General features: G+C 45.3%; 2 protein-coding genes across 3 annotated transcripts in view; one reads left to right on the top strand and one right to left on the bottom strand.

The window, feature by feature from the left end:
* The window catches only part of LOC142729648 (uncharacterized), a 15,963-nt gene extending 3,748 nt beyond the window's left edge, over positions 1-12,215 (bottom strand). The window contains exons 1-9 of one of the 2 annotated variants that reach the window (XM_075849285.1): positions 12,126-12,215; positions 7,155-7,307; positions 6,712-6,903; positions 6,324-6,627; positions 1,675-1,817; positions 1,422-1,583; positions 1,214-1,337; positions 1,013-1,110; positions 695-797 (exon numbers count right to left, since the gene is read on the bottom strand). In XM_075849285.1, coding sequence (XP_075705400.1) covers positions 695-797; positions 1,013-1,110; positions 1,214-1,337; positions 1,422-1,583; positions 1,675-1,817; positions 6,324-6,627; positions 6,712-6,903; positions 7,155-7,256 — 1,228 coding nt within the window. In that variant the 5' untranslated portion in view covers positions 7,257-7,307; positions 12,126-12,215. Of the gene's footprint in view, positions 1-694; positions 798-1,012; positions 1,111-1,213; positions 1,338-1,421; positions 1,584-1,674; positions 1,818-6,323; positions 6,628-6,711; positions 6,904-7,154; positions 7,308-12,112 lie in introns of both variants that reach the window. The other variant, XM_075849286.1, reaches the window with a different exon arrangement.
* A 5,765-nt stretch (positions 12,216-17,980) lies between these two features.
* On the top strand, positions 17,981-39,257 carry LOC142729647 (uncharacterized). Its single transcript, XM_075849284.1, has 7 exons — positions 17,981-18,000; positions 30,754-30,905; positions 31,020-31,211; positions 31,296-31,539; positions 31,658-31,755; positions 31,950-32,058; positions 36,142-39,257. The coding sequence occupies exons 2-7, from the start codon at positions 30,828-30,830 to the stop codon at positions 38,073-38,075; spliced, it is 2,655 nt and encodes an 884-aa protein (XP_075705399.1). The 5' UTR covers positions 17,981-18,000; positions 30,754-30,827; the 3' UTR covers positions 38,076-39,257.
* Positions 39,258-72,089: the final 32,832 nt, after the last annotated feature.

Genomic DNA, 72,089 nt, shown 5'->3' with positions numbered 1-72,089 from the left:
GTGCGTACATCGGGGCGTGTTTACTACTTTTACTAGCTGGGCGTTGTGTATAGAAGTATCATCCACTTCTCTTCACAACGCCCAGCTTCTGGCAGTGCAGACACAGCCGTGTTCTCCAGAGATCACGCTGTGTCGTCACTCACAGGTCCTGCATCGTGTCAGACGAGCGAGGACACATCGGCACCAGAGGCTACAGATGATTCTGCAGCAGCATCGGCGTTTGCAGGTAAGTCGATGTAGCTACTTACCTGCAAATGCTGATGCTGCTGCAGAATCAACTGTAGCCTCTGGTGCCGACACGATGCAGGACCTGTGAGTGACGTCACAGATCTGCACTGCCAGAAGCTGGGCGTTCTGAAGAGAAGTGGATGATACTTCTCATCAGAACGCCCAGCTAGTAAAAGTAGTAAACACGCCCCGATGTACGCACATAATACACGCCCAGTTGTACTTTTACTTTTCAACACGCCCAGTTGTACTTTTGCAAGCCTCATTTGCATAAATACGAAAATGGTCATAACTTGGCCAAAAATGCTCGTTTTTTAAAAATAAAAACGTTACTGTAATCTACATTGCAGCGCCTATCTGCTGCAATAGCAGATAGGGGTTGCAAAATCTGGTGACAGAGCCTCTTTAAGTGTATGTGAAAACTAAAATACGTGACCTTTTTACATGTTCGGTGCTTATTACTCACCAGTGCTGATATCTGTAGGGATTTCCTCCTCCTGTTCAGATCTCACAAATGTCTCTTCTTCACTTTCTATAATTTCAACTTTAATATCAATGAGATCTTCTCCCTGATTCCAAATGCAGGACAAGTTAATGGTAATAAACAATTCGAGTATAGTGCAGTTCGAGAAGTCCAGCAGAACGTATTAACTACATGGAAAGAAGATTTGTAACCAACAAAAAACATAAAGCAACTAACTAGCTAAAGGTCTCATAATCTAGGAGACCAGATAAAGTGTCAAGCATCTCTTCTACAGGCCAAAGAAACCTGAGCCCCATCTACCTGATGATCCTCTGGGACATTGTGATCTTCCTCTGGACGATCCTGGGAATACAGAGGACGGGGACATCTCTCTGGTGGGTTTCTCTTACTGGATCCATCTGTAGACACACACAGTGACTGAATACATGGTCTATATGTGATGATCAGATAATGGGTGCATCTAGATGACCCTCAAAACTTGTTGTGGAAGTCTCGTCATACCTGGTGATGTGCGGTTCCGGTGGTCCTCCATTATAATGTCCTTGTAGAGATCCTTGTGACCTTCTATATACTCCCACTCCTCCATGGAGAAATAGACGGCGACATCCTGACATCTTATAGGAACCTGACACACAATGATACAGTCATCATCCAGACACATTATACCTTGTGTTATTATATAATGTCCCAGCATTCCCGGCAGTGTCACCTCCCCCGTCAGCAGCTCGATGATCTTGTGGGTGAGGTCCAGGATCTTCTCATTGTTTCTCTCCATGATGAGGGTCTGGGTCCTGCTCCATCCTCCCGGCACATCATGACGACTGCTGAGGGCTACACACTCACCAGATGTTTTCTTCACTACTGTGTAATGCTATGTAATGAAAGAGGAATCCTATTAAATATATTCCAAGTATCCCTCATTTTTCCAGTGTCATTGAGATATGAATGATATAGTCCCTCACCTCTCCACTCAACAGGTAGATGATCTCCAAGATAATGCTTAATATCCTCTCAGTCATCTCCTTGCTTATCCATGGTGGGTCAATCAGGGTAAGGATCATGTTTTCATGGAGGAGACTGTAAGGAGACTCAGAGTATTCAGGACCTAATTAGAAGAAAATGGGAGTAAAATCATAAAGAAAAGAACATACGTTGTGAAATATGAAGAGAAAATACAGCTCAAAATGATAAAAAGACCAAGTCTCTTAGTATATTTCAATGTATTTTGAGTTAAATGGTTATTTCGGCCTAGGACCTTTATGAGGTATCCACGGTATCCAGCTCTGGAACCTGCACCTCTCTCCAGAACAGTCCCACCTTGTGAGGAGGCCGCCAACCTGATACAAAAGTTCTCAGCATTGATGCAGGGAAACCTGCCACGACCCAGGAAATGTAGAGGCTTGTGTATATACATATATACACTTGTATGTGTATGAAGGCTTGAAGGTGCATATATTTGAGTACTTGCCGTAAAATCCTTTTTTCATCCATACCATGGGGGACACAGACCGTGGATATTTGCTGTTGCCACTCGGAGGCGTGACACTAAGCATAAATGTGTGTTCGCGCCTCCTACAGGCACTGAGTAAGTCAATCTGTACAGAAGCAGTAGGAGAATCAGAACACAAAGTAGTAATAATAATAATAATAATATCAGAACCAGGGAAGAAAACCATGTCCAATGGACAACCTTATTAATTTCAAAGCAAAATAGGGTGTCCGATGTCTAGACGAGACAAGGATTTTATGGTGAGTACTCGATAAAAAATCCTATTTTCTTGATCGTCTCATTGGGTAACAAAGACCGTGGGACTTCCAAAGGCACCCACATGGGCATGAAGCAAAGAAGAAAGGATGTAAGTGTTTACTCCACAGATGCCGGCAATACTTTGCAAACAAGGGAAGCATCTACGGATGTAAAAGTGTGCACCCTGTAGAACTTGATGAATTTGTGCAAAGATGACCAGATAGCCTTGCAAAAGCCTGATGGCCCACAGCACAGGTACAACCAATCGCATTAGTGGAATGGACTGTCTTTCGGAAAAGGGGTTCTTTCACTTTGATCCGGTAGACCTCGCAAAAAGCGAACCGGAGCCATCGGGCGATTACAGCCTTAGAGGCCGCAAACCCTCAGTCGATCCTGAAGAACAGACAAGGTGTCGGATTTGCGAGAGAACAACAAGGCATGGACAACATCCAAATTATGAAGAGATCGTTTCTTAGGATACATTGGAGACGGGAAGTAGGACAGCAAAATGATATCCTTGGCAAAAAGGAAGGCACAGTGCAGAGCACCACCGGATCCTGTTGGGGAGTTAAATACTGTGGACGACAAGACAAGGTCGTCAGCTCAGAAACCCTCCGAATGGAGGTCACAACCACAAGAATCACCACCTTCCAGGTGAGCAGACGCAACAAGACAAATGAAGCCGACTGCATGGCATGAAGAACAAAAGTGAGATCACAAGTTGGGGTCGGGGGTCGTTAGGAGGGGAATTACGTGGGCAACCACCCCCTTAGTGAAAGTCTCAACATCAACATTTAGACAATACAGGACAATAATGGACAACATGGATACTTGCCCCTTAAGAGAGCGGAGACCAAGACCACAATCCAACCCTTCTTGGGGAAATGCCAGTAGCCTTTGTAAGGAGAAAACCAAGGGAGGAAGATGACAATCCTTCCCCCGCGTGCAGTGATAAATAAGGGTCGAAGAAGGCTTCCGAGACTTCAACAGTGGGCCACCCACTGTGATAATCTTCTTGCCGTCCGCACTGCGGCTTCAACAGCTACGCCGTTAGACGAAGAAACTGCAAATTTAGGTGGAGGAAAGGCCATTGAGAAAGCAGATCCTGACGAAAAAGTAAGTGCCAGGGAATGTCGGCCAGTAGCGCCACCACAACGACGTACCGACAATGGTGGGGCCAGTCAGGAGCAACGAGGATGGCTGAAATCCCTTCGGCATTGATCCTCCTAAGGAGCTTGGGAAGAAGAGGCAGAGGGAGATACATGTAAATCAGGTTAAAGTGATCCCATGGGGTCACCAGAGTGTCGACCACATACGCCTCTGGATCGATCCGGCATGCCCCACCTGAAACAAATTTGTTCGAACACCTCTTGAGGAAAAGCCCATTCCCCTGGGCTGACCTGTTCACAACCAAGATAACTGAGATCCCCCAGGAATGAAGAAGTGCAATTAGCACAGAAAGCATTTTTGTGAAAACCCTCTGAGCCATCGACAGGCTGAACGGGAGTGCCACAAACTGGTAGTGGTGAGGGAGACCTGCAGAACGCCAGAAGTGCTGGTGGGACGGGTAGGTACTTGATGACCACTGAGGAAAGATTTGAATAAAAACCTCAGAATTCTTGGTCGGGAACTAGGACAATGACTCCTTGAATCAAGAGTGAGTCTATTAATTTAAAGAAATGGCGGCTGCCCTGGCAGGCGACGGAGGGAGAGTGGACTGGCAGAATCTGTTGGGTGGAAGGTGTAAAAATTAGATCTTATTCCCTGAGAGACTACTCGCCGCACACAGGCGTCTGAGATGTGCGAGAGCCAGACGACCTTGAAAATAGAAATCTGCCCCCGACCCGAGTGGGGTCACACCTTCAGGCGGAACCTGTCATACCCGCTGCAGAATGTGCAGAATTAGTGGCCAAGAAGAACGGAGCGTGAAGGAGGGTCAGTTCTTGGCAGTCCTGGTGGGACGACTGTCTAGATGCCCAAGGACTGAGGAATCTGCAGTAGAAAAAGCAGGAGCACGAAGAGCCAATTTTGAGGCAGGTGAGTGCCTTTCCTACCTGTCGCTTACGTAGTTGATTTCGTCCAGGCATGCCCCTAAGAGACAGGAGCCAGCGATAGGAAGTGTATTTAGAAGCAGTGTCGGTGGACCAGCATTTTAGCCTTGCCATCCGGCACACAGCGATTATGGAAGAGGAGGCGCAAGGCTTCACATAGATACTTGGTAGCGTTAGACAGCTGTTGAAAAAGCCAAATCTTCAGTGGGTGGCACAGAAAGAAGGTCGTCTCAGAGTCAATGAGCCCCTTTAGTAGAGGCTCTGGTGAACCATGTGGAAACAAAGATCGGTCGCAAGGCCAAGCCAGCAGCTTTAAAAGAGGACCTGGAGAAGGATTCTAGACGTGGTCCAAGAAATCGCAGAATGAGGTGGAGATTCTCTTAGAGACTACCTCTTCAAAATCAAAGTGTGAGAAGGAAAACGTTTCTGAGATCGTCTGGGATGAAGAAAAGTGACCATCTCCATTTACGTAGACGAGTGAGCATAAATGAGATGTAAGGTGTTTCTCACCGAAGTGATGAGACTGTCCACCATAGAGGACAGCTTCCAGGATTGCTCTTCATCCAGTTCTGAAATTGGAATCTGAACTTTCTCCCTCGGATAGAGGCTCCCTATTAGGGGAAGAAGTGGCAGATTGTACAAAGGGTGGGTGAGACCGATATAGAAGGCCTGCCATATAAAGAAGATGTGGACGGGGAGTGGCCAGAGGGCTGGTCGGAAAGGTGGACCAAGATGCCCAACATGGACTGGGTGGCAGAGAGGTCCCCGAGCACCTTGTAAGGAAATGATCCCATTGCGGTTCAGCACTAGGCGTGGACAATGCTGGAGGTGGCCGAGATAGCTGGGCCACATGGTGGGTGTCCACAGATGGAGTAGTTTGACCACATGAGATTTTTTGGCCAGATGTAGAACTGGAAATAAAAGATGATCCACCACCCTACCACGCCGCGATTGGTTGTCAGCGGTCAGCTGACTACTGTTCACCAATTGATAGCTAGAAGTAGAAGCGCAAGTCCTGCCCCCATACAGAGAGCTGGAAAATGGCGGACCGATAAAAAAAATGGGGGCAGGGGGTTGTGAGACATAGGGGCCATGTCCCCACCTAGGGTGCCCTGGAAAGGAGCCCACAGGCCGCTTGTAAAGGAGCCCACAGGCCGCTTGTAGCGAAGTTAGCAGCAAAAATGTTGCCCGACGCATGTGCCATACTAGATTGAAGGTGCACAAGAAATGCGCCAGGCACGCAAAGAAACACAGTTAGAGGGGAAAGAGGGGAGTGTGAAAAGGCGAGACTTAGAAATGTCGGACTAGCAGGGAAGCTTTCTCTGTATGCCAGTGCGGTGGGATACTGGTGGGGAGCAAAAAGGGGATGACACTTTGGCTGGGGAGCGCTCATGTCCTTCTCGTCTTTAGCCTGGCAGGGGGACAAAAGTGAGTGTGGAAAAATAGAGCGCCCACCAGATGTGGGTGGACAAAGAAGGGAAAACAAATAAACTAACATAAAAAAAGGAAAGACAGGTTACTGTACCAGAAGGGGTGTCTGCCTCCTACGTACACTAAGCTAAGATTGACTAACTCAGTGCCTGTAGGAAGGGCAAACACCTTTTTATTCTTAGTGACACAGCTCCTAGTGGGACCAGCATATACCCATGATGTGTGTCCCCCGACGAGACAAACAAGAAATGAAGATTTCATGGACTCTGGAGTGTTTAACTTTAAAGTGACAAAAGTCTTTTAATCAATAAATCTACTTTTTCAGTCAGGTTGCACACATTGTGCATAACAAATCATTTTTAGGGAGTGTCACACGACTTACCCGGTGATGTGCGGTTCCGGTGGTCCTCCGTCATGACGTCCTTGTAGAGATCCTTCTTACCCGGTGATGTGCGGTTCCGGAGGTCCTCCATCATGACGTCCTTGTACAGATCCCTCTTATCCGGTGATGTGAGGGGCCGATGGTCCTCCATCATGACGTCCTTGTACAGATCCCTCTTAACCGGTGATGTGAGGGGCCGGTGGTCCTCCATCATGACGTCCTTGTAGAGATCCTTGTGGTCTTCTATATATTCCCACTCCTCCATGGAGAAATAGACGGCGACATCCTGACATCTTATAGGAACCTGACACACAATGATACAGTCATCACCAGACACATTATACCTTGTGTTATTATATAATGTCCCAGCATTCCCGGCAGCGCTCACCTCCCCCGTCAGCAGCTCAAAGATCTTGTTGGCGAGTTTTATAATCTTCATTTCATTTTTTCTTTTATATATCAACGAGTGAAGTGGAGGCTCCAGGATGGGGTCCTGGTTCCTGCTCCATCCGGCTGACACTCGACGGTGGCTGCTGGAGATCAGACATTCACTCAATGCCTTCCTGACTACTGTGTAATCCTGTGTATGAAAAGCGGTACTGATATCACTATATGCATTCTCCAGAGTGATAAAACCCAATTATATTAAACCCATAATAACCGCCCACCGTCTCTGGACGGCAGGCAGTGCAGGTCCCTAGTCTACAGTTATGGCTGCTGAAAGGCAAAAATGAAAAAATTTAGCTGTCCATTAAGGCCTTAACAGGCCTGGTCATTAAGAGGTTAATAGATAAATAGTGATGCCCTTTGACGATAATCAGAATTCCTTACCTCTCCTGTCAGTAGGAAGATAATATCTAGACTGATGTGAAGTAAGCTCTCGGTCAGCTCGTTCCGGTCCGTACTTGGTGGACCAGGCAGGGAGAGGACCATGGTCTTGCAAATGAGACTATGACGATATTCGGCATATAATATCCTGGACGGCTGAACCATGAAAAAGAGGAACTATTATATATGTGCAGTTTTACATTCATTTTATATTTTAGTGAATGCAAAAGAGAGCTGATCGGTTATAATAGCCCGCCGGCTCCTCATGCTGTCAACCTTTGTTTTGGACCAGTCAGAAGCACCAAATTTATCACAGTGGTGGAAGTTGTATGATACATTTGCTAGACACTTTTCTCCGCCTTATACAACCTTTGATTTGGCTAATTTTGTGCCAGATCTTTGCCGCATTTGAAGCCTCGCACCTTTTCTGACTTTTTTAAAGCGTGTATGTAGCGAGGTGTTCTCTCGAATGAAATGCTTTACGTGACTACATACCAAAGTTATTTGTTCCTCATCCTTTAACTGTTTTTGAGTTTGTATCTTATTTTATTTACATTGCCCATTTCAAAAACATCCATGTGGCTATTGTGTGGAGGGGGGGGGGGGCCAAACCTGCCCTTCAAAAAAAAAAAAAAACCTTTGGAAAAGTTTTTCCTGCCTTCAGACAACCTTTCTCGCACATCTGTCTGGGGCTTCATTCGACTCTAATGTGCCACGGCCTGACTGATTCCACGAACTTCTCCATTTAGGTAGTGGCTCCTTATGGGTTAAATGCTCATAATATTGCAAGGCCGTAAACTTTCATCAAGTCAAGACATAGGTCAGACTCATCAATATATTTACAGAAGTTTTTTGGAATACCTCAGACCGAACATCATATTTAAGAAGCCCTGTCCCACTTTCGACTGACACGTCTGAAAAAGTTGGCAGGCGATTCATCGTTGCCCTCTGGGCGACTCATTTATCATGTTTTACTGATTAGAAAATGATAGTAGTTACAACTTGCGCAGTTTTAGACCGCACCATATTCATTAACAGGGCACATGCTGAATATACAGCGTACACGCCACCAAGGAGGAGACTGGCGCATCACTCGATGAATGTGCCAGTATTAAAAAATATTGCCTAGTGCGTTAAATCACCAGTACAGTGATAGCCACACATATACAACATAGACAGGACCAGCTAAAATCCCATTATTTCAAGGTGGTTGGTTGAAATTAAAATAACATGACGGGACCTATCGTCCCTTTGGTGTCCCTGGATCCTATAAAGAGACATCTCCATCGTTTTGGAAGGCTTCCGACACCCCAGCGACCTAACACGTGGCTGAAGCCATGGTCTAAATTTGTGTCCCGGATTCACGGTGACCCTCTATTGCCTGTTCATCTTAGCAGCAGCAGGAAAGAGAACTTCCAGCAAGCCCCCCGATTACCCCCTTGCCACCGAGTTCCTGCTGAAGGGGCCATACACCAACATAGCTTAATACCAGGACAAAAAGAAGCAGTGCCACACACAAGAGGCTCAGGCCAGACCAGTTGGCACGGTTACCATCATCTCTAAAAAGCCATGGGTACGGAAAGCCCCACAGGTCAGAGAAGTTACCTGGGGAAGATGACCCAGGTCACAGCCACTAGTGACACCTATCCACACGATCTGTGTGCCCGGTCCACCCTCTACAATCTTGTACACTACCGCTCCTTGCACCCTGGTGAGGATACAGAGACTGCCGGACCCTTTATAAAAACAAGACTGTGTCCTGCGATCTCTTCGGCCTCACTGAATGAAATAGGAGGGAACAGCACCTCCAATTTCCAGCCCTTCATTAGCCTGCGCCACTTCTACCCAAGGAGCCAAGTTCCAATTTCTCACCCAAACCGTGATCCAACTAAGCCAGATCTGAAGCCTAGCTTAAATGTTTCAGGTCTCGCTATGAGACTGTTGTAATAACTGTACTCTCTACTAACATGCAAGCTAGATGGGGGTCAAAAAACCAGCGGTCATGCTGTAAATATGTATAAAACCTGGCCAGTCCATGCGGAATATTTAATACCAAAGACAATGGTTAAAATTGGCCGACATAAAAAACAGAAAGACCGCCACATCTCTCAGAAACGGCACCTCAATAGAGTGGTAACCTTGGAAGACCCAATAACCTCCGCCTCAAAGGAATTCCGTTAACCGAAACTAGAATGACCTGAAATCCTAATGAGCCAAAAGCACAAGACTTCAACAACCTGCCTTCCACATTGCCTACCACGCCATGGGAAGTCGTGGGCCAAGGGAAACGAAGCAAAGTCCGAAGAGGCTCTGATACACTCAAAACAAGAGGATAAACACGGACACCTCTTAAAGGCAGACTGCATGTATTCTCGCTTGATACATTAAAGGGGTAGGTGAGAATTTTCTGATCGCTGGGGGACTCACCGATAGGACCGCCACCGATCCTGAAAACGGGAGTCCCGAGCCCATTCATTCCTTCTCACTGTTCTCCCTCATTCCCATAGACATTGATTGGAGCGGCAAGCGCTTGCTGGAACGCCGCTTCATTCAAGCTTCTCCTCAAAGATTTTGGCACTAACGAAAAAACTAGGGGCGCTTCCACTGACACCAATGTAAGGTAAATAACATTTATTATAGATGTATATTGCACATGTCTGTATTTTTACAGGTTCTGTCCGTTTCATTTTTGGGATAACCCTTTTACACAGCACTTTGGAATGCTCGTTCCCACTCATCGGCCCGTGTAACATGACCAGCAATCAGCCGACAAACGAGAAACTGTATGTGCCTGAAAGATCTCACTAACAATCATTCCGGAGAATACAGCACCGATCGACTGGCTGTATCATCGGAAATCTGCCAATGTAAAGGGCATAGCCAGAGCTCCGGGAAAGGGCCTCTCGAGTTTTAGGCAAACCTTCTCTTCTCTTGAGGCTAAAGACCCTTTCACACGGGCCAATGATCGGGCAAACGAGGATTCATATGACCTGCACTTCTTTTTCGCGGCGGTTTTTTTACGCGGCTGTTTTTCAAAACAGCCGCATAAAAAAACAGCCCAACGGAACACCGTTTTTCCCATTGAAATCAATGGGCAGATGTTTTGAGGCGTCCTGCTTCCGATTTTTCGGCCGAACATCAGCCAGGTGAACATACGCTTAGAGCAGCGTGTCAGCGGTAAAACACAGTTGACACCTGCAGTGTATGGAGCGGGCTCTGCGTGTGAACCCGCTCCAAACATCACCCCCCCCCCCCACGTTCCGTGACGTGCCGGCACTTCATGGGTCGGGATGGGGTTATGTAAGGAAGCGGTCAAGGGGTTTGACTGCCGACTGTAACACGCAGGGAGTTTTTAGCAAGATTTATTCTTGCTAAAAACTGCGTCTTAGGCGGGATTCACACGACAGGGTCCCGCCCGAGCCCGAGTGTCGGCTGGTAAAATCGGCCATTTTGCCCGGCCGGTTTGCATAAAGTTTTGCATCCGTTCCGGGCAGATCTGGACAGTGACATCAGCGGCAACTCCTGAAGGGGAATCCCCATGTGTTCGGGAATTCCGCTTCAGGAGTTTCCCCTGATGTCACTGCCCAGATATGGACAGAGACATCAAGCGCTCTGTCCAGGAGCGGAATCCCCGAAAACACGGGGATTCCGCTCCTTCAAGGACTTAAAGTGGGGCTAGCACATAGCACAGCGGGGAGATACCTCCCTGCTCTGCTATAGTGGCGTCGCTACAGTAGTAACAGCCGCAGCAGCTGCTAGCGGCGCCATGGAAGTTGTCGCCGGGCCAGGGCACTTTTAACAAGCAGGGGAAGGGAGCCAGCGCAGCGCTCCCTTCCACCTGCTGTACACCCCGGCCCTGCCACACAGTGTACAGCGATGCCATTCGTCAGAATGGCATCAACTCCTCCTCCTCACATGCACTCTGCGCTGTGAGGAGGAGATAGAGTGCGCAAGCCACGGAAAACACGGCCATCACTCGGGACACATTCCGGTGATGGCCGTGTATTACCCGGCCCCATAGAGCATGTCCTATCTTTTGACGGCCGGTTTTCCCGGCCGTCAAAAAATCGGTCGTGTGAATAGCCCCATTAGGGGTCTATTATTCCTAATGCAGCCGGGTGCCGGCCGATTTATGAACGGCCGGCACCCGGCCGGGAAACCCTGTCGTGTGAATGAGGCCTTATAGTCCGAAAAAGACGGTAACTATTTTTTTTATTTATTTTATTAGTCCCCCTAGGGGGCTTGAACCTGTGATCATCGGATACTAATGCATTGCAGTGTATCCTGATTTTTAAGGGCCTCGCACAAAGATGGCAGATGACCTGAGGGCCTTCAATCGCGGGGGGGGGGGCTCAGCTGCTGCGGTGACTATTGACTGTGGCATCTCAGGGTGTTTTCACACTGTGCGGTTTTGCAAATCGTGGTAAAAAATGTGTGCGTTTTTCGCAGAGCGGCCGAAAACCGCAGCATGTGAATACACCCTAAGTGGGTAAACAAATGGGATCAGAGTTATCTCTGATCCCACCCGCTGTGTATGGAGCACGCTCAGCCCGCTCCATACTTCCCCTACCCGGCTATGACGTACATATACGCGACATGTCACCAAGGGGTTAACAACCTGCCATTATAAGCTCCAGTTGTATTCTCCGGTCTGAACTGTGGCGTGGAGGGGCGCTCCTTGCTGGCCGGTACCGCTGCCGCGACAACCGTATATAACGCCCGGAGAATATCGTGCATGGGTCCTATCAATTAGAAATGCTCCTGTGTACGGGTGATATATGGTTGCCATGGCAATAGGGAGATGTGATATAATTGACAGCCCTGTATATAGGTGGACAGTATAGACATCCTGTATAGCTCGTATACATATAATAATCGTGCAGCAGCAGGAGGTGCCGGTATATCCCGATGTTACGGAGCATTTCTAACGACATATCTCTGTCAGGACACACAATACATACACCGATCACTCACTGCGCCGCCGATTCACGCCCCGGAAGTAATCTTCCTCTCCGCAGGGTCACTTCCTGATTCTGGAGGTGGGGTGACCACGTGACCTTTGTTTTCTTTTCCAATTGGCTGCTTCAACCGAACTTTGCCCAAATCCAATATGGCCGGAACGGCGCTCTGTACTAGCGCGCATGCGCAGTATAGCCTTAGCAACAGCAGGGTAACGTGAAAGGGTCTTGCTGCTTCGGTGTTATGTGCGGCTTATGACAGTCTGGGCGCATGCGCAGTTGGTTACGTGGTGTTTTTGCTGTTATTTTATTTTTGGGGAGAGGGTATGAATGTCCTCCCCCACTGGTGCCACAGACACTATTATCTACTTGTTGAGCGCCCATATTAGTGCAACAATTGCACACAATGCGTCTTACGTGCAGATTGCGACAAATCCGTAGCGTAATACGGTACCAGCAAAGTAAATTATGTTGCAAGTGATCTCGTCTACACATTACGGAATTTTTCATCGCGTAGATTGACCTGCGTTGCGGATTTTAAAAACAACAACATGAAATTTATCTTGCACTTATAACAAAAAAAGGCACCAAAATTCACGGGATAAAATCCGCATTTGTTTCGACCATCAAAATGTAAAATCTGCGCCTAAGAACGAAATGTGAGTGCGGATTTTACCTGCGTCTGCCGTTTTGATGTGGATTTTCCGTATCAAATTATGCAACGCGTGTATGTAACTTATTACAGCTACAGGTCTGTACACTTCCACGTGCGCACGTTGCCGGATTTCACGCGGTAAATTCACATTAAAACAGCAGACAAACGCAGGTGAATTTACGTGCGGAAAAAGTTCCGCAACATGTAGATGAGATTACTTGTAATCTCATCTCCTTTACTTGGCTGGTCGTGGTATGTTCACACCTGTCCAGACGTTTTCTTTACATCAAGGCCTCGGCCTGCTATGATAGGCCACGCCAGTTTTCCGCCCTTAACTCCTTGAATGCTGTGATTAAAGCTGATTGCGGCATTCAAAGGGAACCCCTGTGACGCGATGGAGGGACACACCATATATGGTCAGACAGCCCTGGGTCCATTGAAGGACCCCAGGGCTGTCTGACCATATTTCCCATTGTTAGGGCATACTTAGGTATCAACCACCTGTGTACAGTCAGTATATACATATATGCCAGTACATTCAATTTAAAAAAAAAATAATTAAACATCCCCCTATGGGATTAAAAAAAAATAGTTAAATTAATACAAAATAAAAATGTTAAATAAAAAAAATCTGTAAAAAGAATAAAGGCAAATGCACATTGTTTTTTTTACAATAAATAAACTTTATTAAATATAAGTCCTAAAACATAAAATAATATACGCTTATTTGGTATCGTAACAACTGTAACAACAAATTTATAGCGTAATTTCTGATGATCGGAGTTTGCTGTATAAAAATATATGAAATCTGCAAATAGTAGTACATAGTGCCACACAAAGTGCCCCCTGTAGATAGTGCCACACACAGTGCCCCCTATACATAGTGCCACACACGGTGCCCCCTATACATAGTGCCACACACAGTGCCCCCTATACATAGTGCCACACACAGTGCCCCCTGTAGATAGTGCCACACACAGTGCCCCCTGTAGATAGTGCCACACACAGTGCCCCCTGTAGATAGTGCCACACACAGTGCCCCCTATACATAGTGCCACACACAGTGCCCCCTGTAGATAGTGCCACACACAGTGCCCCCTATACATAGTGCCACACACAGTGCCCCCTGTAGATAGTGCCACACACAGTGCCCCCTGTAGATAGTGCCACACACAGTGCCCCCTATACATAGTGCCACACACAGTGCCCCCTGAAGATAGTGCCACACACAGTGCCCCCTGTAGATAGTGTCACACACAGTGCCCCCTATACATAGTGCCACACACAGTGCCCCCTATACATAGTGCCACACACAGTGCCCCCTGTAGATAGTGCCACACACAGTGCCCCCTGTATATAGTGCCACACACAGTGCCCCCTGTAGATAGTGCCACACACAGTGCCCACTGTACATAGTGCCACACTCAGTGCCCCCTGTAGATAGCGCCACACAGTGCCCCCTGTAGATAGCGCCACACACAGTTCCCACTATACATAGTGCCACACACAGTGCCCCCTGTAGATAGTGCCACACACAGTGCCCCATATACATAGTGCCACACACAGTGCCCCCTGTAGATAGTGCCACACACAGTGCCCCCTATACATAGTGCCATACACAGTGCCCCCTGTAGATAGTGCCACAATCAGTGCCCCCTGTAGATAGCGCCACACAGTGCCCCCTGTAGATAGTGCCACACACAGTGCCCCATATACATAGTGCCACACACAGTGCCCCCTGTAGATAGTGCCACACACAGTGCCCCCTATACATAGTGCCACACACAGTGCCCCCTGTAGATAGTGCCACACACAGTGCCCCCTGTAGATAGTGCCACACACAGTGCCCCCTATACATAGTGCCACACACAGTGCCCCCTGTAGATAGTGCCACACACAGTGCCCACTATACATAGTGCCACACACAGTGCTCCCTGTAGATAGTGCCACACACAGTGCCCCCTATACATAGTGCCACACACAGTGCCCCCTGTAGATAGTGCCACACACAGTGCCCCCTGTAGATAGTGCCACACACAGTGCCCCCTATACATAGTGCCACACACAGTGCCCCCTGTAGATAGTGCCACACACAGTGCCCCCTGTAGATAGTGTCACACACAGTGCCCCCTATACATAGTGCCACACACAGTGCCCCCTATACATAGTGCCACACACAGTGCCCCCTGTAGATAGTGCCACACACAGTGCCCCCTGTAGATAGTGCCACACACAGTGCCCCCTGTAGATAGTGCCACACACAGTGCCCACTGTACATAGTGCCACACTCAGTGCCCCCTGTAGATAGCGCCACACAGTGCCCCCTGTAGATAGTGCCACACACAGTTCCCACTATACATAGTGCCACACACAGTGCCCCCTGTAGATAGTGCCACACACAGTGCCCCATATACATAGTGCCACACACAGTGCCCCCTGTAGATAGTGCCACACACAGTGCCCCCTATACATAGTGCCACACACAGTGCCCCCTATACATAGTGCCATACACAGTGCCCCCTGTAGATAGTGCCACACACAGTGCCCACTATACATAGTGCCACATACAGTGCCCACTGTAGATAGCGCCACACACAGTGCCCCCTGTTGTAATTACAGGATAGGGAAACAGACAAGTGAGCCCTTATCTACCCGCCACTCAGTCCCTGCCTACTTGCAACGACCCGCCCTAGGCGACGGGGTACAACTGGGCGACGGTCCCTACACTCAGTAAGTGCACGACAGACAACCAGACAAGGAAACACAGAACAAAGGGAAACGGGGCAGTTGCCCACGGCAACACTGTGAGCAACAAGAGTAGTAAACGAGCCGAGTCAAACCAGGAGAGTACGAGGTGCCAAACGCAGAGCAGGAGAGTAGTGAACAAGCCGAGTCAAACCAGGAGTGTACGAGGTACCAAACGCAGAGCAGAAGAGTAGTCAGTAAGCCAGGGTCAATACGAAGCAGGGTCAAATGGTTAAAGAAGCTGCAGCAGGGCCAGGAAACCAACAGAGAAGAATCACAAGCAAGGAGGAACAGGAAAGGCAGGTATAAATAGACAGAGGGAGGGAGCTAGCTCCGTCTGGCCAGGCTGTGATAGGCTCTCCCACTCCTAAGCCTGCCATCCTGAGTGGTGGAAGATGGAGTCAGTCTCACAGACATAGAAGCAGGTGCAGACTGATTACCTATGGGCGTGAATACAGAAGCTGTGCCTGGCAGATCCTTAACACCTGTAGATAGTGCCACACACAGTTCCCCCTATACATAGTGCGACACACAGTGCCCCCTGTAGATAGTGCCACACACAGTGCCCCCTGTAGATAGTGCCACATTGTGCCCCCTATACATAGTGCCACACACAGTGCCCCCTATACATAGTGCCACACACAGTGGCCCCTGTAGATAGTGCCACACAAAGTGCCCCCTATACATAGTGCCACACACAGTGGCCCCTGTAGATAGTGCCACACACAGTGCCCCCTATACATAGTGCCACACACAGTGCCCCCTATACATAGTGCCACACAGTTCCCACTATACATAGTGCCACACACAGTGCCCCCTGTAGATAGTGCCACACACAGTGCCCCCTGTAGATAGTGCCACACACAGTGCCCCCTATACATAGTGCCACACACAATGCCCCCTATACATAGTGCCACACGCAGTTCCCACTATACATAGTGCCACACACAGTGCCCCCTGTAGATAGTGCCACACACAGTGCCCCCTGTAGATAGTGCCACACACAGTGCCCCCTGTAGATAGTGCCACACAGTGCCCCGTGTAGATAGTGCCACACACAGTGCCCCCTATACATAGTGCCACACACAGTGCCCCCTGTAGATAGTGCCCCACACAGAGCCCCCTATACATAGTGTCACACACAGTGCCCCCTATACATAGTGCCACACACAGTGCCCCCTATACATAGTGCCACACACAGTGCCCCCTATACATAGTGCCACACACAGTGCCCCGTGTAGATAGTGCCACACACAGTGCCCCCTATACATAGTGCCACACACAGTGCCCCGTGTAGATAGTGCCACACACAGTGCCCCCTATACATAGTGCCACACACAGTGCCCCCTGTAGATAGTGCCCCACACAGAGCCCCCTATACATAGTGTCACACACAGTGCCCCCTGTAGATAGTGCCACACACAGTGCCCACTATACATAGTGCCACACACAGTGCCCCCTGTAGATAGTGCCACACACAGTGCCCCGTGTAGATAGTGCTACACACAGTGGCCCCTATACATAGTGCCACACACAGTGCCCCCTGTAGATAGTGCCACACACAGTGCCCCCTATACATAGTGCCACACACAGTGCCCCCTGTAGATAGCGCCACACACAGTTCCCCCTATACATAGTGCCACACACAGTGCCCCTATACATAGTGCCACACACAGTGCCCCCCTATACATAGTGCCACACACAGTGCCCCCTATACATAGTGCCACACACAGTGCCCCCTGTAGATAGTGCCACACACAGTGCCCCCAGTAGATAGTGCCACACATAGCGCCCCCTGTAGATATTGCCATACATTGTACCTCTGCGGAATTTTTTACCAGCACCGGCTTCTTGATGTGGATACTGGCTTGGTCTGCGGTTTACCGGCCAGGAGTGCCAACCCTACTCCGCTCTTGGGCGCTGTCACAGAGATGTCCTAATGCCACGATTGCCACTAATTCTGTGTGAAGCCACGCCCCAAACCACACTCCTTTTTATTCTGGTATTACCCTTGTTGGATGAGTGATGACCCGCAGTTTCAGTTTTACATTTTTTGCTACTTTGACACGCATCCCTACTTGTTCAAACTTCCACTATTTGTATATAATTGTCTTTATTGAAGCGTATGCTGCAAATATTTTTTCAGTTGATGTGATTTCTATGAAAAATTGTAAATAATACTAGATATTTGTGACCCTTTATCTGCTTGTCTAACGCCCAATTATTCCTGTTTCTCATGGGCCATAACAAAATGGCACTCTAGCAGGCTACAAAACAATGGCCGCTTCATAATGATCGTAAAGAGCATGCGCGGTAGCAAACAGCGGCACCTGAGCCCTTTTGGTATTGGGCAATGCCCGGACTTTGCTTGCTAATAGCCAGTCAGGCGCCGGTATTGAATCACGTGGTGCGCGTGGACCGGAAGTTATGGAAAATGAGCAGATGCAGCGCGTCTGAGGTGAGGATTACTTCCGGGGTGAGTCGGTGGCGGGTCAGTTTCTGTGTTACTTGTGTCTCCTGAGGAGATGTCTCATTATAATTCCTCCATTACATCGTGTCTCTTCCTGTATTGTACAGCAGCCTCTGCAGCAGTTATGGAGGGGTCTGAGCGGGATTTTGCTGGCACCTCCTGCTGCTGCAGCTTCTTATACATAGTCATGTGACTTACTGTATCATTATATGGTAAATGCTCCAGTCAGTGTTGTCATGGGGACATGAGGGGGTTCAAAATGATGAGATAATTACTGTTATTTACTGCGATGTAGTTCAAACCGGGCAACGAAAACAACCACGAGGCTGAGTTCACGCGGCGTAATACGGAGACTGAAAAAAGACGCGTAAAAAAAACACGAACGTTTTTTGTTCATCTGTTTTTGTTTTTCTTATTCATGGGAATAGACGATGTGTAAATAGACCCAAGAGTTGACACGAGGCTTTATTACGTGAAAAAAAACCGCCCGCATGTTCTAATGATGCGCATCGCCATTAAAGTAAATGGAAAGCTTCATCCGTGACGTTTTTGCAGATTTTTTCCTGCGCGTAAAAAAAATACGTAAAAAATCAGCCAGGTGAAGAAATCCCGTCAGGATAGTCGGAGAAAACCTCGTCCGTAGGGTTTACCGTCCTCCGCGACGTCCAGATCACGCCATGACGCGTGCCGAAATATATTTACATTTAACCCCTTAATGACCGGGCCATTTTGCACGTTAATGACCAAGGATTATTTTTTGTTTTTCCACGGTCGCATTCCAAGAGTCGTAACTTTTTTTTTATTCTGTCGACATAGCCGTATATGGGCTTGTTTTTTGCGGGACGAGTTGTATTTTGTAATTGTACCATTTTTAGATGCTTATAATATATTGATTAACTTTTATTAACTTTATTTTAGGAGATAATTGAAAATAAGCAGCTATTCCAGCATTAATTTTCACGTTATAAATTTACGCCGTTTACTATGCAGTGTAAATAACAAGTTAACTTTATTCTATGGGTCGGCACGATTACGGGGATACCAAATATGTAAAGGTTTTATATGTTTTCCTATGTTTGCACAATAAAAAGCCTTTTAGAAAAAAATTACTTGTTTTTCCATCGCCGCATTCCAAGAGACGTAACGTTTTTATTTTTCCGTCGATGTGACCGTACGTGGGCTTGATTTTTGCGGGCCAATGTGTCGTTTTCATTAGTACTATTTTGAGGTACATAGGACTTATAGATTAACTTTTATTTATTTTTTTATGGGGGGAATGGGAGAAAAGAGAGAATTTTGCCGTAGTTTTTTGCGTTTTTTTGGACGCCGTTCATCCGGTGGTTTAATTAATGTGTTTATTTTATTGGTCAAGTCGTTACGATCGCGGGGATACCATATATGTGTATGTGTTATTTGTTTTGACACTTTTAGTAAATAAAACCACTTTTTGGGCAAAAAAAGTAGTTTTATTTGATTTTGACTGTTTTTTTTGGGTTTTTTCAAACTTTATTTAACTGATTGACATTTTTTTTTTTTTTTTAAAGAGTCTCTGTCACCAGTTTATAAGTGCCCTCTCTCCTACATAATGTGATCTGCGCTGTAATGTAGAGAACAGCAGTGGTTTTTATTTTGAAAAGCGATCATTTTTTAGCTAGTTTTGAGCTAGTTTAGATTTATGCTAATTAGTTTCTCAAAGGACAACTGGGTGTGTTTTTACTTTTTACCAACTGGGCGTTGTACAGAGAAGTGTATGACGCTGACCAATCAATCAGTGACCAATCAGTGTCCTGCACTTCACATTGTTCCAGCTCCGCTTCTGTCACTGCACAATCACAATACAGCAGTGTTTTTTATTTAGAAAAACGATCATTTTTAACGGATTACAACCTATTTTAGCTTTATGCAAATGAGTTTCTCAATGGACAACTGTGCGTGTTTTACATTTTGACCAAGTGGGCGTTGTGGAGAGGCGTGTATGATGCTGACAAATCAGTGACCAATCATCGTCATACACTTCTCCCCATTCATTTACACTGCAGATACCTATATCGCTATGTGCAGCCACATACACACACTATAACATTACTGCAGTGTCCTGACAATGAATATACATTACCTCCAGCCAGGACGGGATGTCTATTCACAATCCTGACACTTCGCTAATACAATCTCGACACTACAGCACAGCGTAATCTCGCGAGATTACTCTGTAAACTGTCATTTCAAACGAGATTACGCTTGCTATGCTGTAGTGTCGAGATTGTATTAGCGAAGTGTCAGGATTGTGAATAGACATCCCGTCCTGGCTGGAGGTGATGTATATTCATTATCAGGACACTTGAGTAACGTTATAGTGTGTGTATGTGGCTGCACATAGCGATATAGCTATATCGCTATCTGCTGTGTAAATGAATGGGGAGAAGTGTATGACGCTGATTGGTCAGCCTCATACACTTCTCTCCACAACGCCCACTTAGTCATATAGTAAAACACGCCCAGTTGTCCATTGAGAAACTCATTAGCATAAATCTAATATAGGAGTTATTAGCATAAATCTAATAACTCCGTCACAAATGATCGTTTTTCTAAATAAAAAACACTGCTGTAATCTACATTACAGCGCCGATCACATCATGTACAAGATAGGCCACTTATAATGTGGTGACAGAGCCTCTTTATTACTAGGACCACTGTTATCTACATTACATCGCCAATCACATCATGTACAAGATAGGCCACTTATAATGTGGTGACAGAGCCTCTTTATTACTAGGACCACTGTTATCTACATTACAGCGCCGATCACATCATGTACAAGATAGGCCACTTATAATGTGGTGACAGAGCCTCTTTATTACTAGGACCACTGTTATCTACATTACATCGCCAATCACATCATGTACAAGATAGGCCACTTATAATGTGGTGACAGAGCCTCTTTATTACTAGGACCACTGTTATCTACATTACAGCGCCGATCACATGTAAAATATAGGCGACTTATAATGTGGTGACATAGCCGCTTTATTACTAGGACGACTGTTATCTACATTACAGCGCCGATCACATCATGTACAATATAGGGCACTTATAATGTGGTGACAGAGCCTCTTTATTACTAGGACCACTGTTATCCACATTACAGCGCCGATCACATCACGTACAATATAGGCCACTTATAATGTGGTGACAGCCTCTTTATTACTAGGACCACTGTTATCTACATTACAGCGCCGATCACATCATGTACAAGAAAGGCCACTTATAATGTGGTGACAGCCTCTTTATTACTAGGACCACTGTTATCTACATTACAGCGCCGATCACATCATGTACAAGATAGGCCACTTATAATGTGGTGACAGAGCCTCTTTATTACTAGGACCACTGTTATCTACATTACAGCGCCGATCACATCATGTACAAGATAGGCCACTTATAATGTGGTGACAGCCTCTTTATTACTAGGACCACTGTTATCTACATTACAGCGCCGATCACATGTAAAATATAGGCGACTTATAATGTGGTGACAGCCTCTTTATTACTAGGACCACTGTTATCTACATTACAGCGCCGATCACATCATGTACAAGAAAGGCCACTTATAATGTGGTGACAGAGCCTCTTTATTACTAGGACCACTGTTATCTACATTACATCGCCAATCACATCATGTACAAGAAAGGCCACTTATAATGTGGTGACAGCCTCTTTAAGTTATTTATATAAAGAAAATGTATTAAGTTATCTCTCGGTATTACTGTTAAATAAACAGAAAGAAATAAGAAAATCGAGATTCAAATGGAAAATCGCCCACAGTGTTGAAAAAAAATGTAGATAAAATTTTTGGCCAAAATCGCCCAGCCGCAGTTGGCAGTCTATGCCGTTTTTTAGAGACATTCAAAATCAGGGTATTGAAGAGTAACTATACTTTCCAAGAACTTTTGATATGTCAGGGACATATCAAAAGTTTTGATCAGTGGGGGTCTGGGATCTGAGACCTCAACCATCGCTGATTGAACGTACAGAAGCGCTTCGCTGAGTGCCCTGCACCTTTACCTGTGATCGGCGTGCCCTGTTAGGCTGCAGTCACCTCACCTAGAATATCTGTGAGCCCGTCTTCAGCCAAGGAGCGCCGATCACAGCGGAATGTGCAGGGCGCTCAGCTGACAGTAGGAGGTCTCGGCACCCAGACCCCCACCGATCCAAAGTTCTGATTTGCGTCTGACATATCAAAAGTCTTCGAAAAGTACAGTAACTCTTTAAAGTGACCCTCCTGTGTCAGAACAGAAATAAATATGATGGGGTATATGGAGTAATATTACCGGGTGCCCTCCTGTCACCCCCTTATGCCAACCCTCAAAATGTCCACTCAATCTAAGACACTCCCTCTTTTCACGGATTGGACAGAGCTACTCTTGGGAGCATCTCTAGCCAATCCAAGAACTGTGGGAGTGTCTTACTCGTAGTCTAAGAAGCATGGCAGCCATTTTTAAACGGCACAAAGGGGACACTAAAACGGCAGATCCATGGCATAGGGGCACAACTGGAGGGCACCAGGTAATTTTTTTCATATACCCTATCATATTTTAAATGCTTTTCCGGGAGCGGAGGATCGCTTTAAGTAACGCCGACCAATGAGACAAGCTGACATGGAGATTGTTTAGCCCAAATCCACCTCTTCATACGTTTCAAGTGACACAACGATCTCACCTCGCCACAAAAGGGTAGATTACATTGGGAGGGAAACGTTTTCTCCAGTCGTACGGGAGATCGGTACCATCTAGCTAAGGGTAAGGCCACACGGAGTGCGGCCAACAACTGTGCCAGCAGCATGTTCGGTGCGGCTGTCAAATAGTCGGTTAATCAATTCTTCGAAAGATATAATTTTCCCATTTCGAGTGAGATGGAAGACGGCAGTAAGGGGGTGATCCAGCCATCATTGAAACGTGGGGGTGTTTGACCTGGGGGGGAAATGTGGATTATTGAAAAGATTTTGCAGAGAAGACGGGTCAGACATTAGATTAAAATTATATCTATGAGAATTCGAGCGGCGTAGGGAATGTGCGAGCACGTCATTAACCGAGCTCAGGTGCGTGCCCAGAAGAGGGAACCACAGCGGAGCTCATGGGGAATGATGAGACCTAGAAATTCAAATAACGCCCTCCTCGTATAACCCTTTTATGACTGGGACAGTTTTCGTATTTCCTTCCAACAGCCGTAACTTTTTTTTTTTTCATTTTTTGCAGGACGAATTTTTTTTAATGGATTAATTTAATGTACTGGGAAACTTCAAAACATTATTTAGGGTGGAGAAATGGGGAAAAAACATTTTTTTAACGCCATTCAACATGTGGGTTAAATAATGTGTACGTTTTTTTACTGACGCAGCGATACCAAATATTTTTGTACATTCTTGGAAAAATGGTAAAAGGTGTGTTTTTTTGAACTTTTATAATTTTTTTGTATGTATATATATATATATATATACCAGGGGACAACACTAACTTGGCATGGGTTACTTAAAGGGATACGCCTCATTCTAGAAAATGTTCTATATTTGCAAAGACTATTGTTTCGACATATCGGACACACTGAGTCAATACTGAGATCTTAAGAACACCCCTTTATTGACCAAGATTTTTTTTTTTCGGTTTTTCATCATTGCCTTCCAAGAGCCATCATTTTTTTTTATTTTACTTTTTTATCGAAATCTCCATACGAGGGCTAGATTTTTGATGTACAAGTTTTTTATTTTTAATGTCCCCATTTTGAGGTACATGTAATGTATTTTGCAGTAGGTGGTGGAACAAAAGCTGTAATTCGTCGTGTTTTTGGGGGGGTTTTGTTTTTATGCTGTTTACCATACGGAATAAATGACGTGTTACATTTATTCTGCAGGTCAGCGCGATTATGGCGATATTATATTTATATAGTTTTATCATGTTCTACTACTTTTGCACAATAAAAACCCTTTAAATAAAATTGTCGACGCATTTCGGGAGCCGTAACATTTTTTATTTTTCTGTCAACGTAGCTGTATGAGGGCTTGTTTTTTGAAGGATAACGTGGTTTTTCATTTGTTCCTTTTTGGGATACAGAGGATTTTTCGTTTTTTTTTATCTTCGATTTTTGGGACGTGAGATGACCAGCAATTAATTTTTTTTATGGCGTACATCATGTGGAATAAATAAAATGATAATTTTATAGTACGGGCCTTTACGGACAGGGAGATGGTAGTTATGTGTATTATTATTATGAATTTTTTCCATAATCAAGCATTTTAAATGCAAAAAATTTATTTTATTTAAATTGGACTTTTTTTCTCTAAAAATGTATTGATCTTTTTACAATTTGTTTTAGTTACTCTATGGGAATTCACTATGCGATTGTTGGATCGCTTTTATAATATGCTACAATACCTCTATTTTTCAGTGTATTATACCTCTGTGTAAAACTGACAGGCAACCTACTAGACTCTGCCTCTGGCCAGGCTTTATAAGCAGACACTGTTGGTAGACATAGGCCCTGGCTGCCATGGAAACCCACTGTCACAGCGCGGGGTGTGGACCCACTGGGCCGTACCGCCTGGTGGGGTAGCAGCTGGCCAGCAAGGTACAAAACAATGTCTGTAGTTCAGAACGAGTACCTGAGGCACTGTAGACAGTAGCGGAAGCACGACTTGACTTTATCAGCAGGTGACACCGTGGATGCAGCGGAAGACACAACTTGACTTTATCAGCAGGTACGATAGCATGGGGTACAGGAACGGGAAACACTGGGAGACCATTTGCAAGAGAAACTTAGGTAAACAACAACGCTCAGGTGAGGAACAAGTGGGCAGAGCCCCTTATTATAGTCCAGCAGCCATATGGGCTAATTATTGATGGGTGACAGCTGGACGCGTACTGGCCCTTTAAGGCTGTGCACGCGCGGGCGCGCGCGCCCTGCGGGAAACAATCTGAGGACCCGGAAGTGAGTGCTTGCGTCTCCCTGGAGGGAGCTGACGCCGTGAAGACAGATGGCCGGGGCCATCAGAGGGTAAGTCTGTACGATGGCCCCCGGCCATAGACGTTACAGTATCCGCCCCTCTTACTCCTCCTCGTCTTGGGACCAGAGCGGGAAAGAAATTTCTTCACGAGGACAGGGGCATCAATGTTCTCCTCTGGACCAAATCCCCTCCAATCCACCAAATAAAACATCTTTCCTCCTCCCACTTTCTTGGTGGCCAGGATCTCCCTCACTTCGAAATGTTCCGGATGAACCGCCAGAAGCCACTGCGGAACTAGGAGTCCTGGAGTAGCGGTTCAGGACCACGGGTTTCATCAAGGAGACATGGCAGGAGTTAGGGATCTTGAGGGTAGGAGGCAGTCGAAGCTTGTACGACACAGGATTGATCTGTAGCAGAATCTCGAAGGGTCCAAGGAACCTGGGGAAAACTTGCAAGATGGCACCCTCAGCCGGATATTCCTGGAAGACAGCCAGACCTTAGTACCTGAAAGAAACTGAGGAGGTTTTCGTCTTCTAGTGTCTGCCATTCTCATCACGTGGTCCATCGCCATCCATCAGAATAGAAGATCGTGTCTGCTGCCGTATCTGCAAAGTCCCTGAAGGTAGAGTCAGCTGCAGGCACCTGGGACATAGTAGAGCTGGGCAGGGGTATTTGAGGATGTTGGCCGTAGACTATGAAGAACGGACAGTGGTGGACTCACTGTTATGGTTATTATAAGAGAACTCCGCCCACGGGAGCAGCTGCACCCAGTCATCATGTCGTATGACGACAAAGTGCCGCAGATAGTTCTCCATAATTTGGTTAACCCTTTCGACGTGTCAATTGGACTGAGGAGAAGTCAAATTTTACACCGAGTAGGCCGCAGAGTGCTCTCCAGAACTTTGAGGTGAACTGAACCCCCCTCGATCCAGGACAATATGCAGGGGCAAGCCGTGCAGGCGGAAGATTTGTTGTATAAAGAGGCCAGCCAGTCAAGCAGCAGAAGGCAGGCCAGTCAGGGGAACAAAATGAGCCATTTTAGAGAATCGATCCACCACCACCCAGATCACACTGCAACCTGCAGAGAGAGGAAGGTCGGTGACAAAGTCCATTGCAATATGCCGCCAGGGGGCATCGGGCACAGGCAGTGGTTGGAGCACCAGCTGGTCTGCATTGGGCAACTTTGTTTGTTGCACACACCGTACAGGAGGAGACAAAGTTCATGACATCTTTGGGCAGCGTCGGCCACCTGAACTGACGGGCAATTAGGCCTCTGGTCTTACGGGCACCCGCGTGACCTGCCAGCTTGGAACTGTGACCCCAGCGAAGGATTCTTCCTCGGTCAGCCAGAAGTACAAAAGTTCTTCCCGGAGGAATGTCTCTAACCTGCAGAGGGTTAACAGAGTATATGCAGGAAGGATCAATAATATTCTGTGGGGACTCCACAGTGACCTCTGTCTCAAATGACCTACACAAGGCATAGGCCCTCACATTTTTGTCAGCAGGTCGGTACTGGAGTTCGAACCGGAACCGTGCAAAAAACAATGACCCCCTGGCTTGACGAGGGTTCAGCTGTTGAGGTCAAGTTCTTGTGGTCCGTGAAGACCAGGATAGGATGAGCTGCGCCTTCCAGTAGGTGTCTCCACTCCTGCAGGGCCAGCTTGATGGCCAGTAACTCCCGGTCTCCAATCGAGTAGTTGCACTCTGCGGCATGAAACAGCTTGGAGTAGTAACCACATACCACAGTCTTGCCTTTCGAACCTCTCTGGAACAAAAGTGCACCAGCACCAACAGAGGAGGCGTCCACCTCTAACGAAAACTGTAGGGATACATCAGGATGATGAAGAATACAGGCTGACGCGAAGGCCTTTTTTAAGGTTTTAAATATGACTTCCGCCTCTGGAGTCCATACCTTGGCATTCATACCTTTTTTTAGTGAGTGTGGAGATGGGGGCTTTCAAAGAAGAGAAGTTGGGAATGAACAGTCTGTAGAAGTTGGCGAATCCCAGGAAGCATTGTATGGCCCTTAAGCCTTGGGGACGTGTCCACTCCAGGACAGCCTTGACCTTCTCGGGGTCCATGTTGAGACCCTGATCAGAGATGATATAGCCCAGGAAGGGTAGAGACATCTCTTGGAACATGCACTTCTCCAACTTTGCATAAAGATGATTCTCCCTTAATCGAAGCAACACCTGGCGGACACGGCCCTGATGAGTCACAAGATCTGTGGAAAAAAAATCAAGATATCGAAATACACCAAAACACAAGCATAAAGGAGATCACGAAAAATGTCATTGACAAATTCTTGAAATACTGCGGGAGCGGTACACAGGCCGAAGGGCATGACCAAATACTCGTTGTGTCCATCACGTGTGTTTAATGCAGTCTTCCACTCGTCACCCTGACGGATCCGGATTAGATTGTAAGCCCCCCCCCCCCCCCCCCGCAGATCTAGCTTGGAATCCCCCCCCCCCGTATGCGATCAAAGAGTTCCGAAATTAGCGGCAATGGGTACCTGTTCTTCACCGTGATCTGGTTGAGGCCTCGGTAGTCAATGCAGGGTCGAAGGGATCCATCCTTCTTTTTGACAAAGAAAAACCAGGCTCTGGCCGGGGATCAAGACTTTTGTATGAAGCCCCTCTCCGGATTCTCTTTAATGTAGGCCGACATAGACTGGGTCTCTGGCAAGGAGAGTGGGTATACTCTACCGCGAGGAGGGGACGAATCAGGAACCAGGTCGATCGGACAATCGTATGCTCGATGTGGTGGCAATGTCTCTGCTTCCTTTTTGTTGAAGACATCAGCAAAGTGAGAGTAACAAGGGGGCAACCCTGCCAATGACTGATACGGAGAAGGCTGGAACAGATGGACATGCACCAGACAGCGGTCGAGACACTTGGGATCCCACTGGAGAACCTCTCCGGAGTTCCAATCCAGGACTGGGGCGTGTAGACGGAGCCAAGGCAAACCCAGCAGCACGGGGTTGATGGCCTTGGACAGCAAATACAGGGAGATGAGCTCAGAATGAAGAGCTCCCACTTGAAGTCTTAATGGCTTGGTCTCAGACAATACTGGGTCAGGCAAAGGCAGTCAATCTACGGAGGCAACGATCAACGGTCTCTCCAGCAAAACAGTGGGCAATTGAAGAAGATCCACAAGGTCTTGGCAGATGAAATTGGCTGCGGAGCCAGAGTCCAGGTAGGCAGAGACTGGATGAGGTCTCTCGCCAGCGACGATTGTCACAGGAATAAACAGTTTGGAGGAGATTTCTCTATTAAACGCCGTAGCGCCCAGGGTTGCCTCTCCAACCAATCCCAGTCGTTGGGGTTTCTTTGGCCTTTGGGAACACAGACGCACGACGTGGCCAGCGAGGCCGCAATATAAACAGAGACCAGATGTGCGCCTGCGCTGTTTGGGTATGTGCACACGATAGCAGGCATTTACGTCTGAAAGGACAGACTGTTTTCAGGAGAAAACAGCTGCCTCGTTTCAGACGTAAATGCTCCTCCTCGCATTTTGCGAGGCTTCTCTGACAGCCGTAAATTTTGAGCTGCTCTTCATTGAGTTCAATGAAGAACGGCTCAAATTACGTCTGAAAGAAGTGTCCTGCACTTCTTTTGACGAGGCTGTATTTTTACGCGTCGTCGTTTGACAGCTGTCAAACGACGACGCGTAAATGACAGGTCGTCTGCACAGTACGTCGGCAAATCCATTGAAATGAATGGGCAGATGTTTGCCGACGTATTGTAGCCCTATTTTCAGACGTAAAATGAGGCATAATACGCCTCGTTTACGCCTGAAAATAGGTCGTGTGAACCCAGCCTTTTTCTTGAACAGACAGTTTAAGCCGATCCAACCTTCATCGGAACCTCGGGTGCAGCAGAAGGACAAGGCAAGAGGGATTGCTGGAAGTTGGGCGCCAATCTAGGAAGCTGTCTCTCCTGTAGAATCTCTTGAGATCGCTCCCTGAGCCTTATGTCCACACAGGTAGCCAGTAGAATCAGGTCGTCCAAGGCAGCTGGGAGATCTCGAGCAGCAAGTTCGTCCTTGATCTCGGGCGACAGGCCATGCCAGAAGGGTGCTACCAAGGCCTCATTGTTCCAGGACAATTCTCCTGCCAGAGTCCGGAACTGGATAGTGTATTCGCCCACGGAGGCGTCGTCCTGACGCAGGTTAAAGATAGCATTGGCTGCCGACGAGACTCGTCCAGGCTCCTCAAATACGGAATGGAACAACCGCACGAACCCCTGAAAATCTTGTGTTCCTGTCGTTCCCAGATTGGATTCGCCCATGCCAGGGCCTTGCTGGCAAGTAGAGATATATAATGAAGGCGATCTCTGCTCCGGCCGAAGGGAATGCTCAGGCGTGCAGAGTGAAGTGGATTTGGCATTGATTCAGAAACCCCCTGCACGAACCGAGGTGGCAATGGCAGCGAGAACCGAGGGTCAACTGGGACTGCCAGGAGGTGTAGCAGGAGGGTCAATCGGAGGAGCTTGAATAGGAGCGGTGAAGGAAGTAGTTAGCGAACCTAGCTGCTGTGCCATGGAGTCTACTGTCACAAAGAGTTGATCCTGTCATGCTTCCAGATCCTGCAGGTCCACCTGCATGGCTTGGGAGGATGACAGGCCCTTGACTTGGCCAGCGGGGTCCATGACCTGAGCGTACTGTCACGACGCGGGGTGTGGACCCACTAGGCCGTACCACGTAGCAGGGTAGTAGCTAGCCAACAAGGTACAAAACAATGTCTATAGTTCAGAACAGGTACCTGAGGTAATGTAGACAGTAGCGGATGCACGACTTGCCTTTCACAGCAGGTGACCACGTGGATGCAGAGGAAGACACAACTTGACTTTATCAGTAGGTATGATAGCACGGGATACAGGGTACAGGCAGCAGGAACAGGTAACACTGGGAACTAGTAAACACTGGGAGATCATTTGCAAGACAAACTTAGGTAAACAACAACGCTCAGGCGAGGAACAAGTGGGCAGAGCCCCTTATAGTCCAGCAGCCATATGGGCTAATTATTGATGGGTGACAGCTGGACGCGTACTGGCCCTTTAAGGCCGTGCGCGCGCCCTGCGGGAAACAGTCTGAGGACCCGGAAGTGAGTGCCGGCGTCTCCCTGGCGGGAGCTGACGTCGCGAAGACAGATGTCTATGGCCGGGGCCGTCAGAGGGTAAGTCTGAACGACGGCCCCCGGCCATAGACGTTACACCCACTGACTCCTCATGATTGCGTCGTAGGGGGCAGATGGGGTGACAGAGGGAGCCCTCTCCATCTGAAACCACTTAGATGCCGCTGTCGCTATTGACCATGGCATCTAAGGAGCGATAATCGGAAGTTCCTCCTATTCTGGCCATCAGAGCAGGAGCTCGGGTGTCACGAGACATCAGAATACACCCGTGCGAAGCTTAAAAAGACTGCACTGTGCAATAAGGCCCATTAACGACTGCCGTAAAAGACGTATTGGCTGTCATGAATTACTTAAATCACCGTAGGGAACTACTATTTCAAAAGCACCTTGTTTTCTAGGCAACACTTTAATTAACTTCTCTAATTCACTTTAATTAACTTCTTTAATTTATTTCTCTTTTGATATGTTACAATCGGCAGGATTTATCTTCTAAAGATGGAATAGACACTGGGGTATTTTAATTTTTTTAATTATTTTTTTTTAATTGGTGAAGGGGGGTTATCATATGAGACTTCTCCTTTACAATGGCAATTGAATAAAAAACTATATTCTCATCTTGTTTTTCACATTTATGTTCCTGCAGGAGAAACTGATCTATGCGGAAGTGTCATAGTATCGCTTCAAGACCTGGTCCACTCTCTGATTGACCCTCCAAGGATGGACAGGGGCCCCACCAGAATATTCAAGACTATATTTAATCTCACTCAGGAGATCATCTACCTTCTGACGGGAGAGGTGAGGAATTTGGGGAATGACCTCACGTTCCTCTTTTTATTATGAAAGCAACAGTATGATTGGACTGTGGGGATCCTGGTGATCTATGTAGTTACTTTGGTGTTTCATACACAGGATTACACAGTAGTGAAGACGTCATCTGGGGAGAGTGTGACCCCCAGCAGCCGTCCTTGTGTGTCCGGAGGATGGAGCAGGACGCAGAGCCCCATCACGGAGCCTCCACCTCACTCATTGATACATGAGAGAAACAACAATGAGAAGATCCTGGACCTCACCCACAAGATCATCGAGCTGCTGACTGGAGAGGTGACACTGCCGGGAATGCTGGGACATTATATAATAACACAAGGTATAATGTGTCGGGATGATGACTGTATCGTTGTGTGTCAGGTTCCTATAAGATGTCAGGATGTCGCCGTCTATTTCTCCATGGAGGAGTGGGAGTATCTAGAAGACCACAAGGATCTCTACAAGGACGTCATGATGGAGGACCACCGGAACCACTCACCTCCGGGTAAGAGGGATCTGTACAAGGACGTCATGATGGATGACCACCGGAACTGCACATCACCGGGTAAGAGGGATCTGTACAAGGACGTCATGATGGAGGACCACCGGAACCACACACCTCCGGGTAAGAGGAGACTTGGATTGTAAAGGAGAAAGGAAGTTTTGATGGTCATCCAGATACTTCCATCTTCTGATCATCGCATATAAAGGGTTCATTCAGTCACTGTGTGTATATCTTACAGATGGATCCAGTGAAGGAAATCCACCAGAGAGATGTGCCAGTCGTCTACAGTCCCAGAATTATCCAGAGGAAAATCTCTTTTTCCCACAGGATCTTGAGGTACAACTGACATCATGTACTTTATATGATCTGTAGAGGAGCGGCCGGGAGCGAAGTTTCAGCTCATACTTCTTTCTACTAATTTTGTTTTGCGTAGTTGTTGACATTTTTGGTTTCAGATCTTTTCCTGGTGGTATTATAAAAACCTCCTACTTTGTCTAAATTCACGTTGCTTTTTCCACATCGTCGATCAGGGCGAAGATATAATTGACTTTAAAGTTGAAATTATAGAAAGCGAAGAAAAGATGAATGTCACGAGTGATCGGTCAATGGAGGAGGGAATTCCTGCAGATGTTTGCCCTGGTGAGTTATAACCTTCTAAATACTGAAGAGACTGAAAAAAATAAAAACTGTGGAACATGAGGTTCAACCATTTCACGGCCAAGACCTTAAATACGTGCCGTGGCTAAACTCAGAGCTTTCAAATGATACCCGGCAAAGTATTTTTTTTTGTGGCAAATAAATACATTTTGACCGCAATGTATGAACCCAGCCCGGGGGAGGGGTTTCTTCTTTTTTTTTTTCTACTAAAGAGTTGAGAAAATAAGCACTTACATATTTAATGTGGCACAGATGTTTTTAAACCCTAATGCACATGAGCGTGTGTGCCACCCGAGTCCTGACCGTCATCCGTGGAAAGATAGGACATGTATTAAGGACGTGCTTTCCACGGATCGGAGAGTCGGGTCCATTTTCGCAGACCAGATTCATCCACTAAAGTGAATGTCCATAAAAACCATTGGATGCCGTGAAAAACGGCCCGAGTGGCACTCTGTCGCGTGCAGGATGGCGTATGTCAGACTTTTATCCACAAACGTAATTATTTATGCATTTTTTTAGGGAACGCAAAATCGCATGAAGGCGCCCATGATCGTAAAGCGCTGGGTGGCATTTTCACAATGAGCCAAGTGTCTACCTTCAAAAAATATATTGGTATTACGCCTCATGCACGCGACCGTGTGCGCCGTTTGAGTCCCGTCAGTGATCCGAGGAAAGATAGGACATGTTCTATCTTTCCTCGGATCGGAGACTCGGACCATTTTTCACGAACCCGTTTCACCCGCTAAAGTGAATGGGTCCGTGAAGACAATCGGGTGACACTCGGATGCTGTCAAAAACGGCCCACGTGGCACAACCATTTCAAAATTCAGGTTTTATTTGTTTTAGTCAAAAAGGTGAAAATTGTCCCGGTAGTGAAGGGGTTAAAGAGGATCTATTGGTTTTGAAAAAAGTGCAAAAGTTTTCCCTCCGTATTACAGGGCGCCGTTTTTTACTTTCCTTTCAGCAGAGCAGCGCTCAAATCTCATGAGATTCTCTTTCTCTCCGGGAGGTACCATCTGAGAGCGGGGGGGGGGGGGGGGGCTGATTTGTAGATTTATAGACCACATCTCAATGTGGAGCCTTGTGCTCAGATTTTGCCATTAACTCCTTCCCGACCGCCCACCTTCTTTTGGCGTCGCTGTAGATCAGGCTGATGAGCGCTCATCCTCTAAGCAGCAGCTGTAACACTACAGTGTAATGTATCCACACACAGGAGTACGCTAATACATTACAAGCAAAAAATAAAGTTATCCCTTAATGGGATTAAAAAATAAAAAAGTAACAACAAAAAAAAGTCATCATTTTGCATAAAATATATTTAATTGCTCCCACATTACATAAAAACAAAAAACCTACACATATTCGGTATCTACGCGCCCATAATAACATCAAAAATTAATTTAATGGGTTATTTAGCGTGAAACGTGAATGGGATAAAAAGTAAACGAGAAAAACAATGCCAAGAATCGCTTTTTTCCTATATTTATGCCCTAAAGAAATAGTTTGTTTTTTTTACCTCCCCCAACTGCGGGGGAAAAAAAAATAGTATTTCTCTCGCATAAAACAAGTCCTCATACAGCCACGTCAATGAAAAAATAAAAAAGTGATGGCTGCTGAAAGACAGAGCGTAAAAAACAGAAACCTGTAGCTGGTCATTAAGGGGTTAATGGGCGTGAGTGAATCAATTTGCCATTTTGTCAATTTGCTTGTCCAAACATTACAGTGGGAGAATCCATTCACCTATTTTAAATTTGCGAAAAGTATATCTCAAACCTGGTGAATTAATTTACCAATGCATCGTAAGAGGTGACAAATCCACGAAATGCAAATAACTGGCTCACTTTCAGCAAGGAGCCTGACCTTAAAGGCAATGTACACATTTAAAAGGCATTTATTTGTTTTTTTTTAATTTTAATAATCAGTGTGATTCGTGTAACTTTATAATTCGTTTTTGTTAAAAATTACTTTACACCTAGTGTATATACTGCGAATTTTCCACCACGTATTTCGTTGCAGAACATTTGCAGCATAATACAGTAGCAGCAGAGTGGATGAGATTTGACCAATCGCGCTGCGTAAATACTGCGAGGAGTCGCTCAGCAATTGACCTGTGGTGCAATTTTTTAATTTTATTTGTGTAATCGCTACATTTTTGTTGCGGGTTTTCCCCGTTGAAATCAATGGGGAGGTAAAAGTGGCAACAAAAGCAGATGTTGCAATTCAGAAAAAAAATAATAAAATCTTATACTTACCCAGAATTTTGTGCTGCTTCGTCCAGGCCAGCCTCGGATGATGTTTCATCCCATGTGACCGCGGCAGCCCATCACAGGCTGCAGCGGTCACATGGGATAAAACGCCATTCAAGGAGGACGGTAAATATAGGAGTTTCTTTGTTTTCCGCAGTGGACAGGGAAGGGGTTAAGGGCGAGCGCTTTCATCACTGAATTAGTGCAGTACTGGGCTTGAAGTATCAGATAATCCTTCCTGGACTATTGGATTCTTGATTAACCTCCTAACGACTCGGCCTGTTCCGACTTTAATGAACAGACCGTTATTTCTTTTTCCCCCGTTCTTACATTTCAAGAGCCATAACGGTTTTATTTCTACGTCGCTGCCGCTTGTAGCTTGTAGCTTGTTTTTTGTGGCACGTGTTGTAATTTTCAATGGCGCCATTTTGAGGTACATAAAATGTGATTATCTTTCATTCATTTTTCTTTTGGAAGGGACCTCCACTGCGCTATTTTTTCCGCTAAACTTTACGGAACGGAAAACAACTTCAACCGTTTAGCTTTCCATTCATTTGTTCCTCCGACGCAAGGGTCGAACGGAACAGATGAACGGAGGCCCAACGCTGATGTGAACACCGCTTTATTGATTAGCTCTTATTTATTTATTTTTCACAAGGAAATGCAAAAAATAAAAAAGTTCTGCCATTTCTTTATTTTTTATATGCGATGTACTGTTCAGTATAACTTTAGTTATTTTTGTTTTGATGGCCATTATGATTGCGCAGTAACTAAGATTTATTTAGGTGACGCATTTAAAAAATATATATAAGGCCTCATGCACACGACCGTAGCCATGTGCACGGCTGTGATTTTCGGGTCGGCCGGCTGCGGACTGTCAGCCGCGAGCCGCCTGCAAATCGCGGGCAATGCACATGGCCGCAGCCATTATTTTCAATGAGCCCGGACCGCAGAAGACGGCCGTAATAAGACAGGTCCGTTCTTTCTGCGGTGCAGGCTCCCGGGCCGTTAATGAACCGCAAAAACTACGGTCGTGTGCATGGCCCCATAGAAATGAATGGGGCCGCAATTCTCCCGTGGATTTTCAGAAAAAGGGTTTTAATTTATTTTTTGGGGGATTTTTATGTTTTAATGAAAAAGGGTTTTAATTTATTTTTTGGGGGATTTTTATGTTTTAATTAAACTTTATTAAACTCCATTTTAGTTTTTCAAGGGGACTTGAAGCAACGATTCTTAGATTGCCTCTATAATGCTTTGCAATACATATTATTTCAAAGCATTATTGCCGGTCAGTAAATCACTGGCATTGCCCTAATAGACCATTTATCATGGCAGATCTGGGGACCTTTGTTCGTCCCCCAGCTGCCATGGTAACGAATCGGCACCCTGCAATAGTGTTGCAGGGCGCCGATGGGCTGACAGAGGAGCCGGCTTTCTCAGTCAAACAGCAGTCACTATTGACAGCAGCATCTAAGGGGTTCATCTTGGAACCCATGGGTTGCGCCAGGAGCCCAGCTGTGTATAACGGCTGTTTCTGCTGCTGATCTTGGGTGTACACTGGTAGGAACGATCGCCCGCTCGTGACGCATATATCCGTCATGTGCTGTTACAGAGTCAAAGGAATTTCACTTTAGTATATTAGGAAGATGATTAATGTATTCTCCTTTATATTAATGAGTTAATAAGAATGTTGCAGCATATATAATAGTCTTTTTAATATATGTAACGTTTTTACAGTTGTAATATAAAAAATATATATATATATATTGTATTTTATGCGTATTAAAAACAATTTCTAAAAGTTATTTATTTCCACCAGATAACAACATGTTGTTACAGGAACATATACTTTTAGCCCCAGATTGTGAAATTGAAGATATTAAACACGATTTTCTAGGAGAAATCCCTATTGCCCCAAGCGTACCACCAGATTTTTTCAATGAGCGTCAGTTCTCTGGGTACTATTTTCAAGAGGAGTCTTTACCCAATTCATCTTTTGCTACACAAAGTGCTGGACAAAGACCTAGTAAACTGTTTTCATGCTCTGAATGTGGAAAGTGTTTTACCCAGAAGTCCAATCTCTTTAGACACGAGAGAACGCACACAGGAGAGAAGCCGTTTTCATGTGATAAATGCAGCAAATCTTTTACTCAGAAGTCACATCTTCTAGACCATCAGGTATTTCACACGGGTGAGAAGCCTTTTACTTGTTCCACATGTGGAAAATGTTTTACGCACAGGGCCATTCTTTGTAGACATCTGAGAATTCACACCGGAGAAAGGCCGTTTACTTGTGGAGAATGTGGAAGATCTTTCTCTTATAAATCCCACCTGGTAGAACATCAGAGATTTCACATGAGAGAGAAACCATATTCCTGTTCAGAATGTGGAAAATCTTTTGCAAAGAAATCTGTACTGGTTAAACATCTAAGACTCCACTCAGAGCGGAATCCCTTTCCATGTTCAGAATGTGGAAAATCTTTTACCAAAAAATCCATGTTTGTTAAACATCAAAGAATTCACACAGGAGAGAAACCATATTTGTGCTTAGAATGTGGAAAACGTTTTGGGAAAAAGTCAATTCTTGTTGACCATCATAGAACCCACACAGGAGAAAGGCCATATCCATGTTTGGAATGTGGGAAATGTTTCACTAAGAAATCGGGTCTTGTTAAACATTATCGGACTCACACGGGGGAGAAGCCTTATCCTTGTCCAGAATGTGGAAAATGTTTTTCCCAGAAATCCGGTCTTATTAAACATCAGAAAATTCACACAGTGGAGAAGTGTCTTTCTTGCTTGGAATGTGAGGAAGGTAATCCATGTATCAATCCTGAGAGACATCATGCACTTGACAAAGAGAGGCCGTTTTCATGTTCAGAATGTGGAAAAGGGTTTACCCAAAAAGCATATCTTGTTAAACATCAGAGAATTCACACGGGGGACAAGCCATTTTCATGTACAGAATGTGGGAAACGGTTTATGCTAAAAGATCATCTTGAGCGACATCAGAGAATTCACACAGGGGAGAAGCCATACTCCTGTTCTGAATGTGGGAAAAGTTTTACCCAGAAAAAATCTCTTGTTGAACATCACAAAACTCACACTGGTGAAAAACCATTTTTATGTTTAGAATGTGGGAAATGTTTTACACGTAAATGTCAGCTTGAAATACACCAGAGAAGTCACACAGGGGAGAAGCCGTTTTTATGTTCAGAATGTGGGAAAAATTTTATCCAGAAATCTGATCTTGTCCGACATCAAAAAATTCACCCAGGAGAGAAGCCGTCAAAATTTGGGCATAGTGAAGTTAGTCAGAGAAATGGCCAAGATGAGCGACCTTTCTTGTGTTCAGAATGTGGGAAATGTTTTACCCAGAAATCATACCTTGTAAAACATCAAAAATTTCACACCGGAGAAAAACCATATTCTTGTTTGGAATGCGGAAAATGTTTTACTATGAAATCAGGTCTTGTTGAGCATCAGAAAGTCCACACAGGAGTGAAACCGTTCTCATGTCCAGAATGCGGAAAATGTTTCACTAGGAATTCTCAACTTCAGATGCATCAAAGAACTCACACAGGAGAGAAGCCTTTTTCATGTTCTGAATGTGGAAAAACTTTTATCCAGAGATCAGATCTTATTAGACATTACAGAATTCATACATCTTCAAGAGTCTCGAAAGTTTCCGATGTTTCTGTCTTGGATGGATTTACCATTGATCCGATACACCCCCAAATTATAGTTACGTGAACAGAATCACAGAAGAAAAAAGGATAAGAAATGAGCCTCATTTATCAAAACTGTCTGGTAATCTTGCCCACAGAAACCAATCAGCGCTCTGCTTTTATTTGTTCAGAGTATTTTAAGAAATGAAAGTTAAACTCTGATTGGATACTTTAGGCAATAAGGCGTGGCCTATTGTCTAGTAAAGTGTTATATTGAATCCATATTTCCTGACCCAGATTTTTAAATGCTTAAATGGGTTTTCCCATAATTGATATTTGTCATCTATCTACAGGATAGGTGATAAATATCTGATCGGTGGGAAAAACGGGAGACTGAGAATGAAGCGCTGGTGCGCGTGCTCTGCCAGCGCACCATTAGTTTCTATGGAGGTGCCGGAGACAGCGGTCCCGAAAATCCCATAGAAATGAATTGAGTGCTGGCCGAGCATGCGCACCAGTGCTCCATTCTCGGTCCCCCGTTCTCCTTGCTGGGGTTTCCAGCGATCGGACCCCCAGCAATCACACATATATCTCCTATCCTGCCCATGTGCTTTGTGGGAAAACCCCTTTAGTACTTAACATACTTTAGCCAAATAGTATACACATAACTGGTTATTTTTTAATGTTTCAAACTAGATATAAGGGAAAATGGGCAAAAATAAGAACACATGCTAATGCCCCTTTTTTTCCTTCTGTAAATTAATGTTTTTAGTTTGCCCAAAAAATTTATACTACAATATAATTTGCTCGTTCTCCCATGTAAATCACAAAAAATTGGATATGTACAACATATCACTTAAAAAGTCCGTACTTACTGATACAACGACAGAATGAAATACTAGTTCGCAGCAGGATGCAGACACGCCAATGTGATAAGAGCGAGTTCACACGGGAGCAAAATACTGATAAATAGTCGCTCACAACTGCCGCCCAGAACCGAGGTGGCTGCTTATTATTATACAGATAAGGGTAAGTTCACACTACCGTTATGTTCCGCTTAGGGCCCTAACATCAGAGGAAGACATGAACGAGAGTCCAAACAGAAATCATCGCTTTTGTTTGAATTACCATTGATTTCAATAGTAATTCTTTTGTTTCAGATGCATTCCGTTTGCCTCCGTTCGCCGTGTTTCACTTTTTTTTTTCTGAAGCAAAAGTACAGTCTGCAGCACTTTTGTTCCGTAAAAATCAAACTGAAACCAAGCCAACGCAGGCAAACAGAATGCATCTGAAACAAAAGAATTACCATTGAAATCAATAGTATTTCAATGGAAAGCGATGCTTTCCGTTTGGACTCTCGTTCATCTCTGACGGGAGAGCCCTGAACGGAACATAACGGTAGTTTGAACTTAGTCTTCTATAAGGTGCCAGTCACATGGTTATATGTAGTGTACCATGCTGTCTAGCAGCCTATTGGTCATTCCCATACTATTAGATCAGGTGCGACTTTGACCAAAATAAATAGTCATTATAACACCGGAAAAATTCTATAACGTGACTCCCAGCATAAAAAAATATGTAAAACTCTAACCTTTCGACCAAAAACTAGATCTCTCAGAAGACCAACAGCTCCCACAGTACAAACAAACACATAGACAAGAATAAAGTCACAAACAAGAGTATGGAAAGAGTTTTGCACCTGAGTCTTCCAGACCTGAAGTGTATATATAGGCCCAAGAAATGTACCCCACCCTAATCAAACAGGAAAGGAAAATGATGACCAGATTCAGATGGAAAGCATTGTCTAACCACGCCCAAACTCAGAGATAACAGAAATAATTCATTAGCAGCAGTCCTGCTGCTCTTCGTAACATTAGGAGATCTAGCTACAGATTGGCGACTGGAGTGGGTTAATAAGAATAAGCTTTTAAACAACCACAAATGAACGCTATAAATGTGGATATTTGCACTTCAAATTACATTGTTAAAGGGTCATTTGAGCCATGGACCTTTGTGGCGTGTGTAGGAGATGCCATAAACTTTTAACTATTACACCCCAGCTGTTGGGGAGAACTAATTTGCAGCAGAAGTCAGTCAGCCGCAAAGAAGAGGAGATGTACTCCGCCCTCTCCACTGAACTATAATTGCATGGGCGTTTTGGATACAGTCGACTATGTCCGCTAGATTACCCACTTTAAAGGGAACCTGTCACCAGCATTTTACCTATTAAACCAGCAATACCTGGTGGTAGAGGGTGAAAAATCTTTCTATATAACCTATAATTTGTCTTCTTAGTCGGCTCTGTAGCTTTAGTATTCAGCTTTTTAGTATTCCCATACCGTATGCTAATGAGCATAAAAGTGTCAGATCTTCGTTTGAAAACAGTCATATCTTCATTCCTCAAGTCTTTCAGCGTTCACCCCGCCTCCTTACTTTTGATTGACAGCTCCACGGCTTCCCCCAGCACACAAAATCATGCGCTTGTGCATTGATGTGTTATTCTGGTGTGTGCGTACAGCGGGACACCGGATTATTACGATAAAAGGTGTAAAATGTTTGCAGACCGTTATTTACAGTCGGAGGAGGAGTTTAGGAGCGGGGATAACGGCAGTGAACTTTTGATAGCAGCGGCCAGTGAGGGATAAGTAAAGTTCAATAGGTGAAATGCTGGTGACAGGTTCCGTTTAAGTGTTGTGTGTTGTTTTTGTAAGTTTAATTTACAAAACACATTTTTAAGCTGTCGTACTTTATTTTTGTTACAAGAGGGCATCCAGCGTAACATTGTATTTATATCAAATATAGCTGTCTTCCAATGTGAAATGTTTTCAAAGTGCTCGGTATTCATATGTATGTGCCAAAATGTTGTTCGAATATTAATAAAAAAAACAAAAACATTACTCTGTGATCATGCTGCAATTACAAGGCATCTGATGTGTGGACATTAAAAGAGACGCCTTTTAAAGACTTGATTGTATGTACGTAAAATTGTAGGAAGCTCATGAGGTCGCTTAAGAAATCCACTGGAGCGGAAACTGATCAAATTCTGCCAAGGATGCAGCAGCGGGTCTGGTAGAGTGAGCAAGAAGAACAGAAGCTGGGGGCAAACCATTTAGGGTATGACTCTGTACAATAAGGTCTCTCCAGTACGACAGGGCATTTCTGCTGGTGTGTGTGTGTGTGTGTGTGTGTGTGTGTGTGTGTGTGTACATGACAGCTGTCCATTATAAATACTTGTATGTGACCTTATTTAGCAGATTTCCCCTTTGCATGCTCTCTCTTTAGTTTTCAGTTGTCTCAAAGATAGTGGGCGCAGCCTAACTGCACACATTGAAAAGGAGAATCCTGCCTTCCTATCTATCACATATGTAGAAGCTGCAGCAGCATGGAGGAGATTATACAGCAGTAATGAGCAGTGTAGCTGAGAATCCAGCACTGGGGTGAGATTTACATTTTTCTAGCAGCATGTCTGTGTTTTTCGCTGCTCCGCCCTCCCCTCTCAATAGACTTGTATGGGCAGTGTGTCTCTCTTTCTCTCTTTAATTTATTTAACTTCAGTGATGAGATGAGTTCAGATCACAGACTGGGGAGCTCCAGCCACATCTTCTTGTGGCCCAGAGGTAGAATGAGGAGTCTTCTAGCATTTTGTTTTAGTTGAGGCTGACTAAATGTAACAAACCCAAGGATCTTTATACTTTATTTATTTATACTTCCATTTGGTGTCTGTATATCCAACTGGACGTAAAATAAATATACTGTGTATGTTCCTCTTTAATTTATTTCTGTTACGTATATAGCACCAACATATTCCGCAGGTGTATTTTTAGATTTAGGACGCAATGAAGAGAAGGGGCCAGTTGCCTGTACAGAAGGTGTACTAGCTGTTTGTTTTTTAGGAATGTGGGAGGTAACTGGATTAAACCCACGCAAATACACGGAGCACATGCATATAAACCCCCATGTAGATGTTGTCCGTGCTCAGATTTGAATACCATGGCCATAATAAGAGCAAAGGAATAAATACGTAAACTGATTAATATAAGGGCACAAACTGTCCAGAGATGTACAAGTAAGAAAATAAATATATGTATTCATACAAAAGCAATATATAGTATAGCAAAAGAAATAAATATATCCTATTGAGACTGATTGAAATGTTGCTACTGAGGTGAATTAAACGCGGACCAATGCTGAATTGAGACAAAAAAATGAATCCCTCATAGAAATGGTAGTTCTAAGACACCGAGAAAAGCTTTCATGGGCGTTCCGAAAACAGCGTAGCTCAGCTGTTTTTGTAGTTCCGGGGACTTTGACAGACAGAACAGCGGGAAAAGGTAGGGCGGGGTTGGACCTGAACCAGGAACAAAAAGTCCACACTTGTTTATAGACTTTATTACTGGATGCTTTTCTTTAGAGAACCCTTTTTCCGCTAGATGTCACCTGTCCGTTTCCATGCTGTCAGCTGAAGTATTATATAGGACATATATCCTAATAGACTTCCTGTCAGTGTATTAACTGACAGCTGTAATACATTGCACTAGGTAGGTAGTGTAATGTATTAGTACAGCGATCAGCGGTACCGGCCTTCAGATCCCCTACTGGGGAAAAAATAGTGAATAAAAATGTCGTAATAAAATCAGTTTCAAGTTAAAAAAACACAAATTGCCTTTTTCCCCACAATAAATCTTTTAGCAGAAAAACATTTTAAAAATGATACACCTTTTGGTATCGCCATGTCTGTAATGACCCAAACTACAAAACTGTTATTTTTCCCACACCGTGAACGCTGTAAAAAAAAAAAAAAAGTGGCAGAATCTGTTGTTTGGTCACCTCCCCTCCAAAAAAATGAAATTAAAAGTGACCAAAAAGTTGCTTGTACCAATAAATACTACTGCCTGTACCGCAAAAAAATAAGCCCTCACACAGCTCCGAATAGCGAAAGAAAAAAAAAGTTCTGTCTCATAATATGGCGACACAAAATGTGCAGAGTGTTCCAAAAGAAAGACCGAAAGAGGACGCAGGTGTCTGGTGGGCGGAAGTAGAAACAAAACACATCGATATTGCCATAGGCAAAGAGACTAGCCCGTGTTTCCCAGGTACCTATCGAACGCTTACTAATATTATAACATATAACTTTATTGTGACTAAATATTAAGCAGACAATTAAGATTAAAAGCGCAATGTGATATATGGTAATGCTAATATTGCTCAGCAGTCTGAGTGCAGGGTCAAAACACCGCCTCTGATGACCGCACTGCCTGTATTAGATAACTATAGTTGGCGGCTGCAGACCGCTTAGGAAAGAACTTGAATTAACAGGCCACATTGAAATTTAAAAAGAGAAAAGCCCACCATGTTTCACCACCGTAGTGACGTCCTCAGGGGAAAACGGGGCTAATGGCGATGAACGCGGCTCGGTCTCCTATTTATAACCTCACTCGTGACGTCAACTGAACGGACTCTTCCAATAGAGGTAAACCTCGAGCAACGAGCCCCTAGAGGGAAAGATTGACAGAGATATGCTCCAACCACTCAACGCTAAATAAGGGACTCGCTTTCGTACCTGCGGAGTAAGGAAACAATCGCAGGATTGAGAAGTATGAAATAAAGTTCACTGCGCATGTCGGTGAACTTAGAATTTGAAGCATATATGTACTTCGAGTGATGATGGTAGAGTATCCCAAAAATACCAAGTGTAGAAAGAAAGCCACTGCGTGTTAGTGGACTCGCACATAAAAGAGCAAGGGGGGACTTCAAGTGGATAAGAATGAGTATGTCACATAGATGAATTATGATGATGATAGAAATATTCCACTATGAATTGCTCTGTATAGATGCCCATCAGAGCATCTGTTCATTATTAATAAGACGATATACAAAAAATATATACGTGAAAGGAGAACTGTCTGATATGAAAAGAAGAGACCACCGCACATATCCGTGAGCTCTATAATAGTACCCATATCAGCCGTAGGTTAGAGTATATGGAGAAATTATCAAGGGAGGAACCTTTTATATAAACGTGTGTAGAAATCTGAGAATATATTAAAAAAATGGAGACCTCAGCAATGCGTATGCGTATTTTAAGACAATATTAGAGTCGATATGCGGACGCGACCGTATCCAGACGTATTTGTATAGAATTAAAAGACGGGTGTTGCGAAAAAAATAAATAAATTATATCCATTTGCTTTGTGTTTTATTAAAATAAATTTTATTTATTTGTGTGTTTGTGTTTAACTTTTTTTTTTTTTCTAACTTTTACTTCACTATGGGGGCTGCCATTTTTTTTTCATCTCTGTATGTGTCGATTAACGACACATACAGAGATGGAATACGGCACATACATCCCCATAGAGAATGCGAACGGGAGCCGTTCACATTCACTATGGTGTACGCCGTCTGTGTGGGAACGGCTCAAATGGAAGGTGTCCAAATGGAAGGTCTTCGGCCGAGCGACATCCGGCGCCATTTTCTTGTGGATCGGACAGTAAGATGACTACTTCTGGTCGTGGCTTTTGGACATGTGTTCTGAAGCGAGCGGACTGACCAGAGGGAGCGGCAGAAGCAGGTAAGTTATGTCTGTGTATGTTCGTGTTTTAGTGTGTGATTACCACTGTATGTAAGCCTACTACACTGTGTATTCGCTCAAAAAATGGCGGCACACAATGTAGGAGGTTTGAACATTCAATCCCCTCCTTTCTCCTGGCACTAGCCAGGATAAAGGAGGGGGGATTGTTTGAGGACGCTAGAGCGAGTGTGTCTTCTCAAATTTTGCAGCATACAGCAATGTGGTTGCTTTACCACATGCCAATGCTGCAATTTTGGGAATTGCTCCCTCTAGTGACCAGCACAGGGAAAGGTTATAAATTAGAATCTAATTTTTAATATTTCCTGACTTGTGAAAAAATTAGAACAATGTCTAACCATTTATATACTGTTTAACTAAAAAAAAAAAAATTCTAGTGACACATTCCCGTTAAACCAATGTTAACAGTATGTAAAAAGAACTATTTAATGGAATGCACAACAAACTATGCAACAGCTCATAGGGTGTTCAGGGTCTAAAAATATTTATACTCCTAAGAAGGCTACAAAGGTAAAGCCCTCATTAAGTCCAACAGGATTAAGGCTGCTTAGGCGGTGAATCCACCGCGCCTCCTCATGTAACAAGCTACGGTCCAAATTACCTTCTCTAGGACCTGGTTTCAACAAGATGTTACCCCAAAATTCAATGGATCTAGTGTCATTCTCATGCATATCTCATGTGACTGGACAGTGGGGTTTCTTCTTTTCGCTTAATCGAACTTAAATAAATGCTTAGAGATTCTTCTGAATAGATTTCCCTGCATAAACTTTAGGGCATGGGCATTCCGCAATATATACAACTCCCGAACTCTGGCAGTTCATAAACGGTCTAATCTCATACAACTTCCCATTAGAGGGATTCACAAGAGTCTTCATTTTTGACAGAAGGAGCAATGTCCACATGGATAGGAACCAAAGGTAGGTGAAGGGAGCCATGTGTCACGTGGTTCTAGATGGTTTGGAATAGTGGCTGTGAAGCAAAAATTCTCTCAAATTCCTACCCCCTACGATAAGTTACACTTGGGGTACTGGTTAGCACCTCATGTAAATCCGAATCGGCCAGAGTAATGGGCCAATGTTTTTCTAAGATGGTTTTTTTTCTCTCTGGGAACAAACATGTCCCAATGCATCTAATGCTAGTACTGGTTTCTCCTAAGTTTTTTGTTTGATTAACAACAAGATCCATTCGGTCTTTCGCCCTGGCCCTGGCATAAGCCCTCTGCAAACATTTTTTGGGGTAACCTCGTGCTCTAAATTTTCGATATAGGGTCTCACATTCTTTCTGAAAGGCAAAATCATTTGAGCTTCCCTTCTTCAGACTTTGGGGATGATAACTATTCCAATGTAGAAAGCTATTAGTGGCAGTAGGTTTACGAAAGATGTCCGTGTGTACACTGCCACCAGGATCCAAAAAAATTCTCAGGTCAAGAAAATAAATTTCCCTTTCGTGAATTTCATAAGTGATCTTCATCCTAATAGTATTATTAGTTAAGAATCGTGAGAAAATCAAACAATAATGTCTAATCGCCATCCCATAAAAATCATCAATATAACGACCCCAAAACAAAATGTGAGAAGTGTAAAACAAAAGATCTTCAGAAAAGACGTGAAAATACTCCCACCGCCCCAATAATAAGTTTGCATAATGGGGTGCTGTCACGAAGGGTCTGTGGACCCACTGGGCCATACTGCCTTGGCGGTAAGGCAGCTGGCCAACGGCGAAGGTCTGAGTCTATAGGGTACCTGTGGCAGCACGGACAGTAGCTTGGCAGGAACTAGGCAGCAGGTGGACGTCAGGCGTGGAGAAGCAGACAAGCGTGGAATCCAGCACAGCACGACTATAGCAAGCACGGCACTAGATCGGGAAACACTGGGAGCAGGAAACGCTAGGGGACCATTTGCATACACAGACTAAGGAAACACAACAATGCTCAGGCATAGAACTAGTGGGCTGGACCCCTCTTATAGTCCAAGGTACTCACGGGTCAAAGTTCGTCCATGAGGTCCGGTGCGCGCGCTGCCCCTTTAAGAGCGGGCACGAGCATGCGCGCGCACCCTACGGTATCCGGAAGATTAGTTTCCTGAGGAGGAGGCTGGGGCCAGCGCTTGCCGACTCGCGGCTTTCGGGGAGGTTGGAGCTGACAGCCCGCAGCCACGGACATTACAGTATGGCCCCTCTTACGCCCCCTCTTCTTGGGGCCAGAGCAACAGAGAAACTTCTTCAGAAGAGTAGGGGCATTGAGGTTCTCCTCTGGCTCCCAGGACCTCTCTTCGGGGCCGAATACCCTCCAATCCACCAAATAAAAAGTCTTTCCTCTCACTCTCTTGGTGTCCAAGATCTCTTTGACCTCAAAGATGTCCGAGGGGCCGCTGGAGGCAACCGCAGGGCTGGGAGTCTTGGAATAGCGGTTTAGGATCACCAGTTTCAGTAGGGAGACATGGAAGGAGTTGGGAATCCTGAGGGTAGGAGGCAGCCGAAGCTTGTAGGCGACAGGGTTGATTTGTTGCAGGACCTCGAACGGTCCGAGGAACCTGGGGGCAAATTTACACGATGGCACCCTCAGTCGGATATTCCTAGACGACAGCCAGACCTTTAGTGCCAGGAAGAAACCGAGGAGGCTCTCTTCTCCTTGTGTCAGCCTTACGTTTCATGTGGTCCACTGCCATTAGGATGGAGGATCGAGTCTGCTGCCAGATCTGCAAAATGTCTCTAAATGTGGAGTCAGCTGCAGGTACCTCGGAAGTATCAGGCACTGGAAGAGGAATTCATGGATGCTGGCCATAGACAATGCAGAACGGTGTATTCCTAGTAGACTCACTGGTGTGATTGTTGTAGGAGAACTCCGCCCACGGGAGCAACTGCACCCAGTCATCATGCTGTTTGGAAATGAAGTGGCGTAGGTAGTTCTCCAAAATCTGGTTGATCCTCTTGACCTGACCATTAGACTGAGGATGGTAGACAGAAGAAAAGTCCAACTTCACGCCAAGAAGTCCACAGAGGGCTCTCCAGAAAACTGAACCCCCCGATCAGACACAATATGCTGTGGCAAGCCGTGCAGGCGGAAGATGTGTTGAATAAATAATTTGGCCAACTGAGGAGCAGAAGGAAGACCGGTCAGAGGAACGAAGTGGGCCATCTTTGAAAATCGGTCCACCACCACCCAGACAGCACTGCATCTAGCAGAGAGAGGCAGGTCCGTGATAAAGTCCATCGCTATATGCTGCCAGGGAGCATTGGGCACAGGCAATGGCTGGAGCAGGCCAGCAGGTCTGGAGTCGGTGGCCTTGGCTGCACATACAGCACAGGAAGAAACGAAGTCCACAATATCCTTGGGCAGAGTGGGCCTCCAGAAATGACGAGCAATCAAATCCCGGGTCTTACGTAACCCAGTCTAGAGGAGTGACCCCAGCGGAGGATTCTTCCACGATCAGCCAGGTGCACAAAAGTCTTCCCAGGGGGATGTCCCCAATCTGCAGGGGATTGACCGAGACAATGCAGGATGGATCGGTAATATTCTGTGGATTCTCAATGGTGTCTTCTGTCTCGAAAGACCTGGACAAGGCATCGGCCCTCACATTCTTGTCGGCCGGGCGATAATGAAGCTCAAAGAGAAACCTTGCAAACAACAGTGACCACCTGGCCTGACGAGGGTTGGGCCGTCTGGAGGTAGGTCAGATACTTGTGGTCCGTAAAAATCAAGATCGGGTGAGCTGCGCCCTCTAGTAGATGTCTCCACTCTTCCAGAGCCAATTTGATGGCCAGTAACTCCCGATCCCCAATCGAGTAGTTGCGTTCTGCGGAAGAGAAGAGCTTAGAGAAGTATCCACATACCCTTGACTTGCCCTTGGGACCTCTCTGGAACAGGAGTGCACCAGCACTGACAGAGGATGCGTCCACCTCCAACGAGAACTGTAGGGAAACGACTGGATGATGGAGCATAGAGGCTGACGTGAAGGCACTCTTCAGGCTGTTGAATGCGGACTCTGCCTCGCGAGTCCACACCTTGGCGTTCATACCCTTTTTAGTAAGTTTAGAGATGGGAGAAGTCAGTGAGGAGAAATTCGGAATAAACTGCCTGTAAAAGTTATCAAATCCCAAAAAGCGCTGTATGGCCCTCCAGCCTTGAGGACGTGGCCACTCCAGGACAGACTTTACCTTCTCAGGGTCCATCTCGAGGCCTCGATTCGAGACCATGTAGCCCAGGAAGGGTAGAGCATCCTTGTCAAATACGCACTTCTCCAACTTGGCATACAGACGATTCTCCCTTAACTGTAGCAGAGCCTGACGGACATGTCTCTGGTGCGTCGCAGGATCTGGGGAGAAAATCAAGATGTCATCAAGGTGGACTACAATACAAACATAGAGGAGGTCACGGAAAATGTCATTCACAAACTCCTGGAAGACCGTGGGAGCATTACATAGGCCGAATGGCATTACTCATAGTGTCCATGCATAGTGTTAAATGCAGTCTTCCATTCATCGCCCCGACGAATCCGGATTAGGTTGTAAGCCCCACGCAGGTCTAGTTTAGAAAAAAAATTTGCACCACGTATTCGATCAAACAGTTTGGAGATCAGTGGAAAAGGATATTTATTCTTCACCGTGATCTGGTTAAGACTACAGTAGTCGATGCAAGGACGAAGAGAGCCATCTTTCTTTTTGACGAAGAAGAACCCCGCTCCTGCCGGGGAGGAAGACTTTCGTATGAAGCCCCTTTCTAGGTTCTCTTTCAAATAGGAGGACATGAACAGAGTCTCTGGCAAGGAGAGAGGATATACCCTACCACGGAGAAGGGATGCACCAGGTATACTTTCAATAGGGCCGATGTGGAGGCAAAGTCACCGCCTCCCTCTTGCTGAAGACGTCCGAAAAGGCAGCATTATGACCCGGCAATCCTGCCAATGACCGAGGCAGTGAAGGCTGAGCCGAACGAATCCTCACCCGGCAACGACCTTGACACTCACGAACCCACTGAAGAACCTCTCCAGAATTCCAGTCCAGAACTGGGGCATGCAGTCGGACCCAAGGCATGCCCAGCAACACCGGGTTAACAGCTTTGGGCAGGACATAGAAAGACAGAAGTTCGGAGTGAAGAGTTCCCACTTGGAGCCTCAGTGGCTTGGTCACCGCTAAAACCGGGTCTGGCAGAGGTAGTCCATTTACTGAAACAACTGTCAACGGGCTCTCCAGGAGGGTGGTGGGCAATTGCAAAAGGTCCACCAGATCTCTGCGGATAAAATTAGCAGCGGAACCAGAGTCCAGATACGCAGAGACCTGATGCGTTCTCTCGCCGGACACTATAGTCACGGGTATGAACAATTTAGACGGAAGTCCATCTTTACCCAAGGTCGTCACTCCAAGCAACCCTAGGTTTTGGGATTTTTGGGGGCACAGGCGCACCAGATGGCCATCGAGGCCGCAATAAAGACAGAGTCCAGATGTGCGTCTGCGTTGTCTCTCTTGGGTAGATAACTTATACTGATCCGTTATTACCGACTTCTTAGGAGGATCGGCATCTGAGGACAGCAGGGGTTGCTGCAACGTAGGGACCAGACTAGGAAAGGCTGCCTCCCGTTGAACCTCTTGGAGGCGTTCACGGATCCGTATATCAATCTGGGCAGACAGAAGGATGAGGTCATCCAGAGTAGACGGCAGATCCCAGGCGGCAAGTTGGTCTGTAATTCTGGAAATTAGTCCGTGCCAGAATGCAGCCACCAGAGCCTCATTGTTCCATGCGAGCTCTCCCGCCAGGGTGCGGAAGTGGATGGCGTACTCACTCACGGAGGTGTCCCCTTGGCGCAGGTCAATCAAAGAAGCCGCTGCAGATGAGACCCGTCCAGGCTCCTAAAACACCATGCAAAAAGTCAGAAGGAAGGCAGGGAAGTCACGGGTCTCTGGTCCTTTTCTCTCCCAGACAGGGTTCGCCCATGCAAGGGCCTTTCCGGTGAGGAGAGAAATGATGAAAGCGACCGTGGCACCATCAGACGAAAATTTCCTAGCATACAAGCTGAAGTGGATCTGGCATTGATTAAGAAAACCACGACAGGTACTTGCTTCTCCATCATAGCGGTCAGGAAGTGGCAAAGAAACACATGGGTCAATACTGCCAAGAGGTGTAGACTGAGGATCCATATTGCCAGGAGGTGTAGGAGGAATGGCAGCTTGTGCCTCCTGCCGACGTGCAAGAATGTTGAACGCCTGGAGGAGTTGGTCCTGTCGGGACCAAAGGTCTAGCATATCCGCTCGCATCTCCTGTGTCGTCGTCATAGTTTTTTTTTTTCTTTATCAAAGATTTTTATTTTGAAAATATAACAATACATAAACATTTCACGGTGTGTGCAAAAAATATAAATTTGCACGCAGTGCAATACATTAAAATGAAATATCATAGTATAACAACAGTATGCATATATATATATATATACATACATGTATAAGAACAACAGTAGAAGGTAGCCTCCCACCTATCAGAATTGAGTGATAAGAGAGATATATCGGCAATAAATGTACCATGTTCGCATCAAATCAGTGCAATAGTCAGGGAGACCGCCCCCCCCAGTAAAGTGAGAAGTGACACATATAAGAGCACTTTTGAATATATGGACACACAACACATAACACCAGACAACAAAGGGAAAACACATACAGACAAAGCGCCTCAGGTAGGTAATATGATTTGTTCAGAACATTCCATCCAGCCAGAGAGGTAGATCAGCACCATCCCGGAATCCAGACCACACCATCCAAGTTTGGACGAAGAGCCCTGATTTGCCCCTATCAGCGGACAGCAACTCCTCCATCCTCATAATCCCGTTTACCTCGTTACCCATTCCGCCAGGGACGGTACAGTATGCGACTTCCAGTGACGAGGTATCACCGTTCTCGCTGCGGTCAAGAAATGTCGAAAGATCCCCTTTTTGAGGTGTGGGAGTGATCCAGGAACCATAGAAAACAAGCCTATGGAAGCCGAGGTCGGAACCTCAGTATGGAAAAGCTTGTTGTCTAGATCAAAAATCTTTCCCCAAAAGGGACGTAGCATGGGACAGTCCCACCAAATATGCAACATAGTTCCAGGAGCCCCCCCACACCTCCAACAATCAGCAGACACATCAGGGTATAGCCTATGTAACAAGGTCGGACAACGGTACCACCTGGTAAGTATTTTGTAATTCTTTTCCTGTGCAAAACAAGACATCGGTAACTTATGGGCTAAAAAGAAAGCGGTACCCCACTCCTCTTCAGAGTGTCTAACCCCCATTTCCTCGTCCCATGCGGCAGTGAAGGATAATTGAGAAAAAGAAAATTTTGGCAGAAGGATCCCATGTAGGTGGGACAACACATGAGAAGGGGCTGTGGGCAAGGACAAGTAGAGTTCCAGAGGAGTCTTATCCTGTAGTAATACCAGACAGTCACCCATGGAAGAGAGATAGGACCGCAACTGCAAATAGGACCACCAAGTTGACCGCCTCCCCGGGCAGGCAGCAGATACATCAATCATTGGCAACATGGCACCGTCTGGAGTAAGGGTCTCAGACAAACATCCACCATTTCCTCTCTCCCAACAGAGGAATGTATCAACACACTCTGCCGGAGGGAAAGAAGGATTATCAAATAGAGGAGTCAGGGGACCCGGGCGATGAACAAGGCCCGTAGTACCCAGGATCCGTTCCCATACCATGAGAAATTGACGTGTGAGGAAAGGTAGAGAGAGAGTTTGTCTCTGAAGGACTGACAGCCACGGCAGAGAGGATAATGCAATAGGAGACATAGCCTTTTCAATGCGCACCCATTGCTTACCTGTTTCCGAACGGAACCAATCCACTACTCTCATAATTATCGCTGCTTGATGGTATCATTTAAAGTCTGGGAGACCCGCGCCCCCGTCTACTTTTGGCCGGCTAAGGACAGCAAACCGGATACGAGGCTTAGAGGAGCCCCACACAAACTTGGTTATGGCCCTATGTAAAACCTGGAAAAAACTGGATTGTACGGCAATAGGGACGTATAGAAATTTGGGCAAGATATCCATTTTAACCGCATTGATACGCCCAAACCACGACATGCGGTTCCCGCCGTATTCCGCCAAGTCCTTCATGGTACGCTGTAGAATGGGCGTATAATTCAGAGCATACAAATCAGACTGTTGCGTGGGGACATGTACCCCTAGGTATTTTAAAGATGTAGGTTGCCACCTGAACGGAAAAGCCTGAGCGAGATGGGCAGCTAGAGAGTGATCCAAAGAGATATTCAAGGCCTCCGATTTAGAGTAATTGACTTTAAAATTACTTAAATGACCAAAGCACTCAAACTCCTCCGTCAAGGATGGCAAAGAAATCATGGGAGTTGTGATGTATACCAGGAGGTCATCCGCGTATAACACCAATTTATGATGCTGTGAGCCAACGCGTATACCATTAATATTAGGGTTGTTCCGCAGTGCCACGGCCAGGTGTTCCATGACCAGAACATACAAAAGAGGCGAAAGTGGGCACCCCTGTCTCGTGCCATTAGCAATAGACAGAGGATCAGATAATAGTCCGTTGACACGAACTCGAGCAGTAGGCCTTTGGTACAAGGCCATTATCCTATCCACCGTGGTGGTGCCTAGGCCAACCTGCGTCAGGACACTGCGGAGGAACATCCAGTGCACTCTATCAAAAGCCTTTTCGGCATCTATCGAGGGTAAGCACATCGGTATCTTACGGGTTTGGTAGTATGACGTCAAAAGGAGGGTTTTGTTAGTGTTATCCCGCGCTTCCCGACCGCATACAAACCCCACCTGATCATCCACGATCAAGCCAGGCAACAATGGCGATAAACGAGAGGCAAGCAACTTCGCGAAAAGCTTCACATCTACATTGATTAGCGATATGGGCCTGAAGTTTGCACACACCGTTGGATCCTTGCCTGGTTTTGGTAGGAGAGTTATATGAGCCTCGAGGGATTGAGGCGCAAAGGGACACGAGGAGGACACCGAATTAAAAACTTTCGTCAGAAAAGGAGCCAATTGATCTTTAAATGCCTTATAAAATTTGTTATTAAACCCATCGGGTCCCGGGCTCTTGCCCAAGGGTGACTCTCCAATAGCATGCTCCCCGTCGTCATAGTTTTGAACCGGCCAGCGAGGTCCATGGCTCGAGCGTACTATCACGAAGGGTCTGTGGACCCACTGGGCCGTACCGCCTTGGCGGTAAGGCAGCTGGCCAACAGGGCGCAGGTCTGAGTCTATAGGATATAGGGTACCTGTGGCAGCATGGACAGTAGGTTGGCAGGAACTAGGCAGCAGGTGGACGTCAGGCGTGGGGAAGCAGACAAGCGTGGAATCCAGCACAGCACGACAATAGCAAGCACGGCACTAGATCGGAATACAGGTACACGAACAGGAAACACTGGGAGCAGGAAACACTAGGGGACCATTTGCATAGACAGACTAAGGAAACACAACAACGCTCAGGTATAGAACTAGGGGGCTGGACTCCTCTTATAGTCCAGGGTACTCACGGGTCAAAGTTCGTCCATGAGGTCCGGTGCGCGCAGATCCGGCAGAGGTGAGTGGACGCGAGCGCTGGCGTCTCCTGAGGAGCAGGCTGGGGCCAGCCCTTGCCGACTCGTGGCTGCGGCTGTCAGGGGGAGGATGGAGCTTTACAGGTGCACAGACTGTGCCCATCGCGGTGCCTTCTAATTGATTACCTTCTAATAAATTACCATCGAACTTGAAATACTTGTGTGTTCGAGGAAAATCAAGAAGTGCAAGGACAAATCTGTTATGTGACAAACTGAATACCCGTGGTGTTGAGGAAATGTTTTACGGCTAAGAGGCCAAAATGATGTATATTTGTATATAACTACTCAACATCGATACTCGCTATAAGGGTAGTCTCGGTTACATGAATTTCGTGAATCCTGGTGACCGTGTCCTTAGTATCCCGCAAAAAAGATGGAAGGGAAGTGACAAAAGGGGATAGAATTTCATCAACATAAGTGTTGATCCCTTGTGTTATGTTGTCATTGCCTGAGACTATAGGCCTGCTGGGGACCGGGCGAGAGGCCTGCCAGGGACCGGGCAAGAGGCCTGCCGGGGACCGGGTGAGAGGCCTTATGGACCTTCGGCAGTGCATTTGGCTTCAATAAGTAAATGCCGTAGTTGAGATAGAAATTTATCAGTAGGATTACTATCCAGGATTGTATATGTGATGGTGTCATCCAGTAATCTCTGGACCATACTCACATAGTCAGTGCACTCCATGATCACTATGTTCCCACCTTTATCTGATGGAAGAATTATCTAGGAATGAAGATCTAATTTTTAAGCCAAGGCTATTTCTTCACTTTTACTGAGATTATCAAAGACTCTGGTTTGTTGTAAATCTGTGCTAACCATTCTTACAAAGGTGTCTATAATACGAGTACTGTGAAAAGGAGGCGTACTCTTGGATTTAGGACGCAATGAAGAGAAGGGGCCAGTTGCCTTGCTCGCTGGATATTCGTTCTCATCATACAACTCCTCCAAGGCCCTAAGTGCGCTCCTCTCTCTACGGACAATATCACCATTATCTTGTGAATTAGCTTTATGATACTTATAAATTTGTTTGCCAGAAAACTTGCATTGCATGTCACAAAGCCCGGGCCGCTTAAAAAACATGATATCTCAGAAGCCTGTGTAGGTAAGAAATCGTATGTACCAGTAAGGCTGGATTCAAACGAGCATGTTACGTCCGTAAATGACAGAACGTATTTCGGTCGCAAGTCCCGGACCGAACACACTGCAGGGAGCTGGGCTCCTAGCATCATAGTTATGTACATCGCTAGGAGTCCCTGCCTCTCCGTGGAACTACTGTCCCGCATTGAAAACATGATTAAAGTACGGGACAGTTGTCCCGCTGCGAGACAGGGACTCCTAGCGTCGTACATAACTATGATCCTAGGAGCCCGGCTCCCTGTAGTGTGTTCGGTCCGGGACTTGCGGCCAAAATACGTTCCGTCCTTTACGGACGTTACATGCTCGTGTGAATCCAGCCTAATAGTAGTTGAAAAGCTACAATAAAATGACAACAATTTTTTATTATATGCTAGCTCACAGCTTATGAGCTTAAAATTCAGCTTTTCCCCTTTCCTAAAGAGCGCCACCTACGGGATAACAAAGAGAGATTCGGACAGCACATCCAAAGAAAGGAGCGTTTTATTCACCCATGCAACGTTTCCGCCCCCGGCGTGCTTGAGAAAGGCTCTGAGGAGCTGAAACGACGCATGGGTGAATAAAAAGTTCCGTTCTTTGGAGGTGCTGCCCGAATCTCTCTTTGTTGCCATTGTGTGGGACGGTTGGATCCAGTCCTGTTGGGCTTGCACCCCCTATTTACATGATTTATTCTGGGGCTCTTACCTTTCGCAACCTTCTCACTACACTTCCTCCACGGTATCCTTTTAGACAAGGCCATGTATGAAGACTTGAACCAGGGTTTACACAGAAGACACTCACTATTTAGACAATATATAAGCACCAGACCACCAGCTCAGGTTGATCTCTAGACTTTCTTATTTTCCCCATAAGACCAAGTAATCGTCACTTCCAGCAGGAATAAGAACAGGTCATCTATGGAAGAATTTGCAGCTGGATCTTGACAGCAGAGGTAGCGCACTCGTAAAGTTCTCTGCTGATAAATTAGAGTCAGGAACGTGTGGGTTCTATCCCCAGGCTCTCCTCTTTGTGTCCCCTGCCTTGAAAGCACTTAATCCCCATGCCACTGCTCTGTCATGCCCCGATGTGGTCTAAAGTTTCTCTTGTTGAAAGTCCGATTACCCCTATTTTTAAAGAGCTGATAAATGTGTTGTTGTGTATCTACTGTCCAGCTGGCTCACAGCTTGTGTGATCTGAGTTGAGTGCAGGGGTCACTTCTGTATAATGTGGGTTCTAATCTCCATGTTGTTCTGGTGACTTTGGGAAAGGGAGGAACTGCCCAAAGTGCCACCTATGAAGTAATGGATTATGATACCTATTTGAGTGATGAGTATATTGCTGAAATATGCAATCATCTACTATATAAATACAGATGTCTTAAAAGAGACAGCTGCATAAGTAACATTCTTCTTATAAGTAACTTTCTTATACAGCAACAATATTATCACACTGCCTCCATACCACTATAAACAACATCCAGCTAGGCATACTTTTGGATGAGGCCACATATCAAGCTTAGAACCAGGGCCTGCATAGAAAACACTCACTGCTCACACACTGCTTAAGCACCAGACCACCAGCTCAGGTTGATCTCTGAGCTTTCTTATTGTCCCCATAACAACAAATGCAAATGTAACTTCCAGCAGGAATAAGAACATGTCATCAGTGGAAGAATTTGCACCCAGCTCTCAACAGCAGAGGTAGCGCACTGGTAAAGTTCTCTGCTGTTAAATTAGAGGAGTCCGGAACATGCAGGTTCTCTTCAGCCTTTCACCAGTGCAGGTTCACAAGGCGAGGGATTCTCTTGAAAGAGAAATCCATTGCAATGTTGAGTATCAAGCACTTGACAAACTTTTGGCACAGGCAGCAAGATTGTATAAGTAAGAAGGATGACATCTACCACGCAAGCAGCAAGCTTTGAACCCAGGTGCACAGGACAACACTCTAGTGTTCTTGAACTCAGCACTTAAAGGGGTTGTCCCAAGTTGACAAAAAATTTTTTTTTTAAACATTCTAAGCAGGAAATGAATTTTAAAACATTTGCTGTTAAAAAAATCTAAAAATTCATTTCCTAAGTGCCTTTTTTTTACACTTGATAACTCAGCAAGTGCTGGTTATCTTTTCTAAAAAGGGGCGTGAGCGGCTCGATGTCAATCAAGCCGCTCCGCTCTGCAGTGTGCGCGCTCCCGATGTTGCTAGATACTGTAGTTCTAGCAACATCGGGAGAATGTTCGTCTCAAGCGGGCATGGTAAGCCCGATTGAGACGAACTTACTGTGAATGTCAACTACACTACCCTACACTACACTACACTACATTCACACCGTTTCGGCAAACAACTTCTCCCCCACCCTGTCACTACATGTAATGTTTGTAGCCGCCGTACCGGTGCTGCATCAGCACCCGGCGAACAACTAAAAATATATAAAAAAAATAAACTCACCTAAGACGTTCTAATGGCGCTCTGAACGGTCCCGTCACTTGCCATCTTCCTTCTTCTTGGCGCCGCTCGCATTCATAGTAACAATGCGTTGTGGCGCAGATGACGTAATCATATCTAGCCCACGTGATTATGTCATCTGCGCCCACCGCTATGTTATTGTGAACGGGAGAAGAAAAGTGACGGGACCGTTCAGCTCTTCGTGGGAACGTCTTAGTGAGTTTATTTTTGTATGTATGTTGTCATGTATGTATGTATGTATGTTTTCATGTATGTATGTTTGCATGCATGTATGTTTGCATGCATGTATGTTTGTATGTATGTATGTTTTCATGTATGTATGTTGTCATGTTTGTATGTGTATATGTGCATGTATGTTTGCATGTATGTATGTTTCCATGTATGTATGTTTTCATGTATGTATGTTGTCATGTTTGTATGTATGTATGTTTTCATGTAGGTATGTTTGCTTGTATGTATGTTTTCATGTATGTATGTTGTCATGTTTGTATGTGTATATGTGCATGTATGTTTGCATGTATGTATGTATGTGTTCATGTATGTATGTTTTCATGTATGTATGTTTGCTTGTATGTATGTTTGTATGTATGTTTTCTTGTATGTATGTTGTCATGTTTGTATGTGTATGTTTGCATGTATGTATGTTTGCTTGTATGTATGTATGTTTGCTTGTATGTATGTTTGCTTGTATGTATGTTTGCTTGTATGTATGTTTGCGTGCATGTATGTATGTTTGCTTGCATGTATGTATGTTTGCTTGCATGTATGTTTGTATGTATGTTTTCTTGTATGTATGTTGTCATGTTTGTATGTGTATATGTGCATGTATGTGTATGTTTGCATGTATGTATGTATGTTTGCTTGTATGTATGTATGCTTGTATGTATGTATGTATGTTTTCTTGTATGTATGTTGTCATATTTGTATGTGTATATGTGCATGTATGTTTGCATGTATGTATGTTTTCATGTATGTATGTTTGTATGTATGTTTTCTTGTATGTATGTTGTCATGTTTGTATGTGTATATGTGCATGTATGTGTATATGTGCATGTATGTATGTTTGCATGTATGTATGTTTGCATGTATGTTTGCTTGTATGTTTGCTTGTATGTATGTATGTTTGCTTGTATGTATGTATGTATGTTTGCTTGCATGTATGTATGTTTGCTTGTATGTATGTTTGCTTGTATGTATGTCTATGTGCATGTATGTTTGCATGTATGTATGTATGTTTGTTTGTATATATGTCTGTATGGCCATGTATGATACTGTCTGCTGGCGCCCTGTATCTAAGCCAACTTTGCTGCAGGCTTCTATACATGGTATAACAGTCAGTATCACACATGAAAGTGAAACTAAGCCTACGACATGTTTTATTTCATTTTTTTTTTATATTTTTGATTTTTTACAGGTTTGGTGTTTGGACTACGTCGGTTTCGAGGACTACTTAGATGACGCTTTTTTATTTCATCAATAAAATGGTTATTGAGGGTTGTGTTGGGGGTGCTTTATTTCAATAAAATATTTTATCTATATCTTTGTGTTTTATTTTCAAGTTTTATTACTATCACTTTAGTAATGGCCGCTGTCTGAGTGACAAGGTCCATTACTAAGGGGAGGCTTAGTGTTAGCCGGTGCAGAGGCTAGCACTAACCACCCATTATTACCCCGGTACCCACCACCACCAGGGGTGCCGGGAAGAGCTGGGTACGATCCAGTACCCGACCATCTGTTGTGATGGTCGGGCTCTGGGGCGGCCGCAGGCTGGTATTATGAGGCTGGGAAGGGCCAAAAACAGTAGACCTTCCCACCCTTGTAATGCTAGGCTGCTGCTGCTGTGTTGTATCTGGCTGGTTATAAAAATGGGGGGGACCCCACGTCATTTTTTTTAAATTATTTATTTATTATTTTTATTAAAAAGACATGGGGTTCCACCCAATTTATCATAACCAGCCACATACAAAACAGTGTTATTAACCTGGGAATGTACTAAACCAGTGGCCCCTCCCACCCGTGTAATGCCAGACTGCTGCGGCCTTGTATATGGCTGGTTATTAAAAATGTGGGGGACCCAACGTCTATTGCTAAATTTAAAAAAAAAACGACGTGGGGATCCCCCACATTTTTATAACCAGCCCGATACAACACAGCAGCAGCAGCCTAGCATTACAAGGGTGGGAAGGTCCACTGTTTTTGGCCCTTCCCAGCCTCATAATACCAGCCTACGGCCGCCCCAGAGCCCGACCATCACAACAGATGGTCGGGTACTGGATCATACCAAGCTCTTCCCGGCACCCCTGGTGGTGGTGGGTACCGGGGTAATAATGGTGGTTAGTGCTAGCCTCTGCACCGGCTAACACTAAGTACCGCCTTTATAATGGACGCTGTCAATCAGCCAACTGCCATTATCTAGGCACTAATAAAGTTTGGAAAAAAAAGACAAAGACAATTTTTTTTTATTGAAATAAGAAATCCCCAACAAAACCCTCGTTAACCATTTTATTAGAATTTTCAAAAAACGTAGATCTACGCAGTAGTCCAACGAATCGAAGACGTAGTCCAAAATCTGCAACAACATAAAAAAAAAAGTTATCAATGTGAACAATACCGATACTTATACTCTCCTACACACACACAACCACACACAAACATATACACAAACACATATAAACACACCCATATATTACACAAACACAGACATAAACACATACACACAAACATATACACAAACACATATACACACAAACACACACATATACACACAAACATATACACAAACACACCCATATATACACAAACACACATATAAACAAACACACAAATATACATATACAAAAATACACACACATACACACAAACATATACACATATGCACAAACACACCCATATATACACAAACACACACACACATATACACACAAACACATGTACACAAACACACCCAAATATACACAAACACACATACACACACAAACATATAAACAAACACACCCATATATACACAAAACACACCCATACACAAACACACCCATATATACACACACACACACACACACACACATATACACACACACACATATACACACAAACATATACACACAAACATATACACACAAACATGTACACAAACACACCCAAATATACACAAACACACATACACAAACACACCCATATATACACAAACACACATATACACACAAACATATACACATATACACAAACATATGTACACAAACACACCCATATATACACATACACAAACACACACATACAAAAACACACACACACACACACAAACATATACACACAAACATATACACAAACACACCCATATATACACACACACACATACCCAAAAATATACACAAACATATACACATACACACAAATACACCCATATATACACTCACACATAAACACACATATGCACAAACACAGACACACACAAACACACCCATATATACACAAACACAGACACACACAAACACACCCATATATACACAAACACACACATACACACACTTATATACACAAACATACACAAACACATGTACACAAACACACCCAAATATACACAAACACACATACACAAACACACACACAAACATATACAGAAACACACCCATATATACACAAACACACACTTATACACACAAACATATACACATATACACACACACATATGTACACAAACACACCCATATATACACAAACACATACACAAACCCACACATATACAAAAACACACACACACACACAAACATATACACAAACATATACACATACACACAAATACACCCATATATACACTCACACATAAACACACATACACATATACACAAACACACCCATATATACACAGACAGACACACACACACACACACACAAACATATACACTTACCTTTAGCGGAGCGCAGACTTCTCCTTGCGACGGGTGCCTTCCACTACATCTTCTGCGCATGCGCCGAGAAGCGCCGAGATGCGCGTTCACGAGCAAATGACATCCTCTGCTCCGGACGCAGAGGATGTCATTACGCATGCGCGGCCACCGCTAAAGGTAAATAGCGGTGGCCGGGAACCTAGGCAACAAGCAGGATACAAAGAGGGACCGACCGCAACTTCAATCAACGATATCAAGAAAACGACATCGCTGGACGACGGACAGGTAATTAGAATTCTTCTTATTTTTACATGGGGGAGCTTTATAGCTCCATTTATCAACTTGGGACAACCCCTTTAAGCCCCAAGCCACTCCAGTCACAGCACTGCCAAGCCCCAATGTGATCTAAAGTTTCTCTTGTTAAAAGTCTGATTGCCCCGTTTTTAAAGAGGTGATAAATGAGTTGTTGTGTATCTGTTGTCCAGCTGGCTCACAACTTGTGTGATCTGAGTTGAGTGCAGGGATCACTGCTATGCAATGTGGGTTCTAATCCCCATGTTGTCCTCTTGGTGACCTTGGGGTACTTCCCCTTTCCCAAGGTGCCACCTATGGAGTATTGGGTTATGATACCTGTGAGAGTGATGAGAAGATTGTTACTTAAAGAGGCTCTGTCACCAGATTTTGCAGCCCCTATCTGCTATTGCATGTGATCGGCGCTGCAATGTAGATTACAGTAACGTTCTTATTTTTAAAAAACGAGCATTTTTGGCCAAGTTATGACCATTTTCGTATTTATGCAAATGAGGCTTGCAAAAGTACAACTGGGCGTGTTGAAAAGTAAAAGTACAAGTGGGCGTGTATTATGTGCGTACATCGGGGCGTGTTTACTACTTTTACTAGCTGGGCGTTCTGATGAGAAGTATCATCCACTTCTCTTCAGAACGCCCAGCTTCTGGCAGTGCAGATCTGTGACGTCACTCACAGGTCCTGCATCGTGTCGGCACCAGAGGCTACAGTTGATTCTGCAGCAGCATCAGCATTTGCAGGTAAGTAGCTACATCGACTTACCTGCAAACGCCGATGCTGCTGCAGAATCATCTGTAGCCTCTGGTGCCGACACGATGCAGGACCTGTGAGTGACATCACAGCGTGATCTCTGGAGAACACGGCTGTGTCTGCACTGCCAGAAGCTGGGCGTTGTGAAGAGAAGTGGATGACACTTCTATACACAACGCCCAGCTCGTAAAAGTAGTAAACACGCCCCGATGTACGCACATAATACACGCCCAGTTGTACTTTTACTTTTCAACACGCCCAGTTGTACTTTTGCAAGCCTCATTTGCATAAATACGAAAATGGTCATAACTTGGCCAAAAATGCTCGTTTTTTAAAAATAAAAACGTTACTGTAATCTACATTGCAGCGCCTATCTGCTGCAATAGGAGATAGGGGTTGCAAAATCTGGTGACAGAGCCTCTTTAAGTACAGCTTTCTCAAAAAAACAAAAAGAGACAGCTGTACAACTACCATTCTTCACATAAGTAACTTTCATATGCAGCAATGTACTTCTTGCTCTGCCACCACACCACTATATGCATTGCACTGTCTCCACACCACCCACCAATGTACTTATTGTGTCTACCTCCACACCACTATAAACACCACCCAGAAATTTACCTTTTAGGCAAGGCCACACATCAGGGTTTGAACCAGGGTCTGCACAGCAGGTGATCAATGTTTACATTCTGCTTAAGCCCCAGACCACCAGCTCAGGTTGATCTCTAGACTTTCTTATTATCCCCATAGGACCACATGTAAATGTCACTTCCTGCAGGAATAAGAACATGTCATCTATGGAAGAACTTGCACCTGGCTCTCAGCAGTAGAGGTAGCACTCTGGTAATGTTCACTGCTGGTAAATTGAAGGAGTCTGGAATATGCAGGTTTGATTCCCAGGGGCTCCTTGTGTCTCCTGCCTTCCTCCAGTGCAGATTCACAAGGCAAGGGATTATTTTAAAGGAGAAATGCATTGCCCCGTTGAGCGTAACCGACTTCACAAAATTGTTGGAAGAACATTGATGTCTTTAAAGCAAACATCTATAAGTGAGGAGAATGCCATCTACCACACATGTAGCAAGCCTTGAACCCAGGTACACAGGATAACTTCACAGCAAACCAGGACTAAGCACTCAAGCCACCATTTTGTTATGCCCCATAATGATCTAAAGTTTCTCTTGTTGAAATGAGAGGCGTCAGGAACATATGGGTTCTATCCTCAGGAGGTTCACAAGGTGAGGAATTATTTTAAAAGAGAAAATCTTTGCCCCATTGAGCGTCAGCCGCTTGACCAAATTGTTGCAAGGACATTGTGACCTTTAAATCAAACTTGTATAAGTGAGAACACCATCTACCACACAAGCAGCAAACTTTGAACCCAGGTACACAGGAAAACTTTATAGCAAACGTGGACTAAGCACTTAAGCCCCAAGCCACCATGTTGTCACACTCCAGCATAATCTAAAGTTTCTCTTGAAAGTTTGATTACCCCCCCCCCTTATTTTTAAAGTTTTGCGGTGTAGCTGTGGTACAGCTGGCATGATCTGAGTTGAGCGCACAATGTGTACAATGTGGATTCAAATACCCAAGTTGTTCTCATGGTGTCTTTGGGTTGTTCCCAAAGTGCCACCTATGGAGGGATGGATTATGATACCTGTTTGAGTGATGAGTATATTGTTATTTTAAAAAAGACTTTCTTCTTATAATTAACTTTCTTATGCAGCAGCAATCTTATTGCACTGCCTCTACACCACTATGAACACAACATAGGACCGCCCAGCATGGTATCATTTTGGACAAGACAACTCATGAGGATTTGAACCAGGATCTACACAGAAGACACTCACCATTTGGACACCACTTAAGCACCAGCCCACAAGCTCAGGTTGATCCCTGAGCTTTCTTATTGACCCCATAAGACCAAATGTAATCGTCACTTGCAGCAGGAATAAGAACATGTAATCTATGGAAGAATGTGCAGCTGACTCTCAGCAGCAGAGGTAGCGCACTGGTAATGTTCTTTGCTGATAAACTGGAGGAGTCAGAAACATGCAGGTTCTATCCCCAGGATTTCCTCCTCGTGTCTCCAGCTTTTCACCAGTGCAGCTTCACAAGGCGAGGAATTGTTTTGAAAGAGAAACGCATCGCCCTGTTGAGCGTCAGCCGCTTGACAAAATTGTTGGAAGAACATTGTCACTTTTAAGCACAGGCAGCAAGATTGTATAAGATAGGAGAATGCCCACTACCACACAAGTGGCATGCAGCAACCTTCAAACCCAGGCACATGGGCTTACACCGCAGTGTTCCTGAAGTCAGCACTTCAAGTGGTTGTCCACAACCGGACAACTGATGCCCCATCCACAGAATAAGACATCAACAGATGGCTCCGATCACAGAATAGCTGCTGAGCTGCAGTACTTCAAGTGAATAGGAGGAGAGTTGCAGATCTGCAGAACGGCCATTATGCAGTGTACAGAGCCATCTGCTTCCGGCTCTGACCAATGCATATCCTTCAAAATATCCGGCAGCCGAAGCAGCTGATCAGTGCAGGGTCCGGGTGTCAGACCAGCACCGATCACATACTGGTGACCTATTCTGTGAAGTCTCAATATAAATCAAGTAGAGAAATTGTAGGCCCCACGTAAATCTAGTTTAGAGAACCACTTGGCTCCTGAGATCTGATTAAAAAGGTCTGGGATGAGTGGAAGAGGATATTGATTCGTAATGGTAATCTTATTTAATTCACGATAGTCGATACAGGGTCTTAAACAAAGAAAAAACCTGCACCCAACGGAGAAGTAGATGGACATATTATTTGTCCCTTACGGAGACTGTCTTTGATATAATCTTTCATGGCCTGTCTTTCCCGAGCAGAAAGACTATAAATCTGTCCTTTGGGCAGCTTAGCATTAGGGAGAAGTATAATGGGACAGTCGTACGGCCTATGAGGGAGAGATTCACAATTGATTTCAGAAAATACATTCTCAAAATCTTGAATAAACTCAGGCAACGATGGTGCGTTGCAAGATACGTAAGTGACAGACAAAGACATGCAAGAATCATAACATTTAGAATTCCACTTAATCAAATCTGCTTTTACCCAATCAATAACCACGTGTCTGCAACCATGGAATACCTAATATTACTTCAGAGCGCAAATTTTCCAGAATATTCTTGAAGTTCTTGATGATCTAAAATGGTTGATTTAGGGGCAATCTTACAAGAAGCAATGTCCTTGCCTGTAAAGCCCTTTTGACACACGTAACCATGGTTAACAGAAGAAGACAATGAAATCCCCTTTTTTTTAAAAAACAGTCTGCGCTTATAATTCAATCAGCATAACAGAGTGATATCAGCCGCCTTGTCCTTGTTAACACTTTCTCCTGAGCTAACGAGAAGATCACTGAAATGATGTCAGCAGGTAATTTTGTGGCAGGGATTTTGTGGAAATTGGGGTTTTGTGATTGAGTTCATTTTCATGGCAAGGAATAACTTTACAATTAATCACAATTCATCTGATCATCCTTCATAACAATCTAGAATTAATGCAAATTCCACTATGAAAACTGAAGCAGCAAACTGTGAAAACTAAAATTTGTGTCAAAACTTTTGGGCAGGACTGTAGACTGTACACATGAATAACCTGGGACAAATGCCGCACATGTGCCACTCACACATAGAACACATGCCGCACATGTACCACTCACACATAGAACACATGCCGCATATGTACCACTCACACATAGAACACATGCCACACAAGTGTCACTCACACATAACACACGTGCCGCACATGTGCCACTCACATAGAACACAAGCCACACATGTACCACTCACATAGAACACGTGACGCACACGTACCACTCCCACATAGAGCACATGCCGCACACGTACCACTCACACATAGAACACATGCCGCACATGTACCACTCACACATAGAACACATGCCGCACATGTACCACTCACACATAGACCACATGCCGCACATGTACCACTCACATAGAACACGTGCCGCACACGTACCACTCCCACATAGAACACATGCCGCACACGTGCCACTCACACATAGAACACATGCCGCACATGTGCCACTGACACATAGAACACAAGCCACACATGTACCACTCACACATAGAACACATGCCGCACATGTGCCACTCACACATAGAAAAAATGCCGCACATGTGCCACTCACACATAGAACACATGCCGCACATGTGCCACTGACACATAGACCACATGCACCACTCACACATAGACCACATGCCGCACATGTACCACTCACATAGAACACGTGCCGCACACGTACCACTCCCACATAGAACACATGCCGCACACGTGCCACTCACACATAGAACACATGCCGCACATGTGCCACTGACACATAGAACACAAGCCACACATGTACCACTCACATATAGAACACATGCCGCACATGTGCCACTCACACATAGAAAAAATGCCGCACATGTGCCACTCACACATAGAACACATGCCGCACATGTGCCACTGACACATAGACCACATGCACCACTCACACATAGACCACATGCCGCACATGTACCACTCACATAGAACACGTGCCGCACACGTACCACTCCCACATAGAACACATGCCGCACACGTACCACTCACACATAGAACACATGCCGCACACGTGCCACTCACACATAGAACACATGGCGCACATGTGCTACTCACACATAGAACACATGCCGCACATGTGCCACTCACACATAGAACACATGCCGCACATGTGCCACTCACACATAGAACAAATGCCGCACATGTGCCACTCACACATAGATCACATGCCGCACATGTGCCACTGACACATAGAACACAAGCCACACATGTACCACTCACACATAGAACACATGCCGCACATGTGCCACTCACACATAGAACACATGCCGTACATGTGCCACTCACACATAGAACACATGCCGCACATGTGCCACTGACACATAGAACACAAGCCACACATGTACCACTCACACATAGAACACATGCCGCATATGTACCACTCACACATAGAACACATGCCACACACACATAGAACAAATGTCGCACATGTGCCACTCACACATAGAACACATGCCGCAAATGTGCCACTCACACATAGAACAAATGCCGCACATGTGCCACTCACACATAGAACACATGCGCCACTGACACATAGAACACAAGCCACACATGTACCACTCACACATAGAACACATGCCACATATGTACCACTCACACATAGAACACATGCCACACATGTACCACTCACACATAGAACACATGCCGCACATGTACCACTCACACATAGAACACATGCCACACAAGTGCCACTCACACATAGCACACGTGCCGCACATGTGCCACTGACATAGAACACAAGCCACACATGTACCACTCACATAAACACGTGCCGCACACGTACCACTCCCACATAGAACACATGCTGCACACGTACCACTCACACATAGAATACATGCCGCACACGTACCACTCACACATAGAATACATGCCGCACACGTACCACTCCCACATAGAACACATGCCGCACACGTACCACTCACACATAGACCACATGCCGCACATGTACCACTCACACATAGAACACATGCCGCACATGTGCCACTCACACATAGAACACAAGCCACACATGTGCCACTCACACATAGACCACATGCTGCACATGTATCACTCACACATAGACCACATGTATCACTCACACATACAACACATGCCACACATGTGCCACTCACACATAGAACACATGCCGCACATGCTACCGATGCGACTCCACCCCATGGACCAAACAGTGGAGTGACCAATGCTGGGCTGATGCACAGACTCTTCCCTTCTGGGCACGGCTTCCTCTTTGCCACTTGCTGCTCAATTATATAGAGGCGGCAAACTTCACCCCACTTGTTCCCCTTGGCATCTCTCAGAGTACTCGCAGCCACTTACACATAAGCTTGATCAGACACCCAGTCCGCAGCTAAGGGGTTTTCCCAAAATCATAAATTATCACCTATCCTCAGGATAGGTGATAATTTTCTGATTGTTGGTGACCCCAACACTGGGACCCACACCCATCGTGAGAACAAATGTTCTGAACCCCCAGATCCTCCTCATTGCACCTTCGCAGTGAGGAGCTTGAATGGAGCGGCAGTCGAGCATGCGCCCACCGCTCCATTTACTGACTATGAGAATGACGGAAAGAGCCGATTGCTGTACTCGGCTGTTTCCGTCATTCCCATAGACAATGAATGGAGTGGCAATGCGCAAGCTCAACCGCCGCTCCATTCAATGTCCTCCACACTGCAGTCGAGCAGTGAGGAGGATCTGGGAGTTCAAGACCCTTGGGGTCTCATTATCAGCAAAAAGGAAATTGGTGATAATTTGTGATTTTTGGGAAAACCCTTTTAAAAAAAACTTGGTGGCAGCCAACCAGCCCACTGTACACCAGCCCATCTGGCAGTCCGGCCCTGCTTCCCAGGCTTCGTAGTAGGCTAAGATTTGCTTTTCTGCCAGATTTATTACACACAAATCACTGCAACTCCGTCCTTTACTTAGAAGAAATACACCAGTCTTTGTAAATATGAACTTATGTTGTTTTTCAGAGAAGTTCCAGAAGATAGAAATCAGAAATCGTGAGTATTTTGCCAGTGGTCTCTTCACACCTCTACTCTCCTCCTCGCCTCTCCTCTACTTAAACAAATTAGTTATTCTGTAAAAATATGCTGTATTTCTGCTCCATCTTTCTGAGAAAACATTTGCAGACTTACAATGTGATCAGAACATGTATGTACGTGGTCAAAGAAACGTCAAAATAATCATATGAAAATAGCCCCAGTGTGGCCTGAACACGGTGACATCTTCTTTGTATGATAAGAAGTCATTTTTTTCATCATGGTGAATCTTAAGCGCCTTCTCTAGATCCTTGCCTCAACAAGATGGCCTAGTCCTGTAAGTTCTGGGGTGCGGTTTCCGTGAATCAGACTTAGTTTCCCAGTATATCCCACAGATGCTCGATCAGTTTGAGATCTGGCGAATTTGGAGTCTGAGTCAACATCATTAACTTTTGGTCATGTTCCTGAAACCATTCCTGAACAATTTTTACAATTTGGCCGGGCGCCTAAGGGTATGTGCACACGATAACGACCATTACGTCTGAAATTACGTAGCCGTTTTCAGGAGAAAATAGCTCCTGCATTTCAGACGTAATTGCTCGTACTCGCGTTTTGCGAGGCGTCAATTACGGGCGGAATTTGGAGCTGTTCTTCATTGGATTCAATGAAAAACGGCTCAAATTACGCCCCAAGAAGTATCCTGCATTTCTTTGCCGAGGCTGTCATTTTACGCGTCGTCTTTTGACAGCGACGCGTAAAATTAAAGGTCGTCGGCAAACCCATTGAAAGCAATGGGCAGATGTTTGCCGACGTATTGAAGCCGTCTTTTCAGGCGTAAATCGAGGCGTAAAACGCCTCGTTTACGCCTGAAAATAGGTTGTGTGAACCCAGCCTTACTCTGCTGTCTGAAACCATGGCCAATAGAGAATGTAGCTGCCATGAAGGAGTGTACTTGCTCTGCAAAAATGTTGAGGTGGGTGATACGTGTCAAAGTAACATCCACATGAATGGCAGGATGCAAGGTTTCCCAGCAGAACACGGCCCAGAGCATCATGCTGCCTCCGCTAGTTTGCCTTTTACCCATAGTGCATCCTGGTGCCATCTCTTTCCCAGATAAGTGACGCACACTCACCCGTCCATCCATAAACGTAATTCACCGGACCAGGCCACCTTCTTCCATTGCTCACGTGCCCATTGTAGGCGCTTTCGGCAATGTACAGACTAGGGATGTCACGATACCAGAATTTGGACTTCGATACCGATACTTCGTTTAGTATTGCGATTTCGATACCAATTTCGATACTTTTGCCAACAGTAATAAAAAAAAAATTCTTCCGTTTTCTGATGTGAGGCGCGACGTGTGATGAATTTTGAACGCTCCTCACATTAATAGTAATTAATCCCATCATGTTTCTCAGTCATAATGGGTTAATGTGCGAGGTACACGATGGGGTTAATTACTATTAATGTGAGGAACATGGAGGGTAAATTCATCGCACCTCGCGCCTCACATTTATAAGTGAATGAAAGCCGTGTTTATTTCATTTTTTTAAAGCGCACACCTCATAAATGATGCAAAAAAATTGTTGTCCGCGCCATTACTGAATGTGTGTATTTTATGTATTGAGACTTATTTTAATGTTTATTGTAAAAAAGGTGAATGTGTATTTTTTTTTTACATTTTAACAATACTTTGTTTTTACTTTATTTTTAAACTTTAATGTATTGACATATATCAGATATGTGCCAGTACATTAGCGTGTGGATGGATAGCACAGACATATATCAGATATGTGCCAGTACATTAGCCTGTGGACAGATAGCAGACATATATCAGATATGTGCCAGTACATCAGCCTGTGGACGGATAATACACAGGCAGTTGTTAGGACATACTTGGGTATGTCCTAACATGAAATATGGTAAGACAGCCCTGGGGTCCGTCAATAGACCCTGGGCTGTCTGCCCATATATGGTATGGCCCTCGATCGCGTCACAGGAATTCCCTGTGACACGATCCATGGGCACCCCCCCTTCTCATTTTCTCCTGAATGCTGCAGTCAGCTGTGATCGCAGCATTCAGGGGAATAGCGGTCGGAGATGAGAGGTTTCTCTGATCTCCGCCGTTATAGAGCGGGGCTGCAGCTGTGTAATACAGCCATTGCCCCGCTCCTGACAGGAAGTGCGCGCGCGGTCAGCATGAGGTGATGCGGCCGGCGCTGCACTAATGAGCGGCAGTTCAGGCACTGGAGACAGAACATGGGGGTGTTTTGTAGAGCGCCCGCCATGTTCTGTCTTCAGTGCCGCCGCTCATTAGTGCAGCGCCGGCCGCATCGCATCATCCTGACCCCGCGCACTTATGACTCAGGAGCGGGGCTGTGGCTGAATTACACTACGCAGCCCCGCTCACATACATTCATGTATTACTATACTGAGCTGTGTGGCTGCGCAGCTCAGTATCGAAATACAGGAAATAGTGGTATCGAACCGTTTAGGGATGCAGAGTATCGAAACAGTATCGAAGTTTCGATGCACCGTGCATCCCTAGTACAGAAGTCTTTGCAGCCCCATATGCAGCAAGCTGCGATGCAGTGTGTGTTCTGACCATTTCTATTGTAGCCAGCATGAACTTTGTCAGCAATTTGTGCTACAGTAGCTCTTCTATGGGAACAGACCAGACGGGCCATCCTTTGCTAGCCTTGTGTATTAAGAAGCATTGGGTGCCCATGATCCTGTCGCCGATTTACTGGTTGTTCTTCCTTTAATGACTTTTGGTAGGTACTAATCACTGCACAACGGGAGAATCCCACA

The sequence above is a fragment of the Rhinoderma darwinii genome, unplaced genomic scaffold (genome assembly GCF_050947455.1).
Source record: "Rhinoderma darwinii isolate aRhiDar2 unplaced genomic scaffold, aRhiDar2.hap1 Scaffold_730, whole genome shotgun sequence".
Taxonomy (NCBI): Eukaryota; Metazoa; Chordata; class Amphibia; order Anura; family Rhinodermatidae; genus Rhinoderma; species Rhinoderma darwinii.
This window is presented reverse-complemented; position numbering and strand designations above follow the sequence as displayed.

Excerpts from the sequence above, each read along its gene's own strand:
- LOC142729647 (XM_075849284.1), top strand. The coding sequence starts at position 30,828 with ATGGACAGGGGCCCCACCAGAATATTCAAGACTATATTTAATCTCACT. Across the intron at positions 31,212-31,295 it reads TCGAGCTGCTGACTGGAGAG|GTTCCTATAAGATGTCAGGA; the intron begins GTGACACTGCCG and ends GTTGTGTGTCAG. Across the intron at positions 31,756-31,949 it reads TTTTCCCACAGGATCTTGAG|GGCGAAGATATAATTGACTT; the intron begins GTACAACTGACA and ends ATCGTCGATCAG.